Source organism: Gossypium arboreum, chromosome 7 (genome assembly GCF_025698485.1).
Source record: "Gossypium arboreum isolate Shixiya-1 chromosome 7, ASM2569848v2, whole genome shotgun sequence".
NCBI lineage: Eukaryota > Viridiplantae > Streptophyta > Magnoliopsida > Malvales > Malvaceae > Gossypium > Gossypium arboreum.
The window spans coordinates 35,314,542-35,386,630 of NC_069076.1; the positions used below are offsets into that span (position 1 = coordinate 35,314,542).

The 72,089-nt window shown below is 33.3% G+C and overlaps 1 protein-coding gene across 1 annotated transcript; it reads right to left on the minus strand.

The window, feature by feature from the left end:
- Positions 1 to 26,092: 26,092 nt before the first annotated feature.
- On the minus strand, positions 26,093 to 38,271 carry LOC108451411 (serine/threonine-protein phosphatase 7). Its single transcript, XM_017749108.2, has 5 exons — positions 37,493 to 38,271; positions 36,576 to 37,070; positions 34,170 to 34,316; positions 26,643 to 26,750; positions 26,093 to 26,561 (listed from the first exon to the last, which is right to left on the minus strand). Exons 1-5 carry the CDS (start codon positions 38,000 to 38,002, stop codon positions 26,478 to 26,480), a joined length of 1,344 nt encoding a protein of 447 aa, XP_017604597.1. The 5' UTR covers positions 38,003 to 38,271; the 3' UTR covers positions 26,093 to 26,477.
- Positions 38,272 to 72,089: the final 33,818 nt, after the last annotated feature.

Consider the following 72,089-nt stretch of genomic DNA (forward strand, 5'->3'; position numbering starts at 1 on the left):
GCTAATAAATATTTTAGTTAGGCAAGAAAGTGACGCAAATTTCATGTTTGCTTTATTTGCTAAGTGACTGGGTGTGTTTGGGAGTGTTTGAGAAGCCTGGGTTCAAGTCTGGGCTTTTGCAAAAAAAAATTAGTTTTTCCCCTTAAGTGAACCTTGGCATTAGCTTGTAGGCCTTATAAATATTTGTGGGTAAAATGTGTCACAAGAAGAGCGTGTGGTCTAGTGGCAAAGTGGCATGTAGCTTCTGCTGGGGGACTTGAGTTCGAGTCCTATGTTGCACAATGGAGTAATTATTTTGTTGTTTGAGCAGTGTAGGTGGTGGAGTTAGACTAAGACTCCGTGGTTGAATTGGTCATGAGAGTTTGAATAGAGTTTGAATGGGATGTTGGAGTGATTTGTGGAGAGAATCATGGAGCGATATTAGGAGAAAATCAAGGAATTTGGGTTAGGGAGAAGAGTTGTGCTGTATGGGGGCTTTGGGCACTCACACATTCGGCTATCAGGGGTTCCTTTTTGTGTTTTTTGGTAGCCGTTTGTTGCTGGGGACCTTGGCTTCAGTTTTTCCTTGCGTTGGTATTTTTTCTCTCTAAAGCCAAAATTAACTTTTCGTTTTAAGGTGTTTTACTGTGAGGTTGTTTTGATTTTGCACTCTTTTTTACTCTGTTTAGCCGAATCTTTACATTTTCCTTCTCTTCCAATACTGGCCGAATACATCCCTCAAACACTGTCCAGATTGCTCCCCTTCTGTTCTCTATTTTCTTCTTTTTTCCTCCTCTTGTTATTTCCACTGCATCTTGGCCGATTTTTCTAAGTTGCTTTCTCTCATCGCGATTTTATTCTTTCTTTTCGAGTTTTATTCAATAGCCGATTGTTCCCCTACCTTTCTAATTTTCTTTGATTTCTATGTTATTGGATACAGAATCAGATATAAATTAGGGCCTTAGCCCATCTCAGATATGATCTGCAGATTAGAACAGAATATCAGAATCCTACCCACCAGCCTCTACACACCATCTCTATCCAACCCTACACACCATGTGGGGATTAAATCAACTCACCCATCCCTACACACCATGCTTTACCAAAATGCGGCACATAAATAGATATTTACACTAAAATGTGGCACAAAGTCAGAATATCGCAGCAAAGCTGCCAGGTAACAAGCTTAAGAGCCTTCTAGACACTTCCTAAAATAAATCATCAACCCACCCCGATACAATGCAACATATATAAAATGCCATGCTATTATGCAATTACAGTTCATACATTCTTATTTCGGAATTCATGCTCAGTACAGAAATCAAATAGGCAGATCACTCAGTTCATACATTCTTATCTAAGTAATACTTACCAACTCTATAGTAGGTCCACAGTCGACTCGGGCGACCTGTGTAACCCTATACAACTTTTCAAAAAAATGGGCTTACATGTCCATGTGGCATGCCTGTGTGGGCCCACATGGCCCAAATTGGCCTTGGCCGTGTGGATCGCACGGCTTGACCCAAAAATCCCACTCGCTTGTGTGGACTACCCATGTGGTCCCACACACCCGTGTGGCCCACACGGCCCAATTCAGTCTGGCTCGTGTGTCGCACACAGTCTGCTTCGTCGACCATACGTGTAACGACCTAAATTTTACAGTTATTGAAAAAGTGTATTTTCGGGTCTCAATTTCTGAAAAATGGATTCGTAAATATTTATTAAAAATATTTACGAAGTTAAGTGGGTAGTTAATTAGAGTTTAATGAAGTGAATTAGCTTAAATTAAGGATAATTAGATAAAAGGATTAAATTAAATAAAGTGTGAAAGTTTAATTATAGAATAAAGAAAATTAAATGGACTAAATAAGCAAATAAGCCAAAATGAGTACCAAGTGTATGGTAAAGTTAAAATACATGTGTAATAAATATTATACATACATTTGTAATACATGTATGTATTTACTTATTATTTAAGTAAATATTATTATATTAATATTATTTTATATTAATTAAATAAAGTAAATTAATTAATTAATTAATTAAAAGTTGACAAATGTATGGTGCATATAATGACATCTGTAATACTAATATACATACAATTATGAAATACATGTATGTTTACTTATTATATAAGTATATTATTAAATTATATTATTATAATATATATAAAGTAAATGAAATAAAAGAAAAGAAATGAAAAGAAGGAAAGAAACAAAATAGCATGAAACAAATAGAGAAAGAAGGGAGGAAAGAAAGACAAGAAAGAAAAAAGAGAGAAAATTGGGGATTTGAAGCTTTAAGCTTTAATAGGTAAGTCGATTAAGTTCTTTTTTTTAATTTTGATGTTTTAGAAGTTTTAGAACAAAATTTTGTAGAAATTAAGTTGAGATTTTGAAAGTTCTTAGGTTTTTGAGTAAATTTCATGTTAAACAAATGATAGAGTTAGTGATTAAATTGATAGAATTTTAGTTAGAATTGATTAAAGGATTAAATAGTAAAAGAAGCTATTAGTTTTACATAGTAGGGACTAAATTGCAAGAATTTTGAAATTAGGGTTTTATGATGAAATTTAGATAGTTATGTCTAAGTTTGGTTGAAAACTGAGTAGAAACAAGGTATGAATTGAGATAGAAAAAGTAAGTGAATTTAGTTAAGATTAAAATTGAAATTAAAGTAGAAATTGAATAGAAATTGAGTAACAAATTTAAATATTAAATGTAAATTAGTATTGTCTTAATGATTATGAAAATTATTTTAATTTTTCGTAGCTAACATCGCACCTGAGGCATCTACAAAGAAAGGAAAAGAAAAGGTGGACGAAGAATAATTCGAGAAATTACGGTTTGTATTTCTATAATCCAATTTAATTATTAGTTGTTATAATTTAATTTAAATGTTTATGGTAAGAAAATTAAGGTAAGTGTAGTATATTTGATATTGAATTGAGTATTTGTGAAATTATAATTTATATGATATTTGAGCATTGGTATTGAATTTAAATTGAGTTGGTAATTAATCTGAATTTTAATTAGTAACTATTATATTTTGGTTTATATGTTATTGTAAGAAATTAAGGTAAGTATTAGTAATTGTTATTGAATTGAATTTATATGGATATATGTGGTTGATATGAAAATTGAATATTGGATGTATGTTATATTTGAAAAATATATTGATCGGGAATGTGATGAAATTAATTATGAATATGTGATTATTGTGAAATTTAAATATTTGTTATTGGAAGGTAAAGTGAATTGTATTGATTTGAGAATATATGTGATTAATTAAAATGTATATTGGTTGAAAAAAATAAAATAAAAAAAATTTGAAAGTGAAATTGAAAACCCTATTAACAGTATTCGGGCTAAGTCGGATATAGTTGGAATGCCATAGGATTGGAAGTGTACAGGGATACTTCAACCATGGGTCGATGAGGCACTATTAGTGTCGTATTGTTACTTCGACTTTGTGTCGATGAGGCACTTCGTGTGTCGTACTGTTACTGTTACTTCAGTTTAATCCAATGAGGTACTATGTACAGTACTGCTACTGTTTTCTTTGGCAACGCCGATGAGGCACAATTTGCCGTACTAGTGTGTTTGGTTAGATCCTTGTATCCGTCTAGGTCCGAGTCATGTTAATAGGGGTAAATAAAGTTATTGAATAACTGACTGCTATTGAATAATTAACTGTTACTGAATAAATGACTGTTACTAAATGACTAATTATTACTGAATTATTGACTGTTACTGAATAAATGACTGTTACTAAATAACCGACTGTTACTGAACAATTGATCGTTACTGAATGATATTGATAAAGTGATTAATATTGAAAATACTAACTATTATTGGAATGAATGAGTACAGAATATTGATTGACAAGTGAATTGTTGAATAATATTTATTGAAATTGAATAATGAACTAAAGTATGAATAAGGCACATGAATTAAGTATCTCTGAATTGGATATGAATGAAGAATATTATTGTTTTTAAATGATTTGTGAATTTATTTTGAAAAGCTAATCGGGTTAATAGATGATAAAGATTGAATGAGTTATAAAGAATTTATCCATGAAATGAGTAATTGAATATTTATGATCATTATATGATTTTAAGTGTATGTTATGTTATTAAGTGTTCAGATTATAGAAATACAACTGAGTTCATACTCAGCGTACGGTTTGTTTCCGTACGCAGGATAAGTTAAAGTCAAATCGTTGAATCAGCATCCCAGGCCGATCCCAAACTGTAAGTGGAGAAGTATGTTCATTATTGGTAATGGCATGTACCTAGGATGTCAAAAGTGGTTATTTTGGAAAGTTATTGTAAATGTTCTTATAAATGATAATGGTTGAGTACACAGCTTAATTAAGTTTGGTATAAAGATGCAAATTTGGGAATAATTATAAATAGGTTTGATTAGTAAATTATCGTTAGGTTTTGTTGATAAAAAATTGTGGTACCAATGAAAGTACATTGGCTAGACACTTAAGATGGTTGATTTAATATGTTTTAGATGTGTTTGATCGTAATTTGAGTAAGTTAAAAGATTAGAAATTATGTTGTTTGTGGTTTATGATTTGCAAGGTTGGTAAACTTGAATTGTAAGACTCATTTTGAGTCCACACGGCCTGGCACACGGGCATGTATCTTGGCCTTGTAAAACTAATTTGTTCATAAGTAATAAGTTAGAGAGTTATACGGGTAAAAGACACAGGCGTGTCACCTAGACCACACGAGCATGTGGGTACTATTCGATAAGAAAATTTTGAAATTTTGAGAAAAAAATTCGTAGTGATTTTAAATTAGTCCTGAATTGATTTTACTGCTCATATTGGACTTCGAGGGCCCATTAAAGGGACGATACATTAACTTTAGGATAAGTCTAAACAATTATATTAAATAATGTCCATAATTGAATTGTATTGACTTTTAATGCCCTGTAATCTTGTTCCAGGGATGGATAAGGGTTAGGGGGTGTTACAACACGCTCGTGTTATGTCACACGGCCTACCACACAGGCGACCACACGCTCATGTGGTGTCAACAGCATCATTTTTTGGCTTTTCACCGATTCTCATTTTCTGCAATATGGGTACATACCTGTATTGTTTTCGACGCGTAAATACTCCCAAGCGCACCAAAGCCTAAAAATCATTGTACACAACCTCGATTTAGTCATTTAAAGATTTAAAACTAATGAATTTGTCGTTAAGGAATTACCCAAAACTTGACTTACCGCTGACAGAAGACCTTTGTAACCACTTCTCAATCCAAGAATGAATTTACTGCTCCAAGACCTTCGCCTAAACCATCAATTCCAGAAAAAGATTTAGATTCCTACTCGAATGACATACAAGTACAAGAGAAGGGAAAGAATTACCTACCGAAACTGCACCAATGCAATTCTTGAAGAAAGAAGGGAATGATAATAAAAATAAAACGGAAAAAGAAAAGAAAATGGAAGATTCAAGGAGAATTTTGACAAGAGTGAAAGACAAACAAAAACAATAATGAAGAGAGAGAATAGAGAATTTCAGCAATGTGCAAAGATGAAACTGAAAAACGTCAGAATTGGAATTGGGGAGAGAGAAAACAAATTTTCAAAAAGAGAGTAATAATCTGAACTAAATCAGATAACTCCTCAATGTCTCAATCTGCTCCCACACTCCCCCACTACAACTCAAACACCCCAAAATCGTCCACCACTCTTTCTCCCTATCCAAAATCCCATAATTTTCTCTCCACACTTCCCAATACACCTCTACCACTTTGGCATTTCAGTTATGCTCAAACTCTCCACGGTACCACTAGCAAAAATAATACCCTTGCCGTCCCAAAGAATCGAACCCAAAACCTCCCTCACATAAACACTCCACTTAGCCACCAGACTAACAGGGCCATTCTGACAATTATTTACAAACTTTTAATTATAAGCCTACTGATTAGAGATAGGGCTTAATTCATAAAAATACCAAAATTTTCTCAAGGTAAGGCTTGAATTAGGACCTCTCACACACATCTAGAACACTTAACCACTAAAGCAAATAGATATTTATGTCACTTTTTCACAAAAACAAAAATATAAAGTTTGGGGCGTTACAACTCTACCCACTAGAAGAAAATTTTGACCTCAAAATTTACCTGATCAGAACAGATGAGGATACTGTTGACGTATCGCATCCTCAAGCTCCCACGTGGCCTTCTCATTGCCATGATTCTGCCACAGCACCTTTACTAAGGGGATAGATTTTCTCCGCAGAACCTTAATGTCACGATCTAGAATCTAAACTGGCTCCTCTCGAAGGTCAAGTCTGGCCTAACCTTAATATCTCTAATAGGAACAATATGTGTGGGATCAGAGTGGTAGCACCTCAACATCTAGATGTGGAAAACATTGTGAATACGGTCTAACTCCGGAGGTAATTTTAACTGATATGTGCCTGGCCCCACTCGTTTCAGAATTTGGTACTGCCCAATAAACCGATGGTTTAGCTTGCCCTTACGACTGAACCTCAGAACATTCTTCCATTGCGAAACCTTGAGAAATACTAAGTCCCCCACAAAATACTCGATATCATTTCTTTTCAGATTAGCATAGGACTTCTGCCTATCAGATGCCGCTTTCAGTCGATCTCGAATCAATTTGACCTTATCCTCCATTTCAGAAATCAACTCCGGACCCAGAACACGTCGCTCACCTAACTCAGTCCAGCATAAGGGAGTGCGACACTTACAACCGTACAAGGCCTCGTAAGGTGCCATTTCGATGCTAGATTGGTAGCTGTTATTGTAAGCAAACTCCTCCAACGGCAAGTACTCCTTCCAACTGTCTCAGAAGTCAATCACACAGATCTTTAACAGGTCCTCCAGCATCTGAATCACCCTCTCCGACTGACCATCTGTCTGAGGATGGAAAACAGTACTAAAGTCTAACCTTGAACCCAGATCCTTATGTAGCTTTTTCCAGAATCGAGACGTGAAGCGAGGATCCCTATTAGATATGATCGAGACAGGTACCCCATGTAGTATCACTATTTTAGATATGTAGAGGTTAGCCAATTTTTGTAAAGAGAAGTCTGTCCTGGCCGGGATGAAGTAAGCAGACTTGGTCAATCGATCCACGATGAATAAGACAAAATTCTTTGTTAGAGGCAACCCACTAACGAAGTCCATCTTTACTCGCTCTCATTTCCATAACTATATCTTAACCAGCTACAGCAACCCCGAAGGCAACTGATGCTTCGCCTTAACCTGCTGACAAGCCAAACAACGAGCAACAAAGTCAATAACCTCACGCTTTAAACTTAGCCACCAGTATAACTCACAGAGATCTTGGTACATTTTATTCTCGCCAGGATGTAAAGCATAAGGGCTACTATGCACCTCCCTCAGAATCGACTGTCTTAAATCCTCCTTATTCGATACACAAATCAGACCCCGAGGAAACAAAGTACCCCATCACTGTTAATCCCAAAATCAGACATATCACCATTCTCAACCTGACAGAAACACAGCTCAAGAGACTTATCCTCTATCTATTTACCCCTGATTTGTTCAATTCATGTCGGTTTCACCTGAAGTTCAGCCAACAGACTCCCATCTTTGAAAAGACTAGGTCGAGTGAACATCGCCCTCAGATTAGTCATAGCCCTACGGCTCAACGCATCGACCACCACATTGGCCTTGCCAGGATGGTACTCAATGGTAAAATCATAATCCTTAAGCTGCTCAACCCATCTACGTTGCCTAAGATTCAGTTCCTTCTGAATGAGGAGATACTTGAGGTTTTCATGATCAGTGTAAATAATACACTTCTCACCGTATAGATAGTGCCTCTAGATTTTCAGAACGAAGACTATAGCAGCCAGTTCCAAATCATGAGTCGGATAGTTTACCTCATCCATCTTAAGCTGACGTGACGCATAAGTTACAACTTTACCATCCCGCATCAGAATGCAACCCAGACCCACATGCGATGCATCATTATATACGATGAATTCCTTCCCAGATCTAGGCTGTATCAGAACCAGAGCCTGAGTTAAAATAGATTTGAGCTTCTAGAAGCTCTCTTGTTACTTATCAGTCCAAAAAAAGGGAACTCCCTTACGCAGAAGCTTAGTTAACGGTGCTGCGATAAAAGAGAACCCTTCTACGAAGCGTCGATAATAACCCACTAACCCTAGAAATCTGCAGATCTCAGACACATTCTTCGATAGTTTCCAATCCAATACAGCCTCAATCTTATGAGGATCAACACAAATCTCCTCAGTAGATACTACGTGTCCCAAAAAGGTCACTTCACATAGCCAAAACTCACACTTATTGAATTTCGCATACAGCTGTTTCTCGCGAAGAGTCTATAGAACAACTCTGGGATGCTCATCATGCTCATCTTCAGTTTTATAATACACAAGGATATCATTGATGAATACCACCACAAATTGGTCCAGATAAGGCTGGAACACTTGGTGCATTAGGTTCATGAATGCTGCTAGTGCATTAGTCAACCCAAAAGGCATAACCTGGAACACGTAATGTCCATACGAGTCCTAAATGCCATTTTATGCACATCAACCTCCTTAACTCTCAACTAATGATATCCCGAACACAGATCGATCTTGAGGAACAGAAAAGCCCCTTTGAACTAGTCAAATAAGTCATCAATCCTCGAAAGTGGGTACTTATTCTTAATCGTTACTTTGTTCAGCTGACGGTAGTCGATACACATTCTCACTGTACTACCTTTTTTCTTAACAAACAGAACAAATGCTCCCCATGGTGACACACTAGGACGAATAAGCCCACAATCTAGCCGCTCTTGAATTTGAGCCTTAAGCTCCGTAAGCTCTTTCGGTGTTATTCGTTAGCGAGCGATAGACATAGGAGCTGTACTCAGAAGGAGCTTAATCTCGAATTCTACTTCTCGGCTCAAAGGCAAACCTGGTAGTTCCTCAGGAAAGACATCCGGAAACTCCCTCACAGTTTTCATGCCTTTAACCGAAGAGTCTTCAGAATCAGAAACACTGATGTAGGCTAAGAATGCCTCACACCTTTTTTGTACCAACTTTTCTGCCACTAACACAGAAATTACATTAGTCATATAGTCCTGTCGTTCCCCACCTAACAACTACCTCGTTGTCCTCCTCCATCCTTAAAATGACCTTCTTTGTTGTATAGTCCAGACTCACTCGGTGCTTGACCAGCCAGTCTATACCCAGAATTAAGTCAAACTCCTCAAATGGAAGCTCCATCAGTTTAGCCAGAAATACAATCCCTTGAACCTCTAACGGAACGTCTTTATACAGTCTACTAACCCAGACAGATTACCCCAAATGACTCACAACAGTCCCCTCACTAGAAGTATTCTCAACCGGAATCCCTAAGTTTTCAGACACAATGTGTCTATCAGTGCAAGATAAGGTACATTATGAATTAAAAACATACTCGAGATGATGTCTGGAGCATCTCTGTCCTCACGATGACGAGCAGTATAGACTAAAGCAGGCTGCCTCGCCTCAGTCGGTCCAGCACATCTGCCTGGTGCTCTCTGTCCTCGGCCCATGTCGTTACCACCCCTAGCTGACCACCCCTACCAGAACCCGTAGCTTGCATCTGATCAGTCTTCAGCGGACGCTCTCTAACATGATGCTTAGTAGACCCACACCTCAAACACACCCTAGTAGTCCTCCAACACTCGCCTGAATGACGTCCACCACAATGCCTATAAGGCAAAATCCTAGTAGGTAAAACAGGGGGCGCCCAACTCTAACTAGCCCATCAGATCTGGCCTTTTTCTTAGGCCTTTTCACAAGACTCAAGGGCTCCAAATCCCTCTTATTCTTGCCTCTCTCCTTATCACGGTTCTGGCGTTCAGCGCGCTTTACCTTCTCAGCGATCTTCGCCTTTTCTACTAGTGCTAAAAAGTCACGTTCCTTCTGTGGAGCTATTAGAACTTGCAAACTGTCCCTGAGGTCATCTTCGAAGCGTACACAACTCTTATATTCAGTCACCACAATGCCTCGCGCATAGCGGCTCAATCTCAGAAACTCGGCCTCATATTTGGCCATCGTACGATCCCTTTGCATGAGATTCAGGAACTCACGTCTCCTAGCGTCGATATAGCTTGCCCCACATATTTACCCTAGAAGGCTGTCTTATAGAAATCCCATGATAGATGCTCGGGCTGAGTGCCCTCTTTAACGGTCAGCCACCATTGATATGCTTTATCACGAAGCAAGGAAACAACCCCTTTCAGTTTCTGTTCAGGGGTAAAATCCAGGTCGTTCATGATTCTTTCCGTGGCCTCCATCTAATACTCAGCCACACTAGGGGTGACTCCAGTGACGCCCTAAAATAGCTCAGCCCTATTGGACTGGAGTCGTTCTGTAATCGACCCTCGACCCTCAAATCTAGTATTAGGCCTAGCGACCCTCTCTAAAATCCTCAGCATAGCCTGGGACAATGCATCGTCCCCGACTGTGCGATCATGAAACCCAGTCTCTGTAGCAGGTGAAACCAGTATCTCACTCATATCAAGATTCGACATGCTACCTAAAGATGAGGACTCAGCTCAATCCCCCATATGGCCTTTGTAACCACTTTTCACTCCAAAACTAACGAATTCGCCATTAAGGAATTACCCAAACCTTGACTTACAGCCGACAGAAGACCTTTGTAACCACTTCTTAGTCCAAGAACGAATTTACTGCTCCAAGACCTTCGCCTAAACCATCAATTCCAGAAAAATATTTAGATTTCCATTCGAACGACACACAAATACGAGAGAAGGTAAAGAATTACCTTTCGAAACTGTACCAACGCAATTCTTGACGCAAGAAGGGAACGATAATAAAAATAAAACAGAAAAATAAAAATTAAAGGGAGGATTCAAGGAGAATTTTGACAAGAGTGAAAGAAAAAAAATGAAGAGGGAGAACAGAGAATTTCAGCAATGGAAAAAAAAATGAAGAGGAAAACAGAGAATTTCAGCAATGTGCAAAGATGAAACTGAAAAACATCAGAATTTGGAATTGGAGAGAGAGAAAACAAATTTTCAAAAAGAGAGTAAAAATCTGAACTAAATCAAATAACCCTTCAATCTCTCAATCTGCTCCCACACTCCCCCACTACAACTCAAACACCCCAAAACCGTCCACCACTCTCTCCCTATCCAAAATCCCTTAATTTTCTCTTTACACTTTTCACTACACCTCTACCACTTTGGCATTTCAGTTATGCTCAAACTCTCCATGGCACCACTAGCAAAAATAATACCCTTACCATCCTAGAGAATCGAAGCCAAGACCTCTCTCACACTAACACTCCACTTAGCTACTAGACCAGCAAACCCAATCGGACAATTATTTACAAACTTTTAATTATAAGCCTAGTGATCAGAGATAGGGCTTAATTCATAAAAATACCAAAATTTGCCCAATGTAAGGCTTGAACTTGAGACCTTTCACACACAACTAGAACACTTAACCACTAAAGCAAACAGATATTTGCGTCACTTTTTCACAAAAACAAAAATATAAAGTTTGGGCATTACATTGTCTTTAGTAAATATTGAGATTTCTGTTAATCCTCCTCTAGTATCTTTGGCAACTACATTACCACTTATTTTTTCTCTGTTTTCAACACCAGATCTTATATTTAGATATTTTATATATTTCTTCTTTAGAAATATGATTTTTATTAGTCTTTTCTATCAATTCATCAGAAAAGTCATTTTCTTCTCCGATTATATTTCCTAATTTTAGATCTTATTGTTCATTATTAGGAATTTCTTCTAACCGATTATTAGAACTACTTCCTATATTAAACATAAATATATATTCTTCACTATCTGTATCAAAATTTTTTTCGATATTAATTTGTATAATATTTCTTCAACATTTATTTCCTCTTGAACATATTTCTAAATTTTGTTCTTCAAGTATTTTAATCATTTTTCTTGCACTTTTCCCTTTATTGGGACAATTTGGTTCTATATGACCTTCTCCATCACATTGGAAGCAATTACATTTTTTTTAAGGATTTTTAGAATTTTTCTTCTAATAAGTATTTTCTTCTTATTATTACCTGAATTTTTATCTTATTCCAAGGTTTCCATCTAACTAACTTATATCTCCTAGTTTTCTTTTTATGTTTTTATAGGTATTAGGACATACTAATTTACATCCAAATTCTTATTCATTTTCTAAAAATTTTGTAAGAAATTTATGCTTAACTGTTTAGAAGTCTTACTTTGTAAGAAATAACTAGTTATTTTTCCTTTGCAAAATTAATTCTATGTCCTATAGAATTTATAGTATCTATATCTACACCAGATATTTTGCTATGTTTTTCTAAATAAGAATCGTATTTTTTTATAAAATCTCATCTCATGGTGATAGTAATTTATGAAAATATTTTTTCCAAAATTCAATATTTTCATTTTCTTAGTTTTGACATTCATGAAGAAATTATTTAGAAAAATCTTCTAAACATCTAATGTCACATAATTTAATTTTTGACAACACATAAACATATAGACTATCTTGATCTTTTTTATCAGTATAGCCACAAAATTTTATTTTTAGAATATAAATTAATCCTTTTAATACATCTTTGGGAGTTTGAATGTGACAGCCCTAAAGCGACCCTAGTCGGGAAGTGGCTTCGGGACCGCTAAACCGAGGCACCAAAATATTTGAATGTGATAATTATTGTCTAGAATATGTAAATATGAATGTGTGAAAGTTTCAAGCTTTGATTTAGTCGATTGCATGTGAATTCAGTTAGTAGGACTTATGTGTGATACTTTCGAAATGTGATAGGGTAACCTATAAGGATCTAATAGTGCATGTAATAAAAAGGGGGGGCTTGCATGTCAAATTTCCCCCCTAATTAGTAGTGGTCGGCCATGCTATGAGTGGAAACATGTCACAAACATGTTATGTTAGTGATGTATGGTAGGAAAAATAAAATAAGAAGTATGGGTAATAAAGAAATGAAAAAAAAAAAGGAAAGAATGTGTGTGAGTGTTTCTTCCCCCCCCCCCTATTGCCGTGAGTGAAGGAAAGAGAGAAAAAAAAATTTGTTCATCCTTTTTCATTTCTTTTGGCCGAAAATTCTAAGGAAGAGGAGAGGAGTTCTTGCTTCATGTTTGGTTTGGAAGAGAATTAGGAGGAGGTTCGGCCATACTTGTATCTAGATTAAGGTACGTTTGATGTTGTGTCATGAGATTCATACATGTCTTTAGTTGCTAGCTTGAGTTCTAATTAGCCCATGGTTCAAATCTTTGCTATGTCATGGGGATGATATTCGGCCAAGGTAGATTTTGTGTTAATGCCATTGCATGCTAAATGTGAAGCTTGTTAATGATACATGTGATGGTGGATTGACGACTCTTGGATTTTCTTTTTAGCATTTTTGAGGGAGACATTAAGTTCTTTGTTTAACCATGACCAAAATTGAAATGGTATGGTGTTGTGATGTATTCGGCCATGGTATATTCATAAGTATGATTTATGCTTATTGCATGATAGGTAAGATTTGTGTTTTGGATTTATGTTTATGTTTGGTTATAATCAACTTAGTGATTCGGCCCTTGCACATATATATATATATGTTTGCACATGATGTATTGGAATGACATATACAATATATCAAGGTATATATTTACATATGATGGTGTTTCGGTTATGGAGTAAATGATGGATGCGTATTGAGTTATAATATGTAATGCATTAGTTAGTAAAATGTATGCCATTTGTGTGTGGTATTGAGTATATAATTGACCTCAACATAGACATGCATATTCGGCCACATGAATGAGTACATAGGTTGATGTGTTTGTTCGGCCATAGGTAAGCATATTGAAGGCTTATTCTTGACTTAGAAAATTCGGCTAAGGAGAATATTAACTAATGTGTTGAGTTTGATTCACAATTCCGTACATATGTGACTTTAATGTCTAATGAATATATATGGGCTAAGTACCTTGAGTTCCTCTTTTTGATGCTCAAATGATTAAATCAATTTATTTGTTAAATTAAGCTCAAGAGCAAAGAGGAACTAAATCCGATAAAGGGAAGGAAAAAGTGGTCGAATAGCCATCGGAATCGTTCGACAACATCCGAGGTAAGTTTTCGAGTAATGGAACTTAGATTATGATTTGATTAGATCATGTTTTAAGCAAATCAAAATCATGCTCTTTGTGTGTGGCTATTGAGCCGAAATTGCAAGTGTGAAAAGTGCCTTGTGTTTGAGTTTTGCTAATGAAAATGAAATACGAATGTGTCATGATTTATTGATAAATGTGCATGGTTATTCAAATGATGTCCGGGCTAAGTCCCGAAGGCTTTGTGCTAAGTGACTATAACCGGACTAAGATCCGAAGGCATTTGTGCGAGTTACTAAATCCGGGTAAGTCCCGAAGGCATTTGTGCGAGTTACTAAATCCGGGTTAAGTCCCGAAGGCATTTGTGCGAGTTACTATAACCGGGCTACGTCCCGAAGGCATTTGAACGAGTAGCTATATCCGGTTAAACTCCGAAGGTACGTGATTCGGGAATGAATGAACTTGCTGTAAAAATTTCAGTTAATACGCTTGTGAAATCCCAACAATGAGGTATGTTTCGTATGTGCTTTGAATTAGTTGAGCCCTTACAAATAAGTATTCGCTCAGTTGATAAATGAGCTACCGGCCTTTGGCTAAGTTGATCTTTGTGTATGAATATAAGGGCTGGTAATGTGAAGTAAGTATGATATTGAGAATTTGTGCATATGAAATTATCTGTTTAGCTACATAAATGTTATACTTTGGTTGTGTCTAAACTCATGACTCAAACTTACTAAGCATTAAATGCTTACTTCGTTTCTTTGATTCTCTGTTTTATAGATTTTGGTTCTTCAGCTATCGGACTCGGGATTTTTGAAGTCGAAGTCGCCCACACTATCAAAGCTCCTTTTGGTATATTTTTGGTTGAACTTTGAAATGGCATGTATAGGACTACCCTTTTGTTGTAGGTCACGTACCTTTCGGTTTTGTGTAAATTTGGATAGTCATGCGAAAATGGCTTAAGTATACTTTGGGCATGGTATTATAATCATTGTATGTTGTTCATTAAGAGGTATGGAAATGTTTGGAAACGATTAGCCATTGGGATGGTTAATCATGATCATATTTTGTGCTATATATGTTTAAGGGCTAGTTGAATCATGGAAACTATGAAATAGGTAAAGCCTACCTTAAAGACAGATGCTGACAGCTGCAGTGACGTGGATGTGAAAAATCACTAAAAATAGTAGGAATAGAATTAAATAGCGAATAAATTATGTAAACGAACCTTGACGAGTCTAATTTCATAGGAGAGTAACAAAACGATCATATAAACAGTATGTTAAGAGATATTTAAGTTTTCGTGAGACAGGGCCAGAACGGTTTCTGGAGTCCCTGTTCCGACTTTGGAAATTTATTATAAATTGACCAGAGATAATAAGAAGTCATTCCATATATGTACAGATTCCTTTTCGAGTCTAGTTTCCGTAGAAACAAACGGCATCAGTATTGAATCCCTGTACAGGGAGATATCCAAATCGTAATGCAGGAATGTCAGTGTAGTCGCACCCTGTAACAGGGGAGAATTTAACTAATAAACTGTACTAATTGGCCTGACCAAAAATTCTAGAAAAAAATTTGTAGATGCACATATGAGTCTAGTTTCGGGGAAAAATCACGAAACTGATTTTCGAGTTTTGGAACTCAAGATATGATTTTTAAGGTGACAGTGACATAGTTAGCCGGCTGTCTGGAAATTTTTAAAATGAACTGTGCAAGCAAGTGGATTAAGCCCGTTAACCCCTCGTGTCCGACTCCGGCGACGGTCTCGGGGTGTTACATTGAATCTGGTTGATTAATTACCCTTTCTGTTCTTTTCATTTTTCCTTTTCTTCTGTAATGACCCGAATTTTACTGTTACTGGAAAAGTGTATTTTCGGGTCTTTGTTTCTGAAAAATGGATTCGTAAATATTTATTAAAAATATTTATGAAGTTAAGTGAGTGGATAATTAAAGTTTAATTAAGTGAATTAGCTTAAATTAAGGTAATTAGGTATAAGGATTAAATTGAATATAGTGTAAAAGCTTAATTATAGAATAAAGAAAAGTCAAAGGACTAATTTAGTAAATAAACCTTATGTGACAAGTGTGTGGTAAGTATAAATACATGTGTATTATTTTAATTGGAACAAATGTATGTATATATATATATTTGCTTATTATTTAAGAAATAATAATTATAAATAAAAATATAATAATATAAAGTATAATAAATAAAAGACAAGTGTATGGTGTTATATGGATACATATGTACTAATAATATACACATGTATAAATAATAAATAAGTATTATTTAGTAATAATATAATATTATAATAGTTAAATAATGAAACAAAGGAAATAAAAGAAAGAAAAGAATAGAAAGAACAGAACATGAAACGAAAATGGGGAGAAAGAAAAGAGAAAGAAAAGAAAAAGGGAAAACTAGGGATTTGGAGCTTGAAGTATAAATTGCTAACGTTGTTCAGGGAAAATCTCGGCTAAGCAAGGAAAAAGGGAAATGACAACGGGAGTTAGCTCAGGAATTACGGTTTGTGTTTCTATAATCCGAACTTAATATTTAATTGTTGAATTTTTTTTTAAATCATATGGTAATTGTTGAAGAGAGAATTATTGTGTTTTATGATTGAAATGAATTGATTTGGTATGAATAATTTATTGAATTTATGTGGATTTATGTGATTGATGTGGGAATTGAATATTGAATGTATGTTATACTGAAAAATATATTGATTGGGAATATGATGAAATAACTATGGATGATGAATAAATAGTGATATTGAATTCTATATTGATAAAAAGTGAGATTGAACTGATTTGTAAATAAATTAAAAATGATACTGAATTAAGAAAGTGAACTAAAAACCCTATTAATTGTATCGGGCTAAGTCGGATATAGTTGGCATGCAATAGTATTGGAAGCGTTCAGGGATATTCCGACTATGTGTCGATGAGACACTATAAGTGTCGACTACTGTTACTATTCCGGATTCGTTCCGAAGAGGTATTCAGACTGATTATTCTTTATTATCGTTCAATTTGTTCCGATGAGGTACTCTATGTACCGCCATCTTTATTCTTTATTCTTTATCAGTATTACGATGTATTTCGCTTCTACCGATGAAACATTGTATGCTATCCTCGGTGTGTGGGTTGGATTCGTGTATCCGTCCAAGTCTGAGTCATGTTAATAAGGGAAAATAAAGGTACTGAATAACCGATCGCTCTTGAATAATTAATCATTCTTGAATAAATGATCATTCTTGAATAAATGACTATTACTGAATAAATGACTATTACTGAATAACTGATTAATACTGATGACTGACTGATAATGAACAATAAAGATCAATTGATTGTTACTAAAGAATATTGACTGTTATTAAAATAGAATAGTACAAAATATTGTATGAAAGGTGAATAATCTTATTATTCAAAGTGAATTGTAAATATATATATTGAAAACTGATTATTAAAGAATAATTGATTGTTCTTGAACGATATTGATAAATTGATTGATATTGAAAGATATTAAGCGATATAGAAGTTGGATTAAAACAGATTGCTGATTGAAAAGTAAATAGTTGATTATTATTTAAAGATATCGAACAATTATACTATTAAGTTTATTATATGATTTTAAGAGTTTGTAATATTTTTCTTACATTATTAAGTGTTCAGATTATAAAGGCACCACTGAGTTCATACTCAGCTTACGGTTTGTTTCCGTGCGCAGGTTAAGTTAAAGCCAGATCGTTGAATCAGCATCTCAGGCTGATCCCGAACTCAATAAGATAAACTATGTTAATTGTTGATAATGGCATGTACCTAGGATGTCTTAAATGTGTTATTTGGCATTGTGATTGTAATAGTGAAATAATTAAATTGATAATTGATAATGATACATGATAAGTGTTTAAAGTTAAGTATTGGAAAGTATATAAAATGCGTTTGGTATTGGTATTTGTATTGGTTGTGGATTGATATTTGCAGGGTTGGATAGTAACGTGTGAAAGGCTCATTATTGAGTCCACACGGCCTGGCACACGGGCGTGTGCCTTGGTTGCCATGGCCGTGTCTTAAAGTCAGTTTAGTACATGGGCAGGTCACACGGACATGTGTCATGGCCGTGTTTAAAAGTCAGTGTTGCACATGGGTTGAAGACACGAGCGTGTCCCAAGCCGTACGGACATGTTAAACTAGTCGCACGGGTATGTTAAACTAGACACACAAACGTGTGGTACTGTTCAAAAGAAGAAAATTTAAAATTTCACGAAAAATTTCCTAAGCTTCCGATCGAATCCCGGTTTGTTTTAATTACACTTGTAAAGTACTGTGGACCTATAAAAGTTATATTTAGATGGATAATATTGCATTTATACTTGTTTATGTGCAAATGTACTGTAATGATTGTTAATACTCTGTAATCTTGTTCTGATAACGGGACGAGGTTAAGGGTGTTACATTTAGTGGTATCAGAGCTAACCAAGTTTAGCCGATTCTAGGATTAAGTCGAGTACAGAAAAGAGTCTAGAGGTACATGCCATAATTAAGTCGAAATTGAGTTGGGATTGGATGCTGATATATTTGTTTGTTACTGTTTTATAGTTGAAAATGTTAAATGAATATATTGATGGTATTGATTATGAAATGTATACTGGAGACGAATAGTCTCATGAATTAAATAGAAATTGAATCGGTAATGTTAAGTATTAACTCAATGAATAATTGATCATTGAATGTTGACTGATGAAATGATAGAGAAAAGATGATATAAAATTATTTAAAATTATAACTGATGCTCTACAGTGAATAGAAGGAACTGTATCTGTTACGATATCTACCCCTCCTGTTTTTTAATCGGTTCTTGAAGTGCTTCAAGGAACAGAGTCTGTTTGAACAAGGAAGTTATCTGTTGTTCCATGAATATAGTGTGGAAGAATTGAGAATTTCAGTTGAAAATGATCTTGAAAGAACTAAAATCTGGTTAGAGAATATTATCAGGATTGTCAATGAATTGTTCTGTTCACTGGTTAGATGTTAGAAAGGAATGATATTTCTGTTAAAAGATTCAGCTTATCAGTGATGAAAAATATTGATTTATGTTGTAATTAAGAAAGGGTTATTTGGAAATTTTCCGAAACGAGTTTTAAAAGAAATATATAATAGTCAGATATTTCTTAATCAGAGATGTAAAGAATTCCTGAAGCTTAAACAGAGTTATATGATTATAACTGTATCCGAAGGGAAATTGTCTGATTGAATAAATATATTAGAGGATGTATTTTGACAGAGACTGTATGGTACAAATGGTTTGAAGATGGTTTAAATGAAGACATAAAGCCAAAAAATGTAGAATAAAGAGTGGAGTATGTGCTGGATATAATTCTTTTAATTATTATCTTAGTGATTGCTTGAAGAAAGTTGAAAAAGATATTATTCAGATTTCAAGACTGAGTAACACAGCTGCTAGAGGTAGATTACTCTGTAACTCTGAAAATACGAGTGATAATCGAAGCGTGACAAAGGACTTCACTGAAAAATCTAGAGAATGAACATAAGCCAAGGCATATGTTAATTGTATATAAGAAGATCTATCTCTACTGGATGTCATTACAGGTACTTTCTTCTTTATTGACACTGATAAGATTATTCTAAATTGATCTTGCTTTAATTTATTCCTATTATTGCATGAATTCAGTATTTGCTAAAGATTTGTCTGATGAGTTTACTGAATATGGGTTAAAGCATTAAATTTTCCGGATCAGTATTTATGGGCTGATAAGATCTATATGAACTATTTGATAATAATATTACTGTTTTCTGATTGATTTGATGTTATTACTATTTGATGTGATCTTGAAAATAGAATGGTTAATTCTACATGATGCTATGGTAAATTATAAGAAAAAGTATATTATATTGCAAAGTCAAGATAATGAAATGTTTTGTTTCGAATCAGAGAAGATTGAATGATTTGTCTTTGTGATATTAATAATGTCAACACAGAAATGTGCCAAAAAGGGGTTATAGTACTTACTTTGCTTATGTATTGGATATTGAAGTATTTAAGTTAAAATTTAAGTCAATGGCAATAGCATGTGAAAATTTTGATATATTCCAGAAGAGTTACTTGAATTGCTGTTGATTAAGGAAGTTGAATTTGATATAGGTCTTGTGCTTGAAATGATGTTGAAAAGTGTATTTCAAATCAAAAGTTTTCTGAAACTAGTCGGTTATTACCAAAAATTTGAAAAAGGGATTTTTGGATGATAAGATTACTATAGAAAGATATGGCATTGGAATGATTTGATAAATGTCAACAAGGTTTTGATTAGTTGAGAGCACAGTAAACTGAAGCACTAGTTTTGGTTTAGTCTGAAATCCGATGAAGAAACTTGTAATTTCTAGGGATAGCAGTGTTTTGATACAAGAAATAGAACTAATCATTTATATTATAAAAAGTTAGAATCACATGAGAAGAATTATTTGATACATGATTTGGAAGTGGTAGCTATTGTCCTTGCATTAGAAAGATCATGATTTGATAATTGATTATCATTCAGGAAAAGAAAATGAAGTTATATATACGCAGAATTGAAAGTTTTGCTTTGTGTTATGAGTTATGAACACTCAGCTGTTATCACTTGATGATGGTTCAATTTTAGTTGGGATAAAAGTTAAACTGATTTCACTACAGTAGATCTGCAAAGCTTAGGAATGTAATAACGAGTTACTGGTTAAATGGGTATAGTGTACAAATGACTTTTGATTAAAAAAAATTCAGATTGAATCTAATGATTGTCTGCTATTTAGAAATAGAAGCTATACTGAAGAATTCAGAAGCTTATACAGAAGATTTTGCATGAAATTATAGTAGTAACATGTATATGCATTCTGGAAGGAATAAATTGTACAGTGACTTAAAGTAGATGTGATGATGACTTGGAATGAAAAGCGATCTTTTGAACTTGTATATAAATGTTTATAAGCCAGCAAGATAAAACTAGGCATCAAATACTGATACCTTCAGGACTGTTACAGCTAATGATGATGTTAAAATGGAAATGGAATAAGATTTCTAAGGATTTGAATTGGAATTACCTCTATCTTCGAAAAAGAGAAGTGATATTTGAATACTCGTCGAAGGTATGAAGAAGTTTGCGTATTTTATTCTAGTATGAATAAGTTTCTTACTTAGTAATTATCTAAAATATGGATTTCTGAGATTGTCAGATTTATGGTATGGTAGTTTCTATTAATTCTAATCGATATTCATGGTTTATATTCTGATTCTAGAATGAATACAAGAAGTTCTGGATACACGATAATAATTTTCAGCACTATATGAAGCTTTGTATGATTGTGAATGTAAAACTGCACAATATTTTATTGAAAAAGTGAAACTGGGTTCTCGTTCTGTTTGGGTATTTGAGATTATAAAAAGAGTTGGACTGGTAATGAATTGACTAGTTTTACTTCTGCAATTACAGAAAAATTTATGAGATATTTTTTTTCAAGATTTGGTGCTCCGAAGATTTAGATCAGATCTTCCACATGTTACTTCGACAAAGGATAATGGAAGTTGAACTAAATCATGGTATGAAGAAGAAGAACCAATTGAGATACTACCTTAAGAAGTGAAGTCATAATACTGAAGAAATTACACGGGAACCGAGAGAAAGCAAAGGAGATTTTGCATTACCCCACCTCTTTTCGAGGCAAATTTCGAGGACGAAATTTATTAAAGGGGAGAATTGTAATGACCGAATTTTCTTTATCATTAGGAAAAGTGTATTTTCAGGTCTTTGTTTTTGAAAATGGATTCGTAAATATTTGTTAACAATATTTATTAACTTAAGTGAGTGGATAATTAAAGTTTAATTAAGTGAATTAGCTTAAATTAAGGTTAATTAGGTATAAGGATTAAATTGAATACAAGTATAAAAGCTTAATTATAGAATAAAGAAAAGTCAAAGGACTAAATTAGCAAATAAACCTTATGTGACAAGTGTGTGGTAAGTATAAATACATGTGTATTATTTTAATTGGTACAAATGTATGTATATATATATTTGCTTATTACTTAAGAAATAATAATTATAAATAAAAATATAATAATATAAAGTATAATAAATAAAAGACAAGTGTATTGTGATATATGGATACATATGTACTAATAATATACACATGTATAAATAATAAATAAGTATTTATTTAGTAATAATATAATATTATAATAGTTAAAAAAGAAAGAAAAGAAAGAAAAAGAATAGAAAGAACAGAACATGAAACGAAAATGGGGAGAAAGAAAAGAGAAAGAAAAGAGAAAGGGAAAACTAGGGATTTGGAGCTTGAAGTTTAAATTGCTAGCGTTGTTCTGGGAAAATTTCGACTAAGCAAGGAAAAAGCGCAAAGACAACGAGAGTTAGCTCAGAAATTATGGTTTGTGCTTCTATAATCCGAACTTAATATTTAATTGTTGAATTTTTATTTAAATCATATGGTAATTGTTAAAGAGAGAATTATTGTGTTTTATGATTGAAAAGAATTGGTTTGGTATGAATAATTTATTGAATTTATGTGGATTTATGTGATTGATGTGGGAATTGGATATTGAATGTAGGTTATATGAAAAATATATTGATTGGGAATATGATGAAATAACTATGGATGATGAATAAATAGTGATATTGAATTCTATATTGATAAAAAGTGAGATTGAACTGATTTGTAAATAAATTAAAAATGATACTGAATTAAGAAAGTGAACTGAAACCCTATTAACTGTATCGGGCTAAGTCGAATATAGTTGGTATGCCATAGGATTGGAAATGTTCAGGGATATTCCTATTGTGTGTCGATGAGACACTATAAGTGTCGACTCATCATTATCGTTCGGATTCGTTCAAGAGGTACTCTGTACTGATTATTCTTTATTCTTGTTTGGATTTGTTCCGATGAGGTACTCGTGTACCGCCATCTTTATTCTTTATCTTATCCGATTACGGTGTATTCCGACTTCGGCCGGTGAAACACTGTATACTATCCCCGGTGTGTGGGTTGGATCCGTGTATCCGTCCAAGTCCTAGTCATGTTAATAAGGGAAAATAAAGGTACTGAGTAACTGACTATTACTGAATAATTAACTGTTATTGAATAAATGGTATTCTTGAATAAATGACTATTCCTGAATAATTGATTAATCTTGATGGTAATCGATAATGAACAATAAAGATCAATTGATTGTTACTAAAGAATATTGACTGTTATTAAAATAGAATAATACGAATATTGTATGATATGAATATTGTATGAAAGGTGAATAATCTTATTATTCAAAGTTAATTGTAAATATATATATTGAAAATCGATTATTAAAGAATAATTGATTGTTTCTTGAACGATATTGATAAATTGATTGATATTGAAAGATATTGGTGATATAGAAATTGGATTAAAACAGATTGTTGATTGAAAAGTAAATAGTTGATTATTATTTAAAGATATTGAATAATTATACTATTAAGTTTATTATATGATTCTAAGAGTTTGTAATATTTTTCTTACATTATTAAGTGTTCGGATTATAAAGGCACCACTGAGTTCATACTCAGCATTCGGTTTGTTTCCATGCGCAGGTTAAGTTAAAGTCAGATCGTTGAATCAGTATTCCAGGCCGATCCCGAACTCAATAAGATAAAGTATGTTAATTATTGATAATTGCTTGTACCTAGGATGTCTTAAGTGTGTATTTGGCGTTGTGATTGTAATAGTGAAATAATTAAATTGATAATTGATAATGATACATGATAAGTGTTTAAAGTTAAATATTGGATAGTATATAAAATGCGTTTGGTATTAGTATTTGTATTGGTTGTGGATTGATATTTGCAGGGTTGGATAGTAACGTGTGAAAGGCTCATTATTGAGTCCACATGGCCTGGTACACGGGCGTGTGCCTTGGTTGCCATGGCCGTGTCTTAAAGTCAGTTTAGTACACGGGCAGGTCACATGGACGTGTGTCATGGTCGTGTTTAAAAGTCAGTGTTCAAACGGGTTGAGGACACGGGTGTGTCCCAAGCCGCACAGGCATGTTAAACTAGCCATACGGGCGTGTGGTATTGTTCAAAAGAAGAAAATTTAAAATTTCACGAAAAATTTCCTAAGCTTCCGATCGAATCCCAGTTTGTTTTAATTACATTTGTAAAGTACTGTGGACCCATTAAAGTTATATTTAGATGGATAATATTGCATTTATACTTGTTTGTGTGCAAATGTACTGTAATGACTGTTAATACTCTGTAATCTTGTTCTGATAACGGGATGGGGTTAAGGGTGTTACATTTTCCCATCTTCTTAGGAATTGTAAAACATCTCCTTGAAATGTTTCAACAAAATAATTTGAATTTTTTTCTTTTGACCAAGTATTGTTGTTTACAACAATAGTCATAGACTGTGCCCAATCATCAATGGTTTTTTCATAGTTTGGTATAGGAATATTTGTAATATCTAAATATATTCATCATTAAGCAACATTTCTTTTATTTAAACCGTCTATCCTATGTGGAACAAGTTGGGTAAACGACCTAAATTTTCAAATTTTATTTCATTAGTAGCAATATTTTCGGTTTGATTACAAAAAAATTCTAGTTGTATTTTCAGCTTGTTCATATTGTTTATTATAGGATATTTCATTCTTTCATTTTTATTAGATATCTTAGTAAATTTATTCTTCCAATGTTCTATAAGTTGTTTATAGGATTGGAAGTTATATTTTGTTGATAAGTAAAATTTCTTTTCTATTTTTCAGATTTTTATACCTTTAATTTTTATAGATGATTTTTCAAAGGTGTCTTCTTCCGACAAAACTAATATTATATTACTATTACCATAATATAAATGACCTAAATCTATTTCTTATTCTATTTTTTATTAATAAGAACTTGTTTTAATTTATTATTAATTTCAGATAAAATATCTTTAGATTCATTGTTCAAATCTAATTCAGATTACTTCTCCTAAATTATTTATTTATTATTCTATTTTATTTACTTTATTATATAACTTATGAAAATATATAGAAGTAATATCTACTAAACTATTAAAACCTTTACTAATTGATGAAATATTATTTTCGTTTTTAGAGTCAATAAGCATAGTAGGATTGCAAATTTTATCCTTGTATAGACAATCAATTTCTTCCATGAAATTTATCTTAGGTACCTAAAACCATTTGTTATCTATTAAATTCTCTTACTTTAAAACACCTATCATCTCAACCAAGAAAAAACAAACAGCAGTAAAACAGAATAACAGAAATATTGGTTTTAAAATAAATAACCATAAAATAAACAAAAGTGAGAATAAATGATAAAATTTACAATGAATACTATGATATTATTTCTCCAGAAATCAATACACTATAACTCTGATACCATTTACAGAAAGGACAGATGAAGGTTAAGGTTACAAAATGAAATTCGTAGTAAAGGAAATATTTACAAAAGAGAGAAAATGGCTTAAAACTTAGAGAAGTAACTTGAAGGAGAACCTGAATGCAAAACTTCGATCCTATAGAACTTACAAAAATATATGGAAGTAATATCTATTACTGACTGATGAAATAACATTTTTGTTTTTTGAGTCAACATGCATAGCATAATTATAAATTTTATCCTTATATAGATAATCAATATGTTCCATAAAATTTATCTTATAAACCTAAAACCGTCTGATATCTATTAAATTCTCTTACTTTAAAACATCAATGGTCTCACCCAAGACAAAAACAGACAACAATAAGATTGAATAAAAAGATATATGGATTTTAAAATAAATAAAAATGAGATCTTATAGTTGTAGTAAAGGTAAATGTTTTGGACGCGCTGAAAGCAAAATGGTCAAAAAATCTCTTATTTGCAAGTTATGCATCTAAAAGGGCCAAGTATGCATGTACCATGTAGTATGCATAAACCTGATCTGAAAACCATAGATTAATTGCACAAACAAAAATTTAGTATATCAACTTACTTAAAAAGGGCAAAAACTAAATGTTTGACCTCCCATCAAAGCTACATCAACTCTACAACAACAGCAACAAAAAAAAAAAAAAGATACAACTGCCACTAGTCTACAACTACCATCACATCCTGTCTGTCTGTCTGTCTGTCCGCCCATTTACTCTACCATTTAACTATAAATAAATCATATTAATTTAACACAAGGATAGGTTTCTTTTACAGCATAACAAACAGCTTCAAAGTGAAAGGAACATGCTTTTTGTTACCAAATAATTATATTAATGAAAACTCATTAATACCATGTACAACTTTCAAAACTAATGAATAGTGATCATGAAAAGCAAATAGAGCCTGGCCATTACAAGTCAGTAGTCACCATTGAAGCTAAATCCAAGTCTTCATCAGAATCAATCACCTCCTCAAAGTCATAGTATGGATTCACCTGCACATGTGGCATTTATCTTTATGATGTTTACAGCAACAGCCAAAAATCTGAACCCATTAATACAAGCCAGTTTGATACCTTGGGTCTTGGGGTAATTGCTTCAAAACTATGGAATTCAGGATTATCAAAACCAGGGGGCTTTAGTACAACATATGCTCCCTTGTTATTGTATCTCTCTTCTATTGCCTGCATCATAGAAAAATCTTTTTAGTTAAATAAAAAATAAAATGCTGTGGCTGTTCTAAGGAAAATGCTGAAATCTGCTTTACCAGTCAAAACACCAACAGATACAAGATATGGAGAATACGCCCCCACAGCAAATATATTGTTCTGGTTCCAACTAGAATTTTATCCAAAAGCTTTCCTTTATATATGAAACCAACATAAAAATAGATAGATATACTTATATGCCAGACCCGGATCTTTAACAGGTATCAGTACCGTCACATACAGTTATTACTGTTACCTTCATCCATGAGTGATGTTAAACCCCACACCCTTGATAGCTATAATGGACGTGCTATATGGATAGGTTGGAATACAAGATAGGATTAGTATTTCGCATCCACTAATTCATGGTAACATGATTAAGTAAAATTCCAGAATGACAACATTGACTAAACAATAAGTGCTGGACTTAATGTCAGACTACTAAGAGCCACCACCAGCAAAAGATGAGTGTAGTTGAGATAAGATAGCTATAATGGATGTACTGATATTTAAGAAAAACCAGGAGCAAATACTTGAGCGAATTGGAAGAATGAAGTAACAAAGCATATATATGATAAAGGTGATATGGTGTTAAAGGACCCTGCTCTTGATGATCTAGACAACATATCTCTGATATTGATGTTTTCATTGGAAAACAATATCAACGGAGGAATAAGAATTAGAATTCTACATTTATTTAATTTCTTTAGGAGTTTTAGTTTTACTAGGTTTTTTATTTCCTTATAAACTTTAAATTAGGAATTCTATTAGGACTTTAAATTAGGAATTAGATTAGGATTTTCCTTTGTAATTAACAGCCTATAAAAAGGCTGCCAATATGAAATAAAAGGGGAGTTTATTTTTTATCACAAACGTTAGTTTGGGAAGGGGGTTCAGTCAGAGACGAATCTGCCTTTGAGTAACCATAGGTTGAAGCAAGGATACTTTCTCGTCTAGACCTGTGACTAGATCTTACGCTAAGGCACATAACAACTTGGTATCGGAGTCAGCTGTCATGGGTGACGAAAAAACTTTGACAGCCAAGCTGAAGGCATTTATGGAACAAATGGCTACAAGGCAACAAGCATTAGAGGAGCAGATGGCGATTTTATCTCTTTCGGTCCAAAAGACAACGAAAGAGAATTTAGAAAAAAATAATGAAGAACAAGGCAGCAGTGGAGGCAAGAAAAGAAATTCAGATTCACAACACGGTGGGGGCATGGTGCCAAGATACTCCAAGATGGAATTTCCCACTTATGATAGTGTTGGTGATCTTTTAGGATGGTTAAAAAGATGCGAAAATTTTTTTGACAATCAGCGGACCAACGAAGAAGACAAAGTCGGCTTAGCTTCATTCCATCTCTTAGGAGAAGCACAATTGTGGTTTGATCAAATCGAGGAAGAGGAGGCAAATCTGGATTGGGAGTGCTTTAGAGAGTGTTGTCATGTCAGGTTCGAGAGGTTCACTAAAGTCATTCTTCAAAATGGCTACAAGCAGCCCTTGCCGATCATACGCTTTTCATCAAGGTAACTTCTACAAATAAGAAAGCTATCCTAATTGTGTATGTGGATGACATCATTCTTACTGGAGATGATGAGGAAGAGATTAGCAATTTGAAGAAGTTGTTAAACAAGGAATTCGAAACCAAGGACTTGGGAAAGCTAAGGTATTTCCTAGGAATGGAGGTGGCAAGATCAAAAGAAGGACTTGTGATCAACCAGAGAAAGTATGTACTTGATTTACTCAAAGCGGCTTTCTTGGTCGTAAGCCGGTGATACACCAATGGAGGCAAACTTGAAATTCAATAAAGAAGATGAGTCCTTAGTAGACAGAGAGAAATTTCAAAGGTTAGTTGGGAAACTAATCTACTTATCCTTGACAAGGCCAGATATAGCTTTTCCGTAAATGTGATAAGTCAACACATGACTAATCCTCTTGAAGAGCATATGGCGTGACAAATAGAATTCTCAAGTACTTGAAGAAAACTCCGGACACGGCTTAATGTTTAAGAAGACACAAGATGAATGTTAAGATTTTTACAGACTCTAGTTGGGCTAGAGATCTCACCGAAAGAAGATCCACTAGTGGGTCTTGCACTTTTGTTTGGGGTAACCTTACAACTTGGAGAAGTAAGAAACAATCTGTTGTTTCAAGTAGTAGTGCTGAAGCTGAATTTAGAGCACTAGCTTTGGGGATATGAAGGAATTTGGCTACTTAAATTACTAAAGAACTTGGCACAAATCGGAGGATCACTTTGAAGTTTTGTGTGATAATCAATCGCCATTCAGATTGCCAAGAACCCGATTCAACATGACCGAACAAAGCATGTTGAAATTGATAGCATTTTATTGTTGATCAAGTCAACAAAAGACAGCCACTCTTTCTTACATTCCTTGAAGGATGATTGAGACATTCTTACCAAGGCTTTACCAAAACACGTGTTCAATAAATTCCTATTCAAGCCGGGATTATACAATGTATATTCTCCGACTTGAGGGGAGTGTAGGAATATCCTGTAAATATTTTAGGAATATTTTGTAGATATTTTTTATTAAAATCCCTTATTTTAAGGGATCATATCTCCTATTTAGTATCTTTCCTAACTTAGAGTTTCCTAAAGTAGTGTCATAGGTTGTATATAAAAAAAACTCTGATTTATGTTATATTGAGTATCAAATACTCTGATTTCTACAAATATCAACGTCAATTTCAATCACTACTGGCTAGGACTACTGATCTTAAACCTCGACAACAAGTAAACCTTTTTACTGCTGGATTAGTAGAGGAACTTAGAATTGATATCGAGATGCAACAACCGGGAAACCTTGAAGTTGCAATGAATATGGCTCGAGCTTTGGAACTGAAACAAAAAGTCTCTTCCAAGATGTTATCTCAAACCAATCTAAACTGGTCAGCTTCCCAAAACACTGGCAGCAATTCCATTATTCCAACAACTAAGAGCTTTGCAAAGGGAGGAGGACAAACAACGAAACCAATGGGGAATAACAACAAAATAGGTTCTTCCGCACCATTTATCAAAAGATTGACACGAGCAAAGATGGCGGAGAGAAGGGCTAAGGGATTGTGTTATAATTGTGACGAGTCTTACTCCATGGGGCACAAATGTAAAAGGCTATTTTGGATAGAAGTACCAGATATTAAAGATGAGCAAGATGATGAGGTAGATGATCTTGAAATTTCCTTACATGCCATTAGAGGAACTTGCAATTCATCTACTATGCAACTACCAGCAAAGGTATCAGGAAAAACAGTGTTAGTTCTCGTTGATTCAGGCAGTACATATAACTTTCTACGCGAAGGTCTAGTGCCAAGATTGGGACTAAAAATATAAAAGAAAAGGGGGTTGCAAGTATGTGTGGCAAACGGAGAATGGGTTCCTAGCATTGGCATTTGTAAATCAATACAGTTCGTTGTGGCCAATGACAACTTTCAAGCTGATTTTTATACAATACCATTAGAAGGGTTTGATATGATTTGGGGGGTTAAATGGTTGTGTATCCTTGGTCCAATTTTATGGGATTTCAGCTCCTTAATTATGCAATTTGCAGTAAACAAGAAGAAGATACTCTGGCAAAGGCAGCACCCAGAGGAAGTTCCACGACTCAGCTTGATACAGGGACAGGATTTAACTAATATAGTATTAGATAAGCTACTGGTAGAATTTGCACATTTATTCCAATAACCGTTTGGGTTACCTCCTAACCGCAAATGTAACCATCGTATAACTCTCAAACCAGGAACGGGACCAATTGTAGTCAGGCCTTATCGATATCCACATTTTCAAAAGGATGAGATTGAGAAGCGATGTGACCAAATGTTACAACAAGGAATCATTCGACCCAAGAGATCACCATTCTCTTCTCCAAGATTATTAGTAAAGAAGCATGACGGGTCATGGCGTTTTTGCATCGATTATCGAGAGCTTAATGCTTGCACTGTTAAAGACAAATATCCGATTCCTGTCGTGGATGAATTGTTGGACGAACTTCATGGGGCAAAATATTTTACAAAATTGGATTTACGATCGGGATATTTTCAAATTAGAATGGCAACTACTGATGTGGAAAAGACAGCCTTCCGAACCCACCATGGACACTTTGAGTTTCTTGTCATGCCATTCGGGCTTACCAATGCCCCTTCCACATTTCAGAGTTTGATGAATGACATTTTTCGCCCTTACTTGCGTAAGTTTGTTTTATTCTTCTTTGATGACATATTAATTTATAGCAAAACATGGACTGAACATATGCATCATGTAAGATTAGTTTTTGAACTCTTGCGGGATAAAATGTTGCTCTTAAAGAAATCCAAGTGTTTCTTTGGAGAGTCTCAGGTAACCTACCTCGGTCATGTCATCCATGGTGAAGGGGTCGAGGTTGATCACACTAAAATTAAAGATGTCACCGATTGGCCAACTCCTAAAACTACCAAGGCTCTACGAGGCTTTCTTGGGTTGGCAGGATATTACAGAAATTTCATCAAGAATTATGGACAAGTGGCTGCACCCTTAACATCTCTTCTAAAGAAAAATGCCTTCAACTGGACTAAGGAAGCTGATGCTGCTTTCACCCAATTAAAAACTTCTCTTTCAGCAGCCCCAATTTTGCAATTACCCAACTTTGCGGAGGAATTTGTGGTTGAATGTGATGCTTCGGACAGCGGGTTTGGAGCTGTACTACAGCAAAAGGAACACCCCATTGCCTTTTTCAGTTGCAAGATTGCAGATCGACACCTTAAGTTGGCTGTCTACGAACGTTAATTAATTGGTTTGGCAAAGGCAGTGACTCATTGGCGACCCTATCTTTGGGGAAGGCATTTCCTCATCCGTACTGATCACTTCAGTCTTAAGTATTTGTTAGACCAACGACTTACAACATCCCCACAACAACATTGGATCAGCAAGCTAATGGGGTTTGATTTCCGAGTGGAATATAAAGCAGGGAAGTTGAACAGGGCTGCAGATACTTTATCTAGAAAAGACGAAGACTTACCACACCTCATGACTGTTTCATTCCCTCAAGTTGAAATTCTTAAAGCCATCAGACGAGAAATAGAAGCTTCCCCAGAATTATCACAACTCCAGCAAAGAATTCTACAAGGAGAGTTGGGGCCCGATTGGGTTGCACAAGATGGGTTGATTTTCTTCAAAGGGAGGTTGTACCTTTTACCTACCTCACCAATTATTCCCACTCTTATCTCCTCTATACATGCTATGGCACATGAAGGGGAATTGAAAACATTGCATCGTCTTCGCCAAGATTTTTTTTGGAAAGGAATGAAGCTTGCAACCTCAGAATTTGTGCAACATTGTTTAGTATGCCAACGCCACAAATGGCAAAATTTACAGCCCGCAGGTTTACTTCAACCTCTTCCAATACCACAACATGTTGGGGCTGATATTTCTATGGATTTCGTGGAGGATCTACCCAAAGTAAAAGGGAAATCGGTACTTATCGTGGTTGTGGACAGACTGTCGAAGTACGCTCATTTTTTACCTTTGTCCCATCCATTTACCACTATATCTGTTGCTACCGTCTTCTTTGCAGAGGTATTCCGACTTCATGGCTTGCCGGAATCCATAGTTTCAGACCGTGATAAAGTTTTCCTCAGCCTGTTTTGGAAGGAATTATTTCGTCAAAGTAGTTCTAAGCTCGCTTTTTCCTCAACATACCATCCCCAATCTGATGGTCAGACAGAGGTAGTTAACCGAACAATAGAAATGTACCTACGATGCCTCTCTAGTGATCGTCCACGACAGTGGGTCGATTGGGTTCCATGGGCTGAGTATTGCTACAACACCTCATATCACACTGCCCTAAAGGTCACTCCCTTCCAATTAGTATACGGTAGGGATCCACCTCGACTTCTCTCCTATTCAGCTGGTTCTACAAGGATTGAAGCTGTGGATAAGGCTCTACAAGATAGGGATGCACTTTTACACAATGCTCGGGATAGACTCTTGCAAGCTCAGCAACGAATGAAAGCCACTTATGATTTGGGGCACAGAGAGTTGAATTTTAAAGTCGGGGATTGGGTTTGGTTACGGCTTCAACAGTATCGACAATTGACGATAACTAAACAGAAGCATCACAAGTGGCCTATCAGCTTGAATTACCTACAGGCAGCAGAATACATGATGTATTTCATGTTTCTTTCCTCAAAGAATACAAGGGACCTCAACCAGATGCGGTAGGAGACTTGCCCTTAGTATATGATGGCAAGGCCTTGCCTACTCCACAAGCTATTATTAATACCAGCTTAATCGGGTCAAGAGGAACTATTAGTGCAATGGGCGTGATATCCTCAAGAAGATGCCACTTGGGAACCAATTGATAATTTTCGAGCGACTTATCTCGAATTTGAGCTTGAGGACAAGCTCAACTCAGAAGGGAGTAATGATATAGATGTTTTCATTGGAAAACAATATCAACGGAGAAATAGGAATTAGAATTCTACATTTATTTAATTTCTTTAGGAGTTTTAGTTTTACTAGGTTTTTTATTTCCTTATAAACTTTAAATTAGGAATTCTATTAGGACTTTAAATTAGGAATTAGATTAGGATTTTCCTTTGTAATTAACAGCCTATAAAAAGGCTGCCAATATGAAATAAAAGGGGAGTTTATTTTTTATCACAAACGTTAAAAGGGGTTCAGTCAAAGACGAATCTGCCTTTGAGTAACCATAGGTCGAAGCAAGGATAATTTCTCGTCTAGACCTGTGACTAGATCTTACGCCAAGGCGCACAACAATCTCCTTAAAGCACACAATTGCAGAAAAATGTTATTTTTAGTACTGATTACTTTGTATCAGGGATGTCCTTTTTTTGGGGGACGGGTACTAATGATACATCCATTATACCAAAAATACAAACTAACAAATGGAAAAGGAAAAAGTCCCAAAACATTAGCTCATTCTACTTAAGTAATTTACTTGAGCAAGATACTCATAAACAGATACCTCACTTGCATGCATAGAAAACACAAATCATTCAAGTATATGTAAATTTAAGATATGTATACCCTTCTGTGTTTTGATGCATTTCAACAAGACCACATAACTTCAATCTAACCATGTCCAAGAAACAAAACAGCTTTTTACTTCCAATATGGAAGCCAAAAGATACATTAATAGGCATTCAAACCTCCTAAAACACCTCAATGATATCAAAAGACATCCACATATAACCACAAAAAAGTAACAGTAATATAAAGTCTAGGTACAGATCCATAGAAAACATTCAAAAGGATGTTGTGATTGAAACTTAAGCCAAAACATGTACATAATTTGTCATTTGTTTTCGAGATCAAAGCAGAAACCAAGCTTTTAAATCTTGGGGGACAACAAATAATGCATTGAAGATCATGAAGATACCTGAAATTGTGGGTAGTCTGGAGCACTAAATACAGTTATCAGTTTCCCCGACTCCACATCATGATCTATTGTGTATCCTTCATCCATTCCCCCGAGACCAGGCCTTTTTTCTCTTGCATCTGGGCCTTCATGTGACCTGATAATTAGCTGAGGCAATTGCACCAAACAACAAACACACTGTCAATATTTTGTAACACAAAACAAGAGCTAGCTGATAAAATTAATGGCTGTGATGACTAATATGCAATTATGTAACATATGACTTAATTTCACTCAAACAATAAAAATAATATCAATTATATTGAAAAAAAAAGAATGGCAAAGTCTGACAAGAAATAAGAGTGTAAAAGCTAAATTTTACAGCGTCAAGTTACTATCTTACTTCTAGTCTCCACACTTGCAAGTTGCAACCGCAATGCAAGTTTTGACAGGCAAACCCTACAACAAGTCATTCCCCTAACACACACTATAATAGATATGCATGTTCAAATCATACCCAGATGTAGACTAATTACCATTTAGATAATGCATTCAGTCCCAGATTTAGACTCAAATCTAGGCAAAAAATTTGTATAAGATGTTCCTTCAAAATTGTCCAGTTCATACCAGAACCACTGCCAACTCTACTCTTTCTACATCCTAATATCGGGTCAAAACCTAATTTATACATAGCTTACCATGAATCACACAGGTTTAGACCCCAAAAAGAAATTCACTTGTCCAACCTGAACTGCATTTTTCTCCATATTTTTTTTCCAACCCTGCATCTTACTGAGATAAATAATTTTAACTTTCAGCAGTCACTAGTATAACTCATTTCACAACCTTCCATTAGAAAACCAACAACTGTTTTATCAAATCTTTGATGATAGACAACAATTGATGGTTCAAGCAGTGTCCTCATTAAATTGCATATTGAATGCATGAATTAAAGGATAGAAAGCACCTAAGAACATCTCTGTTGTGTATGCTTGGTAGTTGTTAGGTAGGACTATTAAGAGATGTTGTTTGTAGGACTCTTTAGAATAAATTGTGTTCGGACTCTTGAAATAGAAGTTGTGTTTGGTAGGACTTTATTTACTTTCTTTAATTATTGTAATCTCTATTTAAAGGGATGATTAATAGGGTTGAATTTTACCAAAACCCTAAAAAGAGATTTAGGTCTGTAACAAGTCCTAAGGTTTTAGTCTCCCTATCAATCCCAAATTCACGTATGTAACAATTTCATATCAAAGCCAACAATTCTCAGCAATGGCAAAATTGCGGTAGGCAAAGTGGCAATATGCACAAAGCTCAAGTATATGTGAAGACAGAGAGAATAAATAGGCAAGCAGCAAGTGGATGAAATTTTTGCTGAGAACAAAACTAAAGCGTCCAATCAAATGCTTGAAAGAATGGATAACATGATTGCTAGTAAACAAGTTTGTAACTCTAGGATAGATATCAAGGTAGACCCCTAACTAAACAAAAGCATACCATGGCAGCCTCTACTGATTTCGCTTCCCTATCTTGGTCTCATGGGTTTAAAATTGGTGAGGTAATTTTGTAAATTGTGAATGTTGGTAAGAAGTTTGAAAGATTTATTCAATGGTACTCCTAGATAAGAATAAATTTGTGGAGGTGCACAACCCCTATCAGTTTCAACTGTTAGTAATGGAAAGGAATAATGGTCTGGTAGCAGTCATTCTATCTAATAAAATGATCTTTAATTCGACTAAAAGGAAAAGGATGATCAATGGATGTGTGAGCACCAAACCAGTTCCAAACTCTCTTGAGGAATCTACCATTTGCCAAGTTTATCTTAACTCTGAGCTTGAGGACAATCTCTTTTCCAGGTGGGGAGTATTTTGTGAATGCTTAGTAGTTGTTAGGAAGGATTTCTAGGAGTTGTTGGAAGAAATATTAGAATAAAGTTGTTTTAGGACTCTTAAAATAGAAGTTGTGTTTGGTAGGACTTCATTTAATTTTCTTTAATTGTTTTAATCTCTATTTAAAGGAACCACTAATAAAACAAAGGCAAGTCACATTTTACCAAAACCCTAAAAGGAGATTTGGGTCCCTCTATAACAAGTCCTAAGGTTTCCGTCTCCCTTTTTTAATGAGATGAAACATCAATCCCAAATTCACAGACCTAACAATCCCAAATTCACATACTGAAATAACAGTATGTTAGATAACATCCCCTTCTCTTATTAAACATAGATCTGATAGAAACATAAATAGCATGTTCACACTAAGAGAAATAAACCATCTAGTAAAAAATTAACCGAATACCAAACTGCTTAAATGCCTCTACTAATGTTGATGGAGAGTGGTGGCAATAGAATCTAATTACAAAATGACCAATTCATTTGTTAAAAATTTAACCACAAATGCTATAAATGAAAAACATAATCACAATAATACCTTTAGTTTGAACCTTTTTAAGAATTCCTCCGTGCAGTCAGGGCCCCATAACAGGCCAATGCCTCTCTCCTTATTTGGGGAAAGACCAGGTTTCATTGATGGATCTGACCATAGCACATCACCAGGAATCAAATTCAATCCTTCCCAAGGAGGATCGAGGACTGATCTTCGAGCTTTAGATAATTCCTCCAAAGAACCAAGGCATAAGGTGTTGGCTTCAGGGACGAGATTTATCCTACGATTCTTCTTTCCTTTTGACCTTTTAGTAGGAGTGACAGAAATGCTGCGGAAAAGCCCCCCGTGAGCAGTATATACACGCTCAGCAATTATAGAGGCCAAAGGTAGTCCTTCAAAGCATCCCAAACATTTTCGATACACATGCTTACCTTTATCCCCATACTTTGCCAGAACTTCCTTCTCAAACCCATAAGTAGAGGTGCAGTATTTGGATTCATGATTTCCACGAAGGAGAAACACTCTATGCGGCATGAAAACCTAGAAGAATATGGTAACTTATCACACGTTATTTAGTTATCAAAATAGCATATAGTATCTAGTTTACCAATAAATCAGTGCGAATATCAAAATCCAATATATTTCAAGGAAAAAGATTATTAGCTTACTTTCTGGAACACGAAATGAGTCTTTAGATTAACCACAAGAGGCAAGCATGATTAGAAATAGGCTTCTACAGCATGGTTCGCAGTAAAAAAACGAAATGAAAATGGCATGCTAATGACAAATGCTACTCTAGAAATGATTGTCAGATCGATAATCGAAAGTGTTAAAAAGCTCCTTCCAGCTGTAGGGTCAAAGTCATTTACAAACAGAGTATGAAAGAAGGTATTCGTAAATTGCTAAGAACAAATGGAATAAAAGAGTATTCTTTGTAAAGAGTAGTTGAAAATTGGAAGTACCTTCCAGGCTAGCAAGAGCAAGAAAGTCTCAAGACCCCAAGCTCCCCTGTCAACATAATCCCCATTGAAGACAAAGATCCGATTTTGGGCAGGAAAGCCAGCATCTTGGAGCAGGAATAGAAGATCATGCAATTGGCCATGAAGATCGCCAACCACTACGACCGTTGAATCGGAGTCGGGGGTGTTGATTTGGAGGCAATTGGGTTCCTTGTGGAGGATCTTGGAAGCAGTAAGAACGAGGGCATCGAAAACGGGAACTGGAAACACGGAGGGGAAAGCCGAGGGGGCCAGATTTCTTGAACTCCACTCGAACACGAACATGAGATGCTGGATCCACTCAAGGCAAAGCTTGCCATCAGGGGGCCAAGACAGAGGGTCTGGAGCAATAGTTGGGAGTGAGGAAGGAGAGGGGTTGTCGCTGTAGGTGACGGCGGTGGAAGAGGGGGAGCATGCATCTACATCTGCATCTCTTGAAATTGGACTGATATTATTGCTGTCATCAGAAGACATAGTTTATCTTAAAGAAAAAAGAAATCCTTCGAGAAAGGTTGCTTTTTTTTTCTATTTTTCAGACGATAAACTGTTTCAAGAAATTTGGAAACCCTAGTTAAAACATTCAATTGCAAAAATTATGTTGTTTTGGTTGATGACTTCACATTCCCTACCGATCTAAATTACTCTGCTAGAAATATAGCAGTCTCTGGTTATAATCATATTTCAAAAATTTTGTCAAAAAGGAAAATATTTTGCAATGAGATATATATACGCCTTGCACACGGAACCCCACATGTAAATTACACATTTGGTAATTAAGTAGTTGTTTATAGTAAGCTTCCATAATCTCCCCTGTAATTGTAAATAGTTTATCTGATAAATAGGTAAAACAATTTCTTTTCATAATTTTGTTATTTTTCATGATTTTGGCTACACCCCATAATTATTAGTAATTTTAATAATTTTAATATTTTCTCATAAATTTTTTTATGCGATCAGGATTTCTAATATGATTTGAAAATAAATTTTGACTAGAAAAATCAAATTTTGATATAAAATAAATATTTTGCATATTAATAAAAATTTTTATATCTACAAATAAAATTTAGAATTAAAAAAATAAATCAAATTTATAAGACAACCAATATTTAGTATTCTTCAACTCCCTCATGGTTTTTGATATTCACCTCATAGTTTTTGGTATTTCTCATATGTTTTAATATTCTAAAATGATGAGAAAATACAAAAAATAAAAAAATAAGGAAGTCCTAAAATAAAATGATGAAATATAAAAAGACATGAGGATATTGATTTTGTTCGTCTTACCAAATTTGTTTTATTTATTTATTTTTCATATTTTAAAAATTGTCATGAATTATTATTTTTCTTACAAAATTTAGCATGAAAAATAATAATTTAAAAGTTACTAAATTTTTCCTTACATAATTCTATTGGAATTTCTTAATATTTAAAAATAATATTTTTACTCCAAAAATATATCTCGTTCCAAATTCTCATTTCAAAATCATACTTAAAATTTTGAAGGTATACTAAAACAAAATGAAGTACCAACAAATTTGTGGAAGTACCAAATGAGAAAATACAAAAAATATAAGAAACCACCAAAAAAAAAATAACTAACCACCAAAAATTATGAGGGAATACAAAAAGAAATGAGAAAATACCAAAAAACCCGAGCACCAAAAAACACATAGAGGAAGAATAAAAAATTAAGAGGGAATACAAAAAAGAAAAAGAAAAAGAAAATAGGAAATATAAAAATATTATGAGGAAATAGAAAAAATTATGATGAAGTGCCAAAAAATCGTAACAAGTACTAAAAACATGAGGAAGTACAAAAAAATATGAGGAATTATAAAAAATTATAAGGAAATACAAAACAATACAAGGAAGTACCAAAAAAATTTGTAACACCCTATACTTGTCCCGATTGCCGAGCCCGAGTAACAAGACACTACACCAAACCTCACAACTTCGCACATTCCGCACAGTCTTATTTTCATACAATCATCATCGCACTTAAGAATTTATAGAAGATTTAAGTCTAAAATAATCTAGGAAACATTAAAATTTACTAAACATACATTAAACGACCATAAAACAAGTTAAAAACATGCTTAGGGAACACTTAATAAAAATTTCCAAAGAAGTCACGTAGGTATTGATACACACACATTGGTATCAATATTTATCAAAATGGGTATCGATATTGTTTGAAAAATCGATACCTTTTTAACATTTTGTTTTTCTTCAAAATTCAAAACTCAGCAATTTATCAATACAATTCAAAAGTATCTATATTTTTACCCCGAGTATCGATACTCGAGAACTGGTATCAATACCAAAATGAGCAACTGTTTCCTGCACATTCGTTTCAACTCAAAAGTATCGAAATGTATGCCCCTATTATTGATACCACTATAAATTTCTGTAAAAATTTTAGTAAAATAGGGCATTCTGCATACTAAATCACATACCATTTCGACATGCATCCATAACTTCCATATTCAACATCAAAATATTCATATTTGAAGTCTAGAGCGATATCAAATGTAACACCCCTAACCCGTATCCGTCGCCAGATTAGGGTTATGAGGCATTACCGATCATATCATAGTTTATATAAATATGTATTACATTTTGCAGTCCAAAAATTTTAATCACATCAATGCTTGTAACTTAATCAAATATCAAATCTTAAAATTATATCATTCATAACATAACATAATTAAAACGTAATCCAAGATATATCAAAACAAAATTATTTTTATATACGTAACATATAACAAATCAACAACTTCATTAATTGAATATCGACCTATATTTATATAAGTCTTGCACATGTACAAATTATACATCAAATGAAACAAAATTCAATACTAAACTTTTCATTCATTTATGCGACTTTAATATATTAGTCAATATGAATATACATGTTTCATACATTAATACAAATTTTGACATCCATTCGGATATATATGTAATACTTTACCTAACATATACCGAAGGTATATTATCAACTTTACCAATAAAGTACTTAAATAAACCAACCCAAATATCCAAGTGATATGCTCTTTTTAAACCAATACAAAAACCACATTCATTGATCAATTTTTTTATAGCCTAACTTTAACCACAAATATTCAATACCACAATTATATCACGAACATACAAGTATACATATAATGACCTACTTTAAAATACATTTGCCGAATCACAAATTTAGCATATTAATAAGTCTAAATAACTTATCTAACTTGTCTCTACTTGACCAATTCACTACATTAATATCCATGACTTATGCACATATACATGTATACTCATACATTGCTATTACAACCAAATTAAAACAACTAATACTCATTTCAATATATATATATCATAATCATTTCATTTCAATACTAAGTCAATTAGTAAACCATACTCAAGGACAAAATATAACATATAATATATATACCAAAATAAATCATCAACCATTTTTAATGCATATAATACCTACCACAAATACTATACATTCATAGCACAAAACTTTGTAACCAAGATGAACATAAACCATAATCAAACATAGCTGAATTTAAACATAGAATTTAAGCCATTTTCGCATGGCCTAATTTATACAAAAACCAAAATCCAACATTTCAAAACATGATCCAGCCTACATATGCCATAGATTCGAAAGTTCACTTATAAAGATACCGAGGACAGTCGATAGTGTGGTGGACTTTTCTTACGATCCCCGAGCTCATAACTTGACTCCAAAATCTATAAAACAGAGGCAAACATAAATACATACAGTAAGCTATCATAGCTTAGTAAGTCATAAGCAAATAAACAACTTAATTAAACTAAACCAAATTATAATATCATTATCACATTTAGTCTCAAACTTGCAATTTCATAAATAATATATATACTTTCATGCACAAATGTTACCTTGGATGAATGCTTATATAGTTATATTAACAAAATATCAATCAACTTCCAAAGCCAAAATGTCATTATATAACCAAGTATACATATACTTATATACACAAGCTCATGAATCAAATATAACATCATATACATATAACTTATCATATTGCCGAATATACATATTGTTTTACCATATTGCCGAATATACATATTGCTTTACCAAAGTATCACACACTTTAAAATCATATTATCAATGCATAAAGCCGAATCTTTAAACACTTGTTTACATATACTCATGTATCAAACCTTAATATCACATAATTACACTTAACTTGTGACCGAATATACTACACAATTACTCACAAATTCAAACTAACATCATACATATGTTTTGTATCACATATCAAATAATTAACTTACCTTATTTCAAATGGGTAATCAATTATCACATACCTAGTCACTTAGCCTGATTTATACATTTGTACCTAACTTATCTTTGCTCATTGAACCATTTGGAATTGGGTAGGATATTTGGATTATCACACATATCGCACAATGCCAACGTCCCAAACGTGGTCTTACATGTAATCACATATCGATGCCACTGTTCCAGACAGTGTAAAACCCCTAACCCGTATCCATCACCGGATTAAGGTTACGAGGCATTACCATAAGACATAGCTTAACGCATTCATTAGACACTTTTTATGCATTAAAAATTTCTATTATAGTAATCAATAAAACAAACCAAATCAATAGATCATCACTAAACATGAGTCACAAATATTACATATTTAAAACATTAAATAATTCAAACATTGAATCATTCTAATATACTTTAAACAATGTGGTCATTAATTCCATGATATTCGAACACCTAAAATTTGAGTTATAAATATCTATATTTTTAATCACATACATCATGCACATAACAAATCAAATAATGCATTTTACATCTACTAGGAACATTAGCATATACTGCCAAAAATCAACTTCACAAAAGATTCAAATATTATTCAATTAACTAAAATTATCTAACAATCACATCGTTACAACTATTATCAATGCGCAATATATATATATATATATATATATAAAAACTAATATTCAAACTCAAAACAACTCACCCAATTTGCATTAAACCATCATGATACTTTTTAACAATTATTAGTATTCATTTGGTCGTTTTCTAAAACTTTGACTGAATATAAACATTTTAATTACATGCTTATTCATTATCCACTACTATTTGTACCACTCAAAACATCCTATAAGCACATGTTTACGAGACTTAATTCTCATGAAAAATTTTACCGTACCCTTTTAAGACATGTTAAGCACATAAAACCATTCAAGTTCTACCTATGCCGCATATTACTATAATGCATAACATACATACAAGATTTTATTTCTATGCTTCCTCCATTCGGGTAATAACACATCCACAAAAAGATTACATAGCTTCACTACTCCAAATTTACCAAAATTTTTCCATTACAAAGTATATGAAATTTAATCTCCATTTATACCTCATTATTACACGACCAAATATGCAATCATTATTTTACCACCTTACTAAACCAAATCCTAGTCATTTCAAATGCAACCCACACTTTTATCAAAAACATCACGCCTACATAGCATAATCATAACTTAACTAGCTCAAAACATCTTAAAATACAACTTCTTCCATTATTTACTCATTTACCGAAACACTTAATCATTCACTTATATAATAACTTCGAACATTGACAATTTAAATCAAGCCATTAAATCTTTCTCCAAATGTTTCTCACATATATAACAAGCATTTAATCCAATAAAAATATATATCACCAAAATCAACCAACTTTAAAATATCATTCAATATTAAACATACTAAACCTCCAACATTAGTATACCACAATATCTTCACTTTAACTATATGCAAAACTATCTTACTTTAATACCGGGTCATATAGTCATATATAATCAAATCACCAAAACCAAAGCCAACATAACCATATCTTGACCAAACCTTGAAACTGAGCTTAATAAATTAAACAAGCCATTTTCGCATGGCTTTTATATACATATCCCAAAATCAAACATATTACAACTAGCCTATACATGCTATAGGTTCGAGAATTCAACTCATAAAATACCGAAGACAGTTGATAGTGTGATAAGCTCCTCTGACGATTCCCAAACTCGTAATTTGAATCCAAAATCTATAAAACAGAGGTAAGCATGAACATGCACAGAGTAAGCTTTCATAGCTTAGTAAGTCATAAGCAAATAAACAAATTAATAACATAATCTAATCATTTAAACTAAACCAAATTATACTATTGTAGTTACTTTAAATCTTAAACTTACAAATTCATGTATTTTATATGTACTTTCACATGTAGGTTATTCATGGCGAATGAACATATACATATTTTTACAAACTATCATTCAATTTCCAAGCCAAAATATCTTTATCATAACTAATACATTTACTCTTATATGCATAAATTCATAAGTCAAAGGATAATAATCTCATATATAATTATTTTATATGGTCGAATACACATACACATATATAAGCAAAATATATCTTTCAATTTCAAAGCTAAATACCATTATATGAATACATATACTTATACTCACGAATCAAAATATAATATCATATGCATATACATAGTAAAGGCCAAATATACTTCACAAGATACACATGTTCACATTAATGACTTACTTACCTTGTTTCTAGTAGGTAATAAACCAATTCATACCTAATCATTTTAGCTCATTCCGCACATTCGATCCCAACTTATCGATGCCCGATGAACCATTCGGAATTGGATAGGACACTCGGATAATCACACATATATCGTACAATGCCAACGTCCCTGACGTGGTCTTACATGTAATCACATATTGATGCCACTGTCCTAGACAGGGTCTTACTCGCACACATATATCGATGCCATGGTCTTACTCGCACATCACATATCAGAAACCTATGTCATGACATATATATCCTAGATATTCCTAAGTTCATACGAGGCTTTCGAACGTTGTAACTCGGTCGAAACGAATTCATAAACATTGTTCCCAAGCATAATCACATTCGGCATTCACATATAAAATCTCATATAATTTAATTTCAGATCATAAACTCATAAATAATTAGAATTAACAATCTCTATTTGCTTATAAACTTACCTCAGACGATGTAAAACGGAACGGGACGAGTAGTTGACAACTTTCGTTTTCCCCCGATCCAAATCCAATTTCTATGGTTCTTGATCTAAACATATTCAAATTAAGCTCATTCAAACATATTTTCATTCAATTTAGTCCTAAAACACATAAATGAGAAAATTACCATTTTACCGCTGAAATTTACAATTTTTACAATTTAGTCCTTTTTGCACAAAACACAAAATATGCAAAATTTCAATACACTTATGTTAGGCCAAATTTTACCCATGTTCATACAAGCCCATATATTTCATTTATTTCACATTTTAGTCCCTCAAATTATTATTTTTGCAATTTAGTCCTAATTACTTAAAATCATCAAAAACTCCAATACAAAACATGTTAATCTAAAACATATCTTTCATATTTCATCATCAAACAAAAAAAATCACAAGCTCTCATCAATGGTATAACTCAAAATATTCATCAAAATAAAAAATTCAAGCATGGGTCTTGTAGATTACTTAGCAACGATCTCAAAAACGTAAAAATTATCAAAAATCGAGCTAAACACATACCTTAATTGAGCTTAAGAGATGACCAAACCCTAACTTCTTTTATTTCTTTTCCTTGTTTTAGTTTCGGCAAGAAGATATAGAATGAACACATAAATGGCTTTTGATTTTTTTTATGTTATTCTTTATATTATAATAACATATATTATTGGTTTCCTAAATTAACTTTATTAAATTTATAATAAAGCCATATAACATAAGCCCTTAGTTGTCCATTCAATAAGTCAATGAACATAAAATGGCTTTCACTTTTATGCTTTATGATATATATATATATATATATATTATATCTTATTATAAATTAAAGTTTAACTTACATATAACCTTAATGAAATAATATAAAAACTATATAATTTATGCCTACCACCGTCCCACTAATAAATAAATGGGCTATTTGCAACTTAAAGGCTTTCATTAATAAAGCCATTAACAATTAGTTCCCTTTTAGAAATAACCACTAAATTTTTATTTTACGCGATTAAGTCCTCTATTCAATTAGACACTCAAACGATAAAATTTAAGCACAAAAATTTCATAGATGTAAATTCACACAAAATAAACACAAAAAATAATTTTTAAATATTTTTTTGACTCAGATTTGTGATCCCGAAACCACAGTTCCGATTAGGGTCTAAATCGGACTGTTACAAACAGGGTCTTACTCGCACATATATATCGAAATCACATGTCGATGCCAACGTATTAAACGTGGTCTTACTCGCACATCACATATCGAAATCCTATGTCATGACATATGTATCCTAGCTATTCCTAAGGTTCATAAGGGACTTTCAGACGTCGTAACTTGGTTGAAACAAATTCATAAACATAGCTACCAAGCTTGTACACATTCAGCTAATACATGTATTTATTCACATATTCATTTCGGTATATATAGTTCACATTTAATTAAAATTAACAACGTATACTTGCTTATAAACTTACCTCGGATGATGAAAAATGAAACGGGACGGCTAGTCGACAACTTTAGTTTTCCCCCGATCCAAATCTGATTTTCTCTTTTCTTGATATAAATTAATATAAATTAAACTTATTTAATCAAATATTCAATCAAATTCATCCAAAAACACATATATGAGAAAATTATGATTTTACCCCTAACATTTTACACTTTTTAAAATTTAGTCCAAATTGCACAAAACACAAAACATACAAAATTTGCACACACCATGCTTAGGCCGAATACTCCTAGTGTTCATACAAGTCCATACATTTCATTTATCTCACATTTTAGTCCCTGAATTTATTATTTTTTCAATTTAGTTCTAATTACTCAAAATCATTAAAAATTCCAATATAAAACATGTTAATCTATCACATATCTTTTATTTTCTACCATCAAACAACAAAAATCACAAGTTTTCAACAATGACATAATTCAAAATATTCATCAAAATAAAAAATTCAAGCATGGGTCTTGTAAATAACTTAGCAACAATCTCAAAAATGTAAAAATTATAAAAAATCGAGCTACTTACATACCTTGATTGAGCTTAGCAATGGCCGAATATGAAAAACCTTATTCTTTTGTTTTTCTTTTAAGTTTCGGTCATGAAAGAAAATTATGAGCACTTGGTTTAATTTATGTTTTATTATAACATATATTAACTTATTATTTAATTATATATTTAACCTTATTATATAATATGATTTCTTTATAATGGTTGTCTACAACCGTCCAACACTTATTACTTTGGTCTAATCAACTTAAATGCCTCCATTTAAAAAGAGAACAACAATTTGGCCCTTTTACAATTAACCATCAAATTTTCATTTTACGTGATTAAGTCATTTTATTTAATCGGGCACCAAAACAATAAAATTAAATCACGAAAATTTCACACATACAAATTCACACATAATAAACACAGAAAAAAAATTTAAAATATTTTTCTGACTCAGATTCGTGGTCCTGAAACCACTGTTCCGATTAGGGTCTTAATCAGGCTATCACATCAATAATATCAACCAAGCAAACCAATAAACTAATAACAACGTCCATGAACCAAATAGTATTAAAAACAAAATAATCATTTCAAAAATCATGATAATAATCAACCAACAATTCAATCACATTGTCTTATTCCCAGACTTCAAAAATAATAGCATTGTCTTATTCCTAGACTTCAAAAATAATAGCAATAATATCACCTACTCAAACACTAAGCCTAACTTGGATCACTTCCTTGGAATTCCGCACCGCCTACACCGGAACACTTACTATCTGCAAAGGTTTAGAAAAGAGTGTGTGAGTTTAAAAAAGCTCAGTGAATGATCAGGAAAAAAATACCAATAAATAAGATATAGTACATTAAATGAGAACATCTAAATAGGTATTGATATTTCTTAAAATAGGTATCGATACTGTTTGGAAAATCGGTACATTTTAACATTCTGTTTTTCTTCAAAATCTAAAACCTAGCAATTTATCGATACAATTCAAAACTATCCATATTTTTACCCTGAGTATCCATACTTGAGAAATGGTATCAATACCAAAATGAACTATTGTTTCACGTAAATTGGTTTCAACTTAGAAGTATCGATACATATGCCCCGATTACCAAAACCTTTGTATAATTCTACAAAAATTCAAGCAAAACAGGGCAATCCGCATACTGAATCACATACCACTTCAACATGCATCCATAACTTCAATATTCAACATCAAAATGTCCATATTTGAAGTCTATAGCAATATGAATAATTTCAACCAAGCAAACCAATAAACTAATAACAACGTCCGTTAACCTATGAGTATTAAAATCAAAATAATCACTTAAAACATTAAGATAATAATCAACCAACAATTCAACCACATTGTCTTATTCCCAAAGTTCAAAAATAATAGTAATAATATCACCTACTCAAATACTAAGCCTAACTTGGATCAGTTCACTGGAATTCTGCACCGCCCACACCGGAAACACTAACTATCTGCAAAGGTTTAGAAAAGAGTGTGTGAGCTTAAATAAGCTCAGTGAATGATCGAAAAAAATTACTAATAAACATGATATCATACATTACATGAGAACAACTAAATGGGTATTAATATTTCTGAAAATAGGTATTGATACCATTTGGAAAATAAATACCTTTTTAACATTCAGTTTTATTTCAAAATCTAAAACCTAGCAATTTATTGATACAATTCAAAATTATCTAAATTTTTAACCTGAGTATCGATACTCGAGAATTGGTATCAATACCAAAATGAGCAATTGTTTCCTACACATTCATTCCAACTCAGAAGTATCGATACATATGCCTCGTTTATCGATAGCTTTATATAATTCTACAAAAATTCAAGCAAAACAGGGCATTCCACCGACTCAATCATACACCACTTCAAAATGCATCCATAACTTCAATAATCAACATCAAAATTTCCATATTTGCAATCCATAGCAATATTAATAATTTCAACCAAGCAAAACAATAAACTAATAACAACCTCTAGGAACCTAAGAGTAATATCAAAATAATCATTTAAAACATCATAACAATAATCAACCAACAAATCTACCATATTGTCTTATTCCTCCAGTTCAAAAATAATAGCAATAAAATCACCTACTCAAACACTAAGCCTAACTTGGATCACTTCCTTGGAATTCCTCACCGCCCACACCGGAAACACTAACTATCTGCAAATGTTCAAAAAAGAGTTTGTGAGCTTAAACAAGCTCAGTGAATGATCGGGAAAAAACTACCGATAAACATAATATCATACATTAAATGAGAACATCTAAATGGGAATCGATATTTCCCAAAATGGGTATCAATGCAGTTTCACAAATCGAAACCTTTTTAACATTCTAATCTTCTTCAAAATCCAAAACCTAACAATTTATCGATACAATTCAAAAGTATGTATATTTTTACTCCGAGTAGCGATACTTGAGAACTGGTATTAATACCAAAATGAGCTACTATTTCCTGCACATTCATTTTAACTCAAAAGTATCAATACATATGCCGTGATTATCAATACCTTTGTATAATTATGCAAAAATTCCAGCAAAACATGGAATTCCACAAACTCAATCACATACCACTTCAATATGCATCCATAACTTCAATATTCAACATCAAAATGTCTATATTTGCAGTCCATAGCAATATCAAAAATTTCAACCAAGCAAACCAATGAACTAATAACAACGTCCACGAACCTAAGAGTATTAAAATCAAAATAATTATTTAAAACATCAAGATAATAACCAACCGAAAATTCTACCACATTGTCTCATTCCCACAGTTAAAAAATAATAACAATAATATAACCTACTCAAACACAAAGCCTAACTTGGACCACTTCCTTGGAATTTCACACTGCCCATACTGGAAACACTAACTATATGCAAAGTTTAGAAAAGAGCGTGTAAGCTTTAAACAAGCTCAGTGAATGATCGAGAAAAAACTACCAATAAACATGATATCATACATTACCTGAGAATATCTAAATGGGTATCAATATTTCTCAAAATAGGTATCGATACAGTTTGGAAAATCAATACCTTTTTAAAATTTTTCTTTTATTCAAAATCCAAACCCGACAATTTATCTATACAATTCAAAATTATCTATATTTTTACCCGAAGTATCGATACTCGAGAATTGGTATCGATACAACAAAGAGCTATTGTTTCTTGCACAATTGTTTCAACTCAAAAGTATCAATATGTATGCCCTGATTATCAATACCTCTGTATAATTCTACAAAAATTCCAGCAAAACATGGCATTCCACATACTCAATCACGTAAAACTTCAACATGCATCCATAACTTCAATATTCAATATCAAAATGGCTATATTTGAAGTCCATAACAATACCAAAAATTTCAACCAAGCAAACCAATAAACTAATAACAACATGTAACACCCTTAACCCGTATCCGTCGCCGAATTAGGGTTACGAGGTATCACCGTTCAAAGCACAAGTCCAAACATTTACATGAGTTGTAACACCCCAATTTTCGGGAATTCTGTAAATGTTGGCATAGGTTTAATTATGTTAGTGGGCCTCTAGAAGGCCCAAGCTTAAGATAGAACCCAGCAATTTTAGTTAATTTTTGTTCCATAAGAAAATTGGGGTGAAATTATGAAATAGAACCTATGTGAAAATGTTTGAAAATTCTATAGGCTAAATTGAAGTGGCCAAATAAATAGGAGTGCAAAATAGGAGGATTTGCATGACAAACCTCCCATTTTACATGAAGTGGCCAGCCATCATGTTGTTGTAGACAATATGAGCACTTGAAATTCATAATTCATGGTACAAACTGATAATGGGTTAGGTAAATGTTCCATGATAATGGATTAGGTAAATATTCCATGATAATGGGTTAGGTAAATGCTCCATGATAATGGTTTAGGTAAATGTTCCATGATGGGCATTTCATGTCTTTTGTATTAAAGAATTAAATGGATGAAATATGAAATTTTATTAAAAGAAAAAGGGGTGAAAAGAACAAAGTTTTGTCCATCTTTGTTCATCATAGCCGAAAGTTAGAGAAGAGAAAGGAGAGGAGAAAGCTCTTGAATGTTCGGTCACTTGGGGAAGAAATTTGAAGGTAAGTTCATGGTAGTTTGCTTCTATCTTGATGTTCATGAGTTCTTCTTGATTCTACCTTAACTCTTGAAGCATATTTTGGTTTTAGTTGTGTTGTGAGCATTTAGTCATGAATTAAAATGAAGGAAATGGTTGTTGTTTCATGTTCTTTTGATGAAAAATGGAAGACATGTGAAGTTGAGCCAAACAAATGAGCATGCATGTGCCTTAGATGCTAAGGGGAAAAATCGGCTAACATGTTGTGCTTTAAAATGATGAAATGGAGATTATACTTAAGTAAAATCATAGATATGTGATGATTGATTGGTGATATACATGTTTAAATAACATGCATGCAAGGTATGTGTGAAAGAGTGATTTGGTAATAAATCTGCTTGGGATAGTAGCAGTAACGTGACTTTGCAAAATCACCATAAATTGTGGGAGATGAATTAGAAGCTGAATAAATTATGTAATTAAAGCTTATTGAGTCTAGTTTCAAATGAAATAAACAAGAACATATTTTGAATTCTGTACAATGAGAAATTTGATTCGTAATGAAGAGTGGTCAGATTAGTCAAACAGTAAAACATGGGAAACTTTAAGAAAAATCTAGTATTGATTGGCCATACCAAAAATTCTAAAAATTTTATGGATAGAAGATATATGAGTCTATTTTCAGGGAAAATTAATGGCACTTGATTTGGAGTTTCATAGCTCCAGTTATAAATGATTTAGTGACTATTGCTCAGGAAGACAGCTTGCAGTGAAATTTTGATTATGTGGTAAACATTGACAAAAAAATTGTTAATGAGTTGCTTATTAATTTCTTATAAGCTTACTATAATCTGTAGGTGTGGTTGGCCGAATATTGTAAGGGGTTAATACGTAGTTCGTATTTGAATAGTTAGATTAACGTGTTAGTAATCCAATTGTAGGCAGTTCGTGTGTGGATCTCGTCAGCATATCGTCGCAAACAGGTGTGTAACTGACACCCTCTCATAGACTAGATTGGCAAAAGTTGAAAAGCCGAAATGCCGAAAAGTCGATATTTTGGGAATTTGCGAGTGTGCAAATGCTCGTAAAATAGTTAGGTTTGTATATTTGGTAATCTAAAGTAATAAACTGTAGTACGCGCGATTTCGTACATTTTGATAATTTGGGCTTAATGGGCCAAAGATCGGGTTCATGGGCCAACGGGCCCCAATTCGGTAAGTATGCGCGGTAAGTGTTTTGATAGTACGTACATAGTTAGGATATGCATGAAAACCCTAAAAGTAGCTAAATTACTATAATACCCCTATGTATGGAAAATTACTGTTATACCCCTAGGTGCAAAATTACCATTATACCCCTAGGGTTACTTTTGACTGAAAAGCGTGACGATCTGATTCTGTATGATGTATGCCATGATTATATATCTGTTGCATGGGGACTTGGGTTATACTATGGAGGAAGCGCCCGGTGGCTATGCCATAATTATTCGATCTGGTGGCTCGCCACATATATTCTGTTCTAGTGGCTCGCACAATATATCAGATCTCGTTACTCCGTCACAATATCTGGCACCTCGCCTGCGATTTACGTGGTGTGTAGCGGTTGGGTGGGTCGAGTAGTCTCCCACATGGTGTAAGGCTGGTACGGGGTGTTATGGATGAATCGGGTTGGGTTTCGCATAAACATGTAATATCTGCTCGCTCATTATGGGCCTATGGGCTTCATTCTGAAATCTGTTCTGGGCTAAGGCCAACTTATTCTGTTTCTGTGGTTTGAGCTGATATAGGCTATGGTTGGGTTAATTTACACACTGAGTTCCCCCAAACTCACCCCTTTTATTTTCATCCACGCAGGTAATCCCCAACCATAGTGGGCTTGGAGCTGTGAGGGAATTCGGAGTGGCCACCCGTTTTGAAAGTTTGATTTTCTTCTAGTGAACTGGATATCCTTTTATTTACGTTTGAGGTTTTGGGTTTTTTTTAAAATGTAATAAGGCCACTTAATTATTCTTGATGGTTTTAATATGTGTTATTAAGATAAGTATTACTTATTTTAACTGTTGAAGTTGGAAAGCTTTAGGGCGCGTTTTCAAAAACAACAATTGATTTCAAAATACCACGACAACAAGCAAAGCTTCCGCAATGAAAGTATTTTCCAAAATTAAAGCAAAGCTTCCGCAATGAAAGTATTTTCCAAAATTAATCACTTTTCCTAAAAAGGACTTAATCAAATCAGTTTCTTAGAAATATACATGACGTTAAGGTGTGGCAATAGCGATATGCATGTCTAGGATTGGATCCGAAGGGAGCTTGGTACTTAAGCAGTCCGATGGACTCACCTCCTCTTTTCCGATTTCTCACCTGGTGCACAGCTTCCATTCACTTTAACCTATAATGAAATTATCTTTTAAAACACGAAGTAAGTTTTTTTGGATCAACAATATAAAATGTTTTGAATGCTTCGATGTGGCATGTCGGATTTGGCCATAACGTCTGGGCCAGGTTTGGGGTGTTACATGAATAGACTTATATAAACTTTTAAGAACAATTATTTAACATCAATAGTTGTAGCAATTACTAATAAAACATAATAGAATATACTTTTAGTTCATACTTATAAAAATATGCAGACATTCAAACTGTATTACACTTTAATCGCACATTTATTATCTATACACAAATGAAATATGTGAAATCTATTACATATCATATGTATATATAGCCACATCACTCACAAGAAGCAAAAATAAAATATAATATATATCAATGTACCTATACGCAAACTTACACAAGTTTAGCAAATTCATGTAGTCACATACATGGGTATATAGCATCCATTAAAATGAACACCTTTATATACGTATAAGGCATATAAAAACTTAGCTAAAATAAATGGACTCAATATAATAAACGCATGTCTTAACTTAGTCCATAAATAACACCAAATTTGTATCATGCATATGTCTTTCTTTTTACCTAATTTCTTAATTTACCAAAACTCAATAATATTCATCATGAATCATACGACCGAATATATGTATTTAACCTCATCACAAATCATTTGAATTATGGTTACACTCTCAATATAGGCTCATTACAAAACCAACTATTTATATGTAACCTAATCAACATTTATATATGCATAGTGCACATTTAACCTAAAGCCAAGGCTACATTTAACAATTGAGCATTAAATACGTACTAAGCAGTCAACTAGATTATTCATGATTCACATGCATTGTTTATCATTTAACAACCCAACTAGTTAGACTAGAATATAATCACTCACCACTTAAAATATGCCGCATTTCATTTTACCCATCACAACTAATTAACATACCAAATACTTTTTATGCCGTTACTTTTTCATAGCCGAATCTAGCTACATAGAAATATATATGAATCCAAAACTTCCATCATCAATTACCAATGGACAAGCTCACTAAATATTTTGACTAAGAACTCACCAGGACATAATAAGCAAGTCATTTTCGTAACATTTAATATTTATCACATATTTTATGCATTCATGGCACACAACTTAATAACCAAAATTAATATAAGCCTTACGTAACGTAACCGAATTCTAATATAATAATTTAGCCATTTTTGCATGGCTTAGATTACACATAACTAAAAATCCAACTTTACAAAACATATTCCAGCCTATACATGCCATAATTCAAGTTTGAATATTTAAGTACCGAAGTTGTAGATAGTGTGATAGACTTTGCTGACGATCCCCGAGCTTGTAACTTGAATCCAAAATCTATAAAATAAGATACACATAAAAACACAGAGTAAGCTTTTGAAGCTTAGTAAGTTATAAGCAATTTAGCTTCCCAATAAAATTATCAACTTATTCAAATCAAACTAAATTATAAAATCATAACCTTTCAGATCCAAATATTTATAATTCATTATAAATATATATTTTCACACTCAAATGTCACACTGGCCTAACATTCATGAATTATTGTAACTAATTAATTCATTATAAATATATATTTATCACTATTATCATTTATTTCCCACAACTAATTAATTATTGTAACTTACTTCACATATCCAGAAGCATATAGACTCATGTGTAGTTGCATAGTTTCATATATATATGCTAATTATGAAGTCGAACACTTATAGTCATGCATGTCTAATACTAAGTTTCATTTCAATAATAATTACAAGGCCGATTACACTTGAATACTTAAACCCCTGTATCAATATATACTTAAACCCCTGTATCAATATAATTCATCATATTCATATATTAGATATGTAACCGACATATATGCACATGATTAAAGATTATTCATGATACATAAGCTACTGACTCACAAAGTCTACTACACATATCACATTCGCATATATCCTTTATTTGCACCATTTCAAGGTTTGCAAAAATAACAAGGTACTTACTTGCTTTACCTTAAATAGGTAATGAGTTAATTCATACTTGGCATATGGCTCATTTTACACATTCAAACTCAATTTACCTTTGCCCGATGAACCATTCAGAATTGGATAGGACACTCGGATAATCTCACAAATCATACAATGCCAACGTCCTAGACATGGTCTTACATGTAGTCACATATCGATGCCACTGTCCCAGATAGGTTCTTACTCGTAAACACATATCAAAATCACATATCGGTGCCAACGTATGAAACGTGGACTTACTCACACGCATATATCAGAATCACATATTGATGCCAACGTATTAAACGTGGACTTACTCGCACACATATATCGGAATCACATATTGATGCCAACGTATTAAACGTGGTCTTACTCGCACACATATATCGATGCCACATATTCTTCCAGGTATCAACTTTAAAAATCGGCCAAATTATACATAAGTTCATTAACAAAATTATCATTCATAATCAAAGTCACATTATCATTAAATATTCGATTATATATATACAATTAACCATGATTCACATTTTAATATCACATACATATTTCATTTAGCCGAATACAGACTTGTAATTAATATACAATTAATCTACATTTTAACATATATAATTCATGTCATCACTTCAAATACTAAATTTATTCATTACTTATCATCAAACATAGATTATTTTCATTTTCAATATCAATTCATAATTTAATTTTAATCAATATAACTACCTATTAATCACATATATTGAAATTTAACATATTCTATTTACTTATAAACTTACCTCGAACGACATAAAACGGAACGGGAAAGCTAGTCGACGACTTTCATTTTCCCCTGATCCAAATCTGATTTCTTTGGTTCTTGATCTAAACATATTCAGATTAAGCTCGTTCAAATATATTTTCATTCAATTTAGTCCAAAGACACATAAATGGGCAAATTACCATTTTACCCCTACTTTTTACAATTTAGTCCCTATTGTACAAAACACAAAATATGCAAAATTTTAATATACCCATGTTCGGCCGAATATTCCTAGTATTCATACAAGTCCATATATTTCATTTATTTCATATTTTAGTCCCTCAAATTATTATTTTTGTAATTTAGTCCTAATTACTCAAAATCATCAAAAACTCCAATACAAAATATGTTAATCTAAAACATATCTTTTATATTTCATCATTAAACAACAAAAATCACAAGCTTTCAACAATGGCATAACTCAAAATATTCACCAAAATAAAAAATTCAAGCATGGATTTTGTAGTACTCAAAGCAACGATCTCAAAAACGTAGAAATTATCAAAAACCAAGCTAAACACATACCTCAATCAAGCTTGTTTATGGCCGAACTAGGTTTTCCTTTCTTTTTTTTCTTTCTTATTTTTGGTTTCGGTCAAAAGAATAAGATGAGCATGGCTTATTATTATTTTATGATATATATATTATAACATATATTAATTTAATGTTTAATTACTTTTATAATATAAAACAATGTAATTTATGTCTTATGCCGTCCCACTAATATATTAATGGGATATTTACAACATAAATGCCCCAACTTAGAAAGCCACTAACAATTTGGCCCTTATGTTTTAAACTATCAAGTTTTCAATTTACGCGATTAAGTCCTTTTATTTAATCGGATACCTAAACGACAAAATTAAATCACTAAAATTTCACAGATATAAATTCACACAAAATAAACACAGAAAATAATTTTTAAATATTTTTCTGACTCGGATTCATGGTCTCGAAACCACCGTTCTGATTAGGGTCTAAATTGGGCTGTTACACAACATCCATGAACCTAAGAGTATTAAAATCAAAATAATCATTTAAAACATCATGATAATAATCAACCAACAATTCTACCACATTGTCTTATTCGCACAATTCAAAAATAATAACAATAATATAACCTTCTCAAACACTAAGCCTAACTAGGATCACTTTCTTGGAATTCTGCACCGCCCACACCGGAAACACTAACTATCTGTAAAGGTTCAGAAAAGAGTGTGTGAGCTTAAACAAGCTCAGTGAATGATAAAGAAAAAACTAACAATAAACATGATATCATACATTAAATGAGAACATCTAATTGGATATCAATATTTCTCAAAATGGAGATCGATACCGTTTGGAAAATCAGAACCTTTTTAACATTCTAATCTTCTTCAAAATCCAAAACCCAACAATTTATCAATACAATTCAAAAGTATTTATATTTTTACCTCGAGTGTTGATACTCGAGAACTGGTATCAATACCAAAATGAGCAACTGTTTCCTACACATTTGTTTCAACTCAGAAGTATCGATACATATGCCCTGATTATCGATACCTCTGCATAATTCTGCAAAAAATCAAGCAAAATAGGGCATACTACATACTTAATCACATACCACTTCAACATGCATCCATAACTTCAATATTAAACATCAAAATGTCCATATTCTCAGTCCATAGCAATATAAATAATTTTAACCAACCAAACCAATAAACTAATAACAACGTCTAGGAACCTAAGAGTATTAAAATCAAAATAATCATTTAAATTATCATGATAATAATCAACCAAGAATTTTACCATATTGTCTTATTCCTACAGTTCAAAAATAATAACAATAAAATCACATACTTAAACACTAAGCCTAACTTGGATCACTTCCTTGGAATTTTGCACCGCCCACACTAAAAACACTAACTATCTGCAACGGTTCAAAAAAGAGTGTGTGAGCTTAAACAAGCTTAGTGAATGATCAGGAAAAAACTACCAATAAACATGATATCATACATTATATGAGAACATCTAAATGGAAATCGATATTTCTCAAAATGGGTATTGATACCGTTTGGAAAACTGGAACCTTTTTACCATTCTGATCTTCTTCAAAATCCAAAACCCAACAATTTATCGATGCAATTCAAAAGTATTTATATTTTTACCCTAAGTATCGATACTCGAGAACTGATATCAATAGAAAAATGAGCAACTATTTCTTGCACATACATTTCAACTTAGAAGTATTGATACATATGCCCTAATTACCGATACCTCCGTATAATTCTGCAAAAATTCCAGAAAAATAGGGCACTCTACATACTCAATCATAGACCACGTCAATATCAATAATTTCAATATTAAACATCAAAATGTCCATATTAGAATTCCATAGCAATATCAATAATTTCAACCAAACAAACCAATAAACTAATAACAACCTTCACGAACCTAAGAGTATTAAAATCAAAATAATCATTTAAAAAATCATGCTAATAACCAACAGACAATTCTACCACATTGTCTTATTCTTACAGTTCAAAAATAATAGCAATAATATCACCTACTCAAACACTAAGCCTAAGTTGGATCATTTGCTTGGAATTTCACACCGTCCACACCAGAAACACTAGTTATCTGCAAAGATTCAGAAAAGAGTGTGTGAGCTTAAACAAGCTTAATGAATGATTGAGAAAAGACTACCAAGAAATATGATATCATACATTAAATGAGAACATCTAAATGGGAATCAATATTTCTATAAATGGGTATCGGTACCGTTTGGAAAATCAAAATCTTTTTAACATTTTGATCTTCTTCAAAATAAAAAACCCAGAGATTTATCGATACAATTGAAAAGTATCTATATTTTTACCCTGAGTAACAATACTCGAGAACTGGTACCGATACCAAAATGAGCAACTGTTTCCTACACATTCATTTTAACTCAAAAGTATAGATACATATGCTCCGATTATCAATATCTCTGTATAGTTCTGCAAAAATTCAAGCAAAATAGGGTATTCCACATACTCAATCACATACAACTTCAACATGCATCCATAACATCAATATTAAACATCAAAATTTCCATATTTGCAGTCCATAGTAATAAAAATAATATCAACCAAGCAAACCAATAAACTAATAACAACATCCACGAATGTAAGAGTATTAAAATCAAAATAATCATTTAAAACATCATGATAATAATCAACCAACAATTCTACCACATTGTCTTATTCCCACAATTAAAAAATAATAGCAATAATGTCACCTACTCAAACACTAAGCCTAACTTGGATCACTTCCTTAGAATTTCGTACAGCCCACACCGGAAACATTAACTAACTGCAAAGGTTCAAAAAAGAGTGTGGCAACTTAAACAAGCTTAGTGAATGATCGGGAAAAAACTGCCAATAAACATTAAATGAGAACATCTAAATGGAAATCAATATTTCTCAAAATGGGTATTGATATTGTTTCAAAAATCGATACCTTTTTAAAAATTTCCTTTTATTTAAAATTCGAAATCTAGCAATTTATCGATACAATTCAAAATTATCTATATTTTTACCTAAAGTATCGATACTCGAGAATTGGTATCGATACTTAAATGAGCAACTGTTTCCTACATATTCGTTTCAATTTAGAAGTATCGATCTGTATGCCTCGATTATTAATACCATTGTATAATTTTGTAAAAATTCTAGCAAAATTGCGCATTCCACATACTCAATCACATACCACTTCAACATGCATCCATAATTTATATATTAAACATCAAAATGTCCGTATTTGCATTCCGTAGCTGTAACAGCCTAATTTAGACCCTAATAGGAACTGTGGTTTTGGGACCATGAATCCGAGTCAGAAAAATATTTAAAAATTATTTTCTAAGTTTATTTTGTGTGAATTTATATCTGTGAAATTTTTGTGGTTTAATTTTGTCGTTTAAGTATCTGATTAAATAAAAGGACTTAATCGCATAATTAAAAATTTGATGGTTAAAAGATAAGGGCTGAATTGTCAGTGGCTTTCTAAATGGAAGCCTTTATGTTGCAATAAGCCCAATTGAGGAAAGAATGGATAGTAATGGGTATGTTATATATGATTTTATAATTTTATTACTAAGGTTATAATCGTAAAATAGGTAATAATAGGTATATAATATAAACATATAATTAAAAAGCCAATGTTTTATTTTATTCTCATGACCGAATATGAAAAAAATAAAGAAAAGAATAAGTTTTCAAGGGTTCGACCATCTTCCAAGTTGATTCAAGGTTCGTTTTTACTCGGTTTTTTGATGATTTTTATGTTTTTGAGATCGTTGCTTCGAGTACTACACAACCCATGCTTGAATTTTTGATTTTGATGAATATTTTGAGTTGTGCCATTGTTGAGAGCTTGTTATTTTGGTTGTTTGATGATGAAATATGAAATATATGTTTTAGATTAACATATTTTGTAATGGAGTTTTTGATGATTTTGAGTAAATTAGGACTAAATTGCAAAAATAATAATTTGAGGGACTAAAATATGAAATAAATGAGAAATATGGGCTTGTATGAACACTAGGAATATTCAGCCAAACATGGGTATCTTGAAATTTTGAATGTTTTGTGTTTTGTGCAATAGGGACTAAATTGTAAAAAGTGTAAAGGTCAAGGGTAAAATGGTAAGTTTCCTATTTATGTGTTTTTGGATTAAAATTCAATGAAAATATGTTTGAATGAGCTTAATTTGAATATGTTTAGATCAAGAACCAAAGAAATCAGATTTGGATCGGGGAAGAACGAAAGTTGTCGACTAGTCGTCCCGTTCCATTTTACATCGCCAGAGGTAAGTTTATAGGCAAATAGACGTGTTTAATTGTAGATAAATGCTATATATATATGCTAGTTGAAAAATATGAATTTATAGATGCTTATGTCAAATGTGAATAAGCTTGGTAACCATGTTCAAGCATTCGTTTCAATCGAGTTTCGACGTCCGAAAGCCCCGTATGAACCTTAGGAATAGCTAGGATACATATTTCATGACATAGGATTTTGATATGTGATGTGCGAGTAGGACCATGGCATCGATATGTGACTCCGATATATGTGTACAAATAAGACCCTGTCTGGGACAATGGCATCGATATGTGGTTACATGTAAGGCCACGTCTGGGACGTTGGCATTGTATGATATATGTGTGATTATCTGAGTGTCCTATCCAATTCCAAATAGTTCATCGGGCATCGATAAGCTGTGATCAAATGTGCAAAAGTGAGTTAAAATGATCAGGTATGAATTGGTTTATTACCTATTTGAAATAAAGTGAGTAAGTTACTTAATCTTTGATGTAAACATATTTGAAGTAAAGTAAAAATTATATGTGAATGTAAAAAAAAGTATTCAGCCTTGTAAATATTTAATATGAACATTATTGAAATTATTTTGAATATATGCAATTGGTAGTATATTCGACCATTGATATAAATATATGTATGATTGTTATACTTGACTTATGAGTGTATGTATATAAATGTATATGTATTTGGTATGAAAAATGTGTTTTGGCTTGGCTATTGAAAGATAGTTAGTAATGTATCTTTATATATAAAAGTGTTCATTCGGCCATTACCATGTTTATGCATAAGGTGCTGTATTTTGATTTATGAGTATACATATATGTGCTCACATATTGATGTATAGCTTTGAAATTGAAGGATATTTTGCTTATAAATATGTATGTGTATTCGCCATATAATATAAATATGTATGTGATTATTATCCTTGACCTATGAATTTATGCATAGAAGAGTATATGTACTAGTTATGATAAAGATATTTTGGTTTGGAAATTGAATGATAGTTTGATGAAATATATATATATGTTCATTTGGCCATGAATAATATACATGTGGAAGTACATATAAAATACATGAATTTGTAAGCTTAAGATTTAAAGTAACTATGATAGTATAATTTGGTTTAGTTTAAATGATTTGATTAAGTAATTATGTTGTTTATTTGCTTATGACTTACTAAGCTATAAAAGCTTATCACACTATCGACTGTCTTTGATATTTTATAAGCTGAGTTTTCGAACCTATGGCATATATAGGCTAGATTGTAATTTGAAATGTTGGATTTTGGTTTTGTATAATTTAAGCCATGCGAAAATGGCTAACCCTTTTATGTTTGAATTCGGTTATGTTAAGTATGGTTTAAATTCATTTTAGTCATAAGGTTATGTGCTATGAATGTATAATATTTGTGTTAGGTACTACAAGCTTTAGAAATGGTTGACAACTTAGGATATGCATGTGAATGGTTTGACTAAGGTTATTCATGGATAGAAGTTTATGTGATATGTGATTGAAGTGCTTGATGATTTGGATGTGGTTTGAAAGAGTCAGACATGATATACTTATAGTATGAATCATGTTGATGTGTCACTCTTAGTTAAAATGATTCGGTTTTTGCAGTTATGTATCTAAGTATTTGATGCACCTGTCATGGTACAAATATATCTACCTATTCGTAAGTATATTAGTTGATTCGGCTATGGTATTTATATATAAATATGTTTGAAGTTGGTTAATATGCTTTGTTAAAATGAGACAATGAATATGGTTAATTATAATGCTCATGGTTATGTATACAATTAACCTTGGTTTGGACTTATATAGAAGGTATGCTCAATTTATGTAATGTTAAGGAGTTTGGTTTATATGCGTCGGCCACAAGGTAAATAATGGTTATTTTGTTAAATAAGGTATAACACGTATTAGACATGCGATATTCAAAAGTACATGTGTTTTATGTAATGTTTAAATGTCCGAATTGGTGGTAAAAAAACTAGTGGTGTATATACATTTTGGCATGTAAAATGAGTGCAATTTAAGTCGCTATTGTGTTATAAAATGGTTAACTATAAATAATTGATTAAGTATACTTTTAGTATGTGAACTAAGCTTGATTAGCATCATTATTGATGTTCGGCAATAGTTCCATTTCATTATGATTAAAATGTATATAAGTTTTATTTATTCATTGAAATTTATTTGATCATTTATGGATTATTAATGCTGTATAAGTTAATTTCTAAAATGCCTTGTGTTAGATTTTATTTGATATAAATTTATACATGTATAGAAATATGACGTAAAAATGATCGATGTTTTTAGATATTCGAATATCATTAACATGTTCATTATATGATTTGTAATTTTTTTATATATGTATTAATAATTTCATGATTAACAATTAAGTAGACATTCATTTACATATATGAATATGACTTGTGTGAATGTTCAGAGTCGTGCTTTTGTTCAGTAATACCTTAGGACCCTATTCCGACGACGGATACGGGTTAGGAGTGTTACAATAGCAACATAAATAGTATCAACCAAGTAAACCAATAAACAAATAACAACGTCCAGGAACCTAAGAGTATTAAAATCAATATAATCATTTAAAACACCATGATAATAAGGAACCAACAATTCTACCACATTGTCTTATTCCCAAACTTCAAAAATAATAGCAATAATATCACCTACTCAAACACTAAGCCTTACTTGGATCACTTCCTTGGAATTCCGCACCACCCATACTGAAAACACTAATTATCTGGAAAGGTTCAAAAAAGAGTATGTGAGCTTAAACAAGCATAGTGAATGGTCGGAAAAAAACTAACAATAAACATGGTATCATACATTAAATAAGAGCATCTAATTGGGTATCGATACCGTTTGGAAAATTGGAACCTTTTTAACATTATAATTTTTTCAAAATCCAAAACCCAACAATTTATCGATACAATTCAAAAATATCTAAATTTTTTACTCTGAGTATTGATACTCGAGAACTAGTATCGATAACACAATGAGCAACTATTTCCTGCACATTTGTTTCAACTCAGAAGTATCGATACATATGCCCCGATTATCGATACCTCTGTATAATTTTGCAAAAACTCAAGCAAAATAGGGCATTCCACTTACTCAATCACAAACCACTTCAACATGCATCCATAAATTCAATATTAAACATCAAATTGTCTATATTTGGAGTCCATAGCAATAAAAATAAATTCGACCAGGCAAACCAATAAACTAATAGCAACGTCCACGAACCTAAGAGTATTAAAATCAAAATAATCATTTAAAAAATCATGATAATAATCAACCAACAATTCTAGCATATTGTCTTATTCCCATAGTTCAAAAATAATAGAAATAATATCACCTACTCAAACACTAAGCCTAACTTGGATTACTTCCTTAGAATTCTGCACCGCCCACACTGAAAACACTAACTATCTGCAAAGGTTCAAAAAAAAGTGTGTGAGCTTAAACAAGTTCAATGAATGGTTGGGAAAAAACTAACAATAAACATTGTATCATACATTAAAAGAAAACATCTAAATGGGAAACGATATTTCTATAAATGGGTACTGGTTCCATTTGGAAAACTGAAACCTTTTTAACATTTTGATTTTTTTCACAGTCCAAAACCCAGAAATGTATCGATACAATTTAAAAGAATCTATATTTTTCTACCGAGTATCGATACTCGAGATTTGGTATCGATACCAAAATAAGCAACCGTTTACTGCACATTCATTTCAACTAAGAAGTTTCGATACATATGCCCGATTATCGATACCTCTGTATAATTCTGCAAAAATTCAAGCTAAACAGGGGACTTCACATACTCAGTCACATACCATTTCAACATGCATCCATAACTTCAATTTTCAACATCAAAATGTCCCTATTTGCAGTCCAGAGAAATATCAAAAAATTCAACCAAGCAAGCCAATAAACTAATAACAACGTCCACGAACCTAAAAGTATTAAAATCAAAATAATTATTTAAAACATCAAGATAATAATCAACCAACAATTCTACCACATTGTCTTATTTCTACAGTTCAAAAATAATAGCAATAATATCACCTACTCAAACACTAAGCCTAACTTGTATCACTTCCTTAGAATTTGACACCACCCATACTGGAAACACTAACTATCTGCAAAGGTTCAGAAAAAAGTGTGTGAGCTTAAACAAGCTCAGTGAATGATCAGGAAAAAACTACCAATAAACATGATATCATACATCAAATGAGAACATTTAAATGGGAATCGATATTTCTCAAAATGGGTATCGATGCCATTTGGAAAATCAGTACCTTTTTAACATTCTGATTTTCTTCGAAATCCAAAACCCGGCAATTTATCGATACAATAAAAAATATGTATATTTTACCCCGAGTATTTATACTAGGGAACTAGTATCAATACCAAAATGAGCTACTATTGCTTGTACATTTGTTTCAACTCAGAAGTATCGATACATATGTCGTGGTTATCGATAACTCTATATAATTCTGCAAAAATTGCAGCAAAACATGGCATTCCAATTAACACCCCAAACCCAGCCTGGACGTTATGGCCGAATCTAGCGATGTCACATTGGGTGTTTTTCATTAAGTGTTATATCGATGAAACTCTTACTATATATTTAACCTCTTTGTGTGTTTCTGAGTTATGCCATTCATTTCAAAACTTGCGTCACTAACCAAAAAGTATTTACTTTAAAATCGTTATTTCATTTCCAAAAATATCATCTTACAGCGGAAGCTTTTATTTTAAAACAGTTGCGTACTTGCGTTTTGTAACACCCCAAACCCGGCTTAGATGTTAGGCCTGAATCTAGTGTGTCACATTGAAGTGTTTTTCGAAAACCATGTTTTCATTGAAAACCCTTCTTAATATTCTTTAAAAAAATCTTTGGTCATAAAAACTTGTACAAAACCCCAGTTTACGTTAGTTTAGTTTCAAAGCGTGGTTCATTGAAAAATACATAATTTTATTCCCAAAATCTCTTTTAGTTGCGGAAGCTAGTTTTAAAATGATTACTAAAACTTGATGTTAAAAAGTTAAGTTGCGAAAGCATTTTGAAAATGTTGCAGAAACGTAGTGTTGCTTTAAAAATAATTAACATTTTGAGAAAACTGTGATTTAATTCAAACAAATATAAATCAAAGTAAATGGAACCCAAAGTTAAAATCCAAAAACTCTAAAAGGCCTTATTACAAAAATTAAAACCCAAAACGGAATCTAAACCATAAATAAAGTCCAAAACATAAAAAAACTGTAGTTGTGTGACTATCTCTGAGTCCCTCGCAACACCGATCCTCCTAATGCTGGGGATTACCTGTACAGTTAATAAACGGGGTGAGTTTATGAAAACTCAGTGTGTAATCCCCCTACTAGACTAGCAACAAGATATAGAAAAGCAAACCGAATATCGGGCCAAAGCCCTTTACCAAGAATAAGACATTCCAGTTTAGAGCATACGTGGGCCAAAGCCCATTACAATATCATTTGGGTAACAGCCCATAACAGAATCAATTGGGCCTAGCCCAAACCAATAACAGAACAAGTGGGCCTAAGCCCAATACAATGATAGATCTTATAAACAAATATGCAACAGTATGAGGATGCATCCCACCCCGATCCAGCCAATACACCACCCGTACCAACCCTACATTTACTTGGGAATAAAATCGACCCACCCAGCCAGCACACCAATGTTAGCACCGGTTGCGACACTAACCGAAATCGTAGCAAGCTGCTAGTATATATGCTGCTCTGAGCCTTCAGTAGCGGTATTATAATTGGCACAAAGCCATCGATAACTGTATTAGGTTTGGCACATAGCCATCAGCGACGGTAATATAATCGGCACACAGCCTTGGGTAGATATGATCAACACAGAGTCATCAATAAGTATGTTAGGCACATAGCCATGCGTATACGTTTGGCACAAAGCCATAGTCAAGATGACACAGAGTCATTTTTAGGTTGGCACAGGGCCATAATCAGATAACGCGGCTTTAAGCCGTCCGTCGGTCCATAGTCATCTTGTGCGACCTGTGGGACCTTAATAGATCAATACTGGGTCCACGGTCGTCTCATACGACCCGTGCGATCCTATCAGAATAGAACTTCCTCCATATCAATGTCCCAATCCTATGCAGTATGTCGTGTATGTCATGCTCAATCATCACACGTGTATGCAAATGGCCATGCTCAGTAACAGTCATTTAAACATATATTAAAAGCATATCAGTTTTACAACCACAGTCAAGTCAGTTAAAACATAGTCATATAATCACAGTCAAATCAATCAAATTCATAGTCTAAGTCGGTCATTTATCTACAAGGACAAAGCAGTCATTTTACCCTACAGGGGTATTTTAGTAATTTTATACTACAAGGATATTTTGATAATTTTACAAACTGGGGGTATTTCAGTAATTTTACAAATCGGGGGTATTTTGGTAATTTTACAATCCAAGGGTATTTCGATAATTTTACAAACTGAGGGTATTTTAGTAATTTTACAAACTAGGGGTATTTCGGTAATTTTAAAAATTGAGGTCTTAACGACCCAACAGATGGTCCACCGTCGCCTCGAGCGAGTTAAGTAACCTAAAAGACCTAACGGTGTAAATGAGTCTAAGGCTCATACTCGACCTAAATGGGCCCACACACTCGTGTGGCCTATCTAGCCCAGAAACAGCCACATCTATGCAAACGTCACAGCCCAAACAACACTTACCACATCACATACATTTTATTCGTGTGGGCCTACACTGCCTATTCCAGCCCAACGTGACCCAGAACGACCTATGCCATGTACGCGACATGACAAGCCCAACCATATTCCACCAACAGCTGGTTTAACACAAGCAGGCCTACGAGCCCATTGGGCCTGTTAACCCACTTCGTGGCCAAAGTGGCCCACTACAACCTAAGCCCACGAATTCGCTCATAATGGCCTTCCTCGTCGTACGCCCACGTTACATGAGCTCGGTTCACCATACGCGCGATCACACGCTCGTGTGGCATCGTACGCCATATTTCTGGCTTTTTAGCATTTTGCCGATCTACAATCATAGCAGAGTAAACAACACACACATTTTTAGCTTTTCATCTGATTACCAAAACAAGGCATATAGTTACACACCTCTTTGTGAAGTCGAGAGAATTGCTCATACCTAAAGCCTTAATCGAAAGGAGTGTGGCTAACTACACTTAGATTGGTTAAAACCAATCACACGTACCCTGACACTTAACTGCACACATAAGAGATTAATAGATAGAACCCGTTAAGAAATAGCCTAACACCCATAAAGATAATAATTAAAGAACTAAGAGTAATCGACCTATACCCAAACCAATAAGGTATCAGAATTACCTTAACCCAATATTAGAAGACCGGGTTCTGATGCTTCAAGAATGTTCTGTGCCCTTCACCCCTCAGTAATACCTAGAACCCACGAACATTCATCATGGAAGAAGGGGGTCACCATTCGGCAATCACATAGAATTAGGAGAAAGGGTATTCCGTTTAAAGAAGATAATAGAAGAAGCAAAGTTGATAGATCGCTAAACGATATACTTACTGATTTGTCAGGATGCTTGTAGGTCGAATCGTTTGATCCATAGAAAAGGGAAAAAAAAGAATGAAGGCAGAGAAAGAGAGAGGTTGAATTCAGCTCACATTAAGAAGAATAAGAAACAGGGAGAAGAGAATAAAGAAAACCAATAGGAAGAAATCGGTTTCGATAAATGAAGAAAAAGAAGAAGAAGTGGATGAAAAGAAAGACAATTCGGCTAGGCAAGAATAAAGTAACGAGAGAAGCAATATTGAGAACAACAAGGAAAGGAAATCGGCACCTTATGACTTAGGTTTTGGCAAAGTGACCAGTAGAAATTCGAAGATTACTAACCAGAGAAGGAGAAAGACCCGAATGGTTAAAACGTAAAACACACAACAGCAAGAATGACAAAAACTCCAAAAGAAATGCTACTGAAACAAAATGGAAAACTACTTAATGACCTATACTAATTTGGTACCCCGACACCCCCAATTGCGAAAAAATGCACCATAATGGAACCTTAGCCGAATTTGCCTAAACAAACTCCTCCAATCGGCTCCAACTTCTCCCATTTCAAAATCCTTCAAAAACTCCACCAATCCCTCCATCGAATTTTCTCCTTGATTTGCTCCAACTCCCCATTCAAATTCAATTCAAATTCTTATGACCAATTCAACCACAGAGTTCAAGTTTAGTTCCAACACCTCCCTAGCTCAAGCAGCAAAATAAACATACAATTGCACATGCCATGCCTCGAACCTCAAACTCTTTGCCACATATGTGGCGCCACCTTGCCACTAGATCCCTTCTCTCTTTGTGTCATAAAACAAACAATAATTATTATAAATCCTATAAACTAACATCCAGGTTGACTTAAGAGCCCAAAAATTAAAATTTTGCAAACACCCAAACTTGAACCCAGGCTTCTCAAGCACTCCCAAATATGCCCAAATACTTAGCCACTAAAGCTACACATAATTTGTGATATTTCTCGCACACCTAAACTTTTATGCGTTCCCACACTCAAGGCCTATTCCTTCTAGGCCCAAATTCGGGGCTTTACATGTTTACTTTGTAAAAACATTATTTCTTTTGAAAACTCGAGTTTTCCTATCTTTAGCAATTATAAACCTAAGAAAATTAAAAAAAAAACCCAAATTTAAGTTAAAATCCATAGAGGCCTTATTACATAAAAAATACCCAAATTAAATTACTTATAAATTAAAAATAAATAAGAAAGCAAGTGCATTTGTGTAGCCACCATTGAGTCCCTTGCAGCACTGATCCGCCTAAGGCTGGGGATTACCTGTACAGTTAAACAAATGGGTGAGTTTATGAAAACTCAGTGTGTATTCCCATATAAGCGAACAGCCAGAAAACAAGCACAGTTTGGGCCTAAGCCTTTTTTAATAACAGTGAGAATATCAGTTTGGGCTTTAGCCCATCTCAATATAGAAACAGTCATGTGTTCGGGCCTTGGCCCATTACAAGAATAAAGAATAGTACAAGAATAAAGAAACAAGGCAAGAATAAAGAAACAATATGCAAGTCCTACCCATCCAGCCTCTACACCCCATCTCCGTCTAACCCTACACTCCATGTAGCACTGATTGCTGCACTAAATAGTATTTACAGCAGAGCTGCCAGAATAATAGGCTTAGAGCCATCAGTGATTTGCAGCAGAGCTGCCAGTACAGTACACTTCCTCCAATCATATAAAAACCCATCCCCATGCAATGCATCATGCAACATGTCATAATATTATACATGTATTCAATACAGTTACAATAGCATGCTAAAATATAAACATACATCACATAGGGGTAAAACAGTCATCTTACCATAAAAGGGAAAAACAATCATTTTACCACATCAGGGTAAAACAATCATTTTACCCCATAAGGGAAAAATAGTCATTTTACCCCATAAAGGCAAAACAGTCATTTTACCATATATGGGGAAAAATAGTCATTTATCAATTCTGGGGTTGCAGTAGCTTATCGACCCAACAGTAGGTCCATAGTCGTCTCGGGCAACCCGTGCAACCTTAACAGTCAAACAGTGAAAATGGGCCCAAGGCCCATAACGCGGGCCCATGTAGGCCTTACGCCCGTGTGGCCCACATAGCCAAGAAATTGTAATGCCCCGTACCCGAGACCGTTTCCAGAGTCGAACACGAGGTGTTAACGGACTTAATTCATTACTTAAACAGCTCATACAATTCATTTTAAAATTTCCAAACAAGCTGGCTAACTGCATCACAGTCGCTTTAAAAATCATATCTCGAGTTCCGAAACTCGAAATCCAATTCCGTAAATTTTTTCCTGAAACTAGACTCATATATCTATCTACTAATTTTTTTCTAGAATTTTTGGTCGGGCCAATTAGTACAGTTTATTAGTTAAAGTCTCCCCTATTTCAGGGTTCGACTACTCTGACCTCTGTGTATTACGAATCAAATATCTCCCTCTACAGAGCTTCAATGACTATGCCATTTGTCTCTACTAAAACTAAACACAATAAGGAATCTGTACATATAAAGCATGAATTCTAATTATCTTTGTAAAATTTATGGTGAATTTACAAAGTCAGAATAGGGGATCCAGAAATCGCTTTGGCCTTGTTTCACAAAAATTTAAACATCTCATAAAATATAGCTCATATACCTGTTTTGCTTCTTCCATATGAAAATAGACTCATCAAGCTTCGATTCCATAACTTATTAATTATTTAATTCCATTTCTACTATTTTTAGTGATTTTTCAAATTCACATCACTACTGCTATCTGAATCTATTTTATGGTAAATTTTACCTATTTCATGGTTTCCATGGATTAGCTAGCAATTTGACATACATAACACCAAATATGATCATGATTAGCCATTCCAATGGCTAATCATTACCAAGCATTTCCATACCACTCAATAACCATATCATAAGACCATATATACAAAATGATTATAATGCTATACATGCCATACTCAAAATATACAAGCCATTATGCCAAGATGGTATACGGATAGTGTGAGCGAGCCTCCGACCATTTTCGATTTCCGAGCTAGCTTGTCAAAACTACAAGGAATGAAAAGGAGGGAGTAAGCATAAATTCTTAATAAGTTCACACGCAAATAGCAAGTAACATAACCATATAAGCAAACATAAAACATTATTTGCATAATCATCATGTGACATCCCTAAATTGACCCTAGTCGGAAAGTGGTTTCGGGACCACTAAACCGAGTCATAATAATAATTAACCATCATAATTGATGCTCATTATATGTATATATGCATGTGTGAAAATTTCATGTTTGGATTTTGTTAATTGTAAGTGAATTTTTATCAAATAGGACTTATGTGAGAAAATTTAGAAATGTGCTAGGCAAATGTAAGGTGGCCTATTAACACATGTGGGAAAGTGTTGTCCTTGCATGTCAAATTAGCCAAAATGAAGCATGATGGCCGGCCATGCTATGGGTGGAAACATGTCTCCAACAATTTAGACTAGTGATGCATGTAGGAAACAATAAAATAAGAAAGTTAGCATTAAAGAAATGGAAAAAAGAAAATGATGATAACAAAAAAAAAAAAAAGAGTGTGGATGCTTTCCCCTTGCAGTACATGAGAGGAACAAAAGCAAAGAAAGAAAAAAAAAAAGGGTGTTCATTCTCTCATTTTCTCCTTGCTTGGCGAATATACTAA

Bases quoted from the DNA above. Each gene is read 5' to 3' on its own strand.
- LOC108451411 (XM_017749108.2), bottom strand. From the start codon at position 38,002: ATGTCTTCTGATGACAGCAATAATATCAGTCCAATTTCAAGAGATGCA. The intron at 37,071-37,492 runs GTACTTCCAATT...ATATTCTTCTAG, and splicing joins TGCTCTTGCTAGCCTGGAAG to GTTTTCATGCCGCATAGAGT. The intron at 26,751-34,169 runs GTATCTTCATGA...TCTATGATGCAG, and splicing joins CAGACTACCCACAATTTCAG to GCAATAGAAGAGAGATACAA.